The sequence below is a fragment of the Maniola jurtina genome, chromosome 18 (genome assembly GCF_905333055.1).
Source record: "Maniola jurtina chromosome 18, ilManJurt1.1, whole genome shotgun sequence".
Classification (NCBI taxonomy): Eukaryota; Metazoa; Arthropoda; class Insecta; order Lepidoptera; family Nymphalidae; genus Maniola; species Maniola jurtina.
Window position 1 is genome coordinate 7273925 of NC_060046.1, and position 72089 is coordinate 7346013.

Genomic DNA, 72089 nt, shown 5'->3' on the forward strand with positions numbered 1-72089 from the left:
CTTTATATCGTCGGTCCATCGTGCTGGAGGGCATCCCACACTACGCTTGCTTAAACGCGGTCTCCACTCAAGGACTTTCCGGCTCCAACGGCCATCGCCTCTACGACAGGCATGGCCTGCCCACTGCCACTTCAGCTAATAGTTTGGGCTATGTCAGTGACCTTGGTTCTCCTGCGAATCTCCTCATTTCGGATCTTATCCCTCAGGGAAATCATCCCGTTAGTATACCATCAAACTATTGAGGCTTGATTTTTTTATTTGAATGGTGTATGAAAGTCAATGTCGGGTAAAATTAACACAGTAGTTTTTTAAAATTCTACATGCCCCTGCTCTCAATACTGAATTCTCATTAAAGTCGATCAAATACTCGTTGTGCTGAAAGCTTCAGTATTCGAATAGGCAAAAAGTAGAAATGAATGCACCGATATTGGAATATCAGCTCGTTCATTCATACCATGCTTTGATCTGTAGGTCATATTAAAGAATTCTTTAAACGACAGTATCTTTATTAGACACGTGTTAGAGTATGCGGATCAATTTGTGAAATGTTTCATTCGGACGATGGCCTTTTCAGTACATTTAAACAGTTTTGAAAAAATGCGAATAGAGACAGATCAGGGTTAGATGTCTCATCAAATGAAATATTTTTAAATCCCGTGGAAACTCTTTTTTTCTGGGATAAAAAGTTGCTTACCGGGATGCAAGCTATCTCTATACCCATATAAATCGGTTAAACGGATGGGCTTTTAAGAATTCCCTGGGAACTCGTACTCGGACGTACAGGCACACTTTCGCATCTATAGAGATATTTATCTGCTAGATAAATTATTTACCACTGTTTTTTAAGATTGTAAGACATTTTTAAACAATATTTTTAACATAAGAATTTTATATAAACCAATGAACAGAGTCAATAAGTTTTCCGCATTTTAATTAAGTACATGCTGTATAAGGTAAATACAAAATTTAATTTTAAACATGGTTCTTGTAAATAAGCTATGAGTGTCGAGGCTCGAGGCTTACCTCTACCTAAACGAGCGAAGCTGATTGAAGATTATGCTCTCCGCCTTGCCTTAGATGATGTTCAATTTGTTCTATAAAATATGCGGCGGAGAATTTCTGGCACGGATTAATTATACAATGTTCGTTTCGACAACTCAGAAATGTACATAATTGTACCGGAATGAGACGGTTTATTAATTTTATTGGTTTGATTTTCTATGTTGCATCAATGGCTTTACTATCCATACTAACCCATTCTTGACCGCCGTGCCAATTTGGGAACACTTACTTATTGAAGTTAAATAAAAAAAGTATTGACATCAGTTAATACATTATTACATTTATGAGTAGTTGAAAGTACACAGATTAAATGTAACATAAAAAAATTTAGTTATCATCAGTATTCTTTTGGTAACGATCCATCAAATTTCGTTATCGAGAGACATGTGGAGGTTTGTATAGTTTTTTAGTTATTATATTATGTAGATAAAATACATCATCAATAATAATTATATTTTGTCAAATTCAATAAATTACTAAATATTTACAAGCATTTTTAGTTACTTATACTAAGTATATAAAATTTTAAAGGACTCGAAATATTACTGTACCAATTTGGGTACAGTGGCCACAAGTATGGTACTAAAACACTAAATATATATCTATTTTTTCATACTATCAAGATGAACTGAAAAGGCATTATAGTGCCAAATACAACTTTTGAAGATAAGAGGAGGCTATAATTACGATCTTACAAGATAGTGATAACAGTTTGACGTATGGTTTAGCTATAATTCCATGAAAGGTCAGTGGCGGTACTGATGAAGAAGAGGGTTTTGATGACGACGAGACTTCATCAAGCTTGCCAAATGACGTTCTAGGAAATACTAGCATGCACCCGCGGCTTTGCTTCCGTGGGAATTTGGCAACATATAGCTTTATTTTTCAACAACGTTATAAAGGGCACATCTATGCAAAATTTCAGCTTCCAAGCTTTGGGCCAAGTTCAAGGGTTTGGGCTAGGCGCTGATGTGTCAGTCGCTGAGTGAGTCAGCAATTTTCTTTTTTATTTAGATTTGTTCACAATCTTGGTAGGTAACTACCTACTCTTTCAGATTCAGAAATCAGCAGTGATGATGATTCGTTGGCTGTCAAAAGAGTTCCAGTTAGAACCAATACGCCACGAATTGAAAAGCTTAGTGTTGAACCAAATCAACCCGTTTCAAATATTCCGGTTTAGCGAAAGTCTACCGCAAGTTATTCGAAAACTGACAGGCAATCTTACGAATGAATTCTGAACGGAAATTGTATGAAAGATTCCATATTTGTTTCAAAATAACAACAAGGACATGGGTGGAGTGGACGAAATGGTCCAATCAATATTGCTGTATAGAATTGACATTCATGGCAAAAATGGCAGTGGATCTCATTCACTTACATGATTTACATGGCAGTATAAAATGCCTGGGGATTGCCTGCAAAGAAAACCCTATAGATCGAATTATTATCTCGAAGAAGTATAGCCAGAATTTATCTCAAGGAATCGATCCAAAACCACTCTGCCACCCATCTCACAACTAGACGGTACTGATCACGTTCCTGAAAAGCTTCCTAAGCGTATCTGTTGTGTCTTTTGCCGAAATAGACTCGGTTGGGATTGCAAAAATGCAAGAAAACAGTTCGAAATGATAAACCTTGTGTTTCAAATTTTGACTCATAAGTGGCCATTGTGCCAATTTGGGTACACCCCTGTAAAATCCTGAAAAATATTTTTTCAGACTTTTTTTCTTATTTTTTTGTATCTTTGTGTTGGCAATAATAGATAAACATAAAAAAATCTAAGATTATCCTTCTAGTTTTTCTTTGGCCTCAAATGGGCTAATCCATACTAATATTTAAATGCGAAAGTATGTCTGTCTGCCTGTCTGCTACTTTTTCACGGCCCAACAGTTTAACCGATTCTGACGAAATTTGGTACAGGGCTAGCTTATATCTCGGGGACGGACATAGGCTTTTTATCCCGGAAAATCAAAGAGTTCCCACGGGATTCCCAAAAACCCATCCGCTTACCGATTTGTATGAAAGGTACCGAGGTAGCTTGCGTCCCTGTAATTGACATAGGTAACTTTTTATCAAGGAAAATCAAACAGTTCCCACGCGATCTTTAAAAACCTAAATCCACGCGGACGAAGTCGCGGGCATCCTCTAGTACTATTATAAAAGAGTGAGAATATGTCCACCATCATGCGGAGGAAGCTCGCTTTATTTGGACATTTACAAAGAAGAGTCCAATGCTGTGAATTTCCATTACATTTGCCCTTACCCTTACATAGCAACACTTACCTAACTAGAAATATAAATTAAATGCCTAGTTATGTACTGTTATAACTAACCTAATACTATCAAGAGTTACGACACCAGCCAAACTAATTAAACAAATTGAATTAGGTAGCTCTATCATAATGAAAATGTGCATTCAAAGACGAAAGCCCACCGACCAGAGCTCATTATACATAAAGTTTGAATACAAAACTCTGGTACAAAATTTTAGCGCTAACTGGAACCTGGGATATTCAAATATTCAGTATGACACTTTCTAAAGTCTAAATTATTCACTTGTTTTCACCGCGTAAAACAAATTTAATTTTAACCGACGAATTATTTTAGCATTCGGCTCAGAAATTCAAACTACACTTAACTGCCGACATACGAGCAGATATTATAAGTTATAATATTACCACACAAATGCTACTACTCTCACTGTGCTAGTTTACCAGTTTAATTTAAATTCACTTAATTAATTAAGTACTAGTTTATTTCTGCGACTATGTCTAAGTCAATTTAGGTTCTATGTCTGAATAAAATATGACCTTTTGGTTTTCCTGCCTAAGCTTTGTGCCCGTTAGTATCGGTCGCGTAGTTAAGTCATCAAGAAATAACAAACAAACATATTAAGGCCACTTTTGATACAAATATTATTATTCACTATTGGTAAATTATTATTCTAATTATAATTATTCTATAATTATTCTAATTATTAAGACTAAACCTTCATGATCATCCATTCATAAGGATCGCATCATCATCGTCACAATCCATCATATTATATTAGCATTGGTCTCCTGTCATATAGAGAAGAGTTTATACCATAGACAACAACGCTTGTCAAGCGGGGATTGGTAGACTTCACACACCTTTGAAAACATTATGAGCAACGCGCAGGCTTGTTGGCTGCCTCACGTTATATTCCTTTATCGTTAAAGCAACTGGGCAACCATTTGATTGACTATCGCCGTTTTTTTTAAACATAATGTAAGATAATATGTGATTTCTTATTTCTGAATTTTACTTACTAAAATAAACACTTAACACAAACTTACTAAAAAACGTAGCGCAGGCAGTTTTAAACTTTTAGCATCAAGTATCATATAATAACAATAAAAAACTAACAACAGAGTGGCAGTCTTCCGTCCGGAATATATAATAAAAAAAGAAAGTTTTCGTTTCATGATAAAAGAGTGCGAAGCGTCGAACCAGGCGTACAAATCCCTAATGTCAAAAGTTCTGCGTGGAAAGTTGGTGCAACTGTCTTTTAAAGGCAGCAGCGTGGTGGAAACTCGTTATGAGATAAAATAGTTCCGGTACGTCTTCTGCATAGTTTTATAACTTTTATTCAATATTTTAGGATTCAGAATTCACGAAAATCTTACTGGTATGAAGATTAATAACACTTAATAGTAGCTTCTAGGCAGAGAAGCTGCTAAGAAGGAACTGTTATTTACTCTTCTCTCAGTTTGCGTAGACGTTTCAATAAATAGCGACTCTTGTTACAAAGCAATAAAGTTTAGTTCAGCTCTCACAGCGCTACGACCTAAAAATTAACACTTTCCTCTCTTTCTCTCTTGTAACTCTGTATCTTTCTTTCTCTTATCCTCTTAAACCATAAGACTTACGCCGAAGATAACCCACCGACGTACTCGTATGTAGATTAGGTTAGGCTAAGGTTCTGTGATAATTAAACTTTAATTAGTGCCCGGAACAGGATATTGAAAGATTTTTATCCCAATAAACTTGTGCAAATGTTTTGAAAGCTCTTCATAACATTATATTGCGCATTCTACAGATGCTCATACATTTTATTTACATAGGAAGATGATAATAGTAAAATTGATAGGGAAATTTATTCATCAGAAACAGAACACGTCTTGGACGTAACATGGATTGTGGCTAAACAGAGACATGGGTTTAAAGGAAATCGCTTTCCCTGCGGCGAGAGCGAGGATAGACAGATACAAAGGTTCCTTCTAATAGAATAGAAAACAGCTTTATTCCACGTTAAAAGAAGAGCTGCCACACGATAAAATTATATGTAGGTATATAATTTAATAGGTAGGTGTGTAATTTAGATTAATTTGGTGCATAAATTAATCACTACCCAACCCATATTATTTAATGCGTAAGTGTTTGTTTGTTGGGGTTTTGGTTTGTTCTTCAATCACGCCTCAACGAAGGAACGAATCAACGTGGCTTTTGGCATGGATATATTTATAGACCTGGAGAGTGACATAGTACTTTTAATCCCGGAAAATCAAAGTTTTCCCACTGGATTTTAAAAATCCTAGAGCTACGCGGATTAAGTTTTGGGCATCAGCTTGCCAAAGATAAATAAAAATTGCTACTTAATACATTTCAGTGGTGTAGTAGTGCTTATACTACAATACCGTACAAAGCTTCGCCTCGTTCATCTGTCCGTCTGATCAGGCAGCAACCTTACAAAATGATATCATACCTACATAGATATCTAATAAGAACGAAAAAAGGGTTTTTTCTTTGAAAGGTGTGCCACACATCACCAGTTGCACCTACTTAAGGATTTGGTTATCCCGGCGCCTCTAACACTTGAGTATCAAAGGCAAAAAGGCCTCAAGCAGAAGAAGCACCGGTGGTGTGCGGTTCGATGGCAGAAAAAGAAGGGTGGAATAAGCTCAAACAACTCCTAAGATCTCTCCCCGTTATATACAGGGGTAAAACATGCAAAGAGGGTTTAAGTCTCTGTGGTGCTCTAGACTTTCCAACGAGCTGGTTATACAGGGTGTAACCAGAACGCTAGCAAAGACTTTATTATTACATCTATATCTAAATACAACCCAATGCCAATAACCTTATTAAATAAATTACCTTATTTTGTAGCTGTAGTGATTTAGTATTCTTCAAACCCGCAATGTATAGCGTGCAAAAGCGGAGTCAATAGCCCACCTACGACGCGGCATGACTCCGAGTGGCCTACTTACGCCAAATTCATTGACCTCTAGCGTCAGTCAGATGTTTTATTTGCAATATATTTGTGAACTTTTAAAAAGTACAGGATCTTTTTATTTATTTCTATCGCGTTTTTAGTGGTATGTTATCAGTAATCGTCAGTATTATCACCTGTGTTCGTTTTTGCTGGCGTTCTGGTTACACCCTGTATTTTAGACTTAATTATGGAAGTTATTATGGAATTTGTCCCTCTACATTATTTGTCGAGGCACACTTTAGTTACTATCCATAGTTAATTTAATGCCAAGGCACGGGCGCAACAATCGCTGCTAGAAACACGTTCGTGTATGTATCGCTTAAGCCTCTCGAGCTCCATCAATATCCTTCAATACGTAAATCACAAGACAAGTTGACAGTTCTAAGACAAAGGGTGTCTGGGGAGCGACCTATTTACCATTGATTTACATAATCTAAGAGATGTAATATAATATCCAACTGTCGATAACCAGCATCCATCTTCGATAACCAATTTGCAAGTTTTTACATCACATCAGCGTTCTTTTTAGGATTCCGTAGAATCAGGAAACCCTTACAGAAACATCTGTATGCTACTCTTTATAAAAATTTAGAGCTGTAAATTTGAAATTAAGTTCAGATAAAAATCCGCTATAAAGCATATTTATATGTAAGAGTAGGAGAACTTGCTCCAATAAAACTCGCGCTGTTGTTATTATTCATCACAGTTTATTATCAATCTTTAACCATCTTTAATATTACTTTTATCCTAATAAACCTTACAAATACTTTTGAATCATTAAATGAATCTACCACTGGTTCGGAACGCCTTTCCCACCGAGAAGAACCAGCAAGAAACTCAGCGGTTGCTCTTTTCAAAGATTCGATTTACAATAAGATTCAATTTACAATATTTTAACCGAAATTACATTTAACCGTCAAACTAAAACGAGCAAATTGAAAGAAGTTAAGAAACTCAACATTTAAACCAAAGTTACAATTAACTGTCAAACTAAACCGAATAAATTAAACAAGTAGAGAAATTCAACGTGTTATCACTTCGACTGTCGATAATAGAATGCCGCTCCGCTGGACCGCTTCGCTTTTAAATACTATCGTGGCGGTGGGGTTCGGAAACGTCGACGACGTACGATGCGTCATTGAGGATTCTACTCGTCATTCGATCTATGAATTACGTGTTTCATTATTGCGCCGATATATATGTATTTTGAAAAAAAAAACAGTATACCTCCTGAACAAGAACAACGTAAGTCAAAAAAAGATTTAGTTCATCCCCGTATACGATACCTTGTTGAATAGGTATTTAAAATGATTTTGAGATTTTTCAACTATTATTAAGGCTAATTCTGTTGTACAAAATCTCTAAACTAAATTGAATTAACAGATCTAAATCTAATCCTTTTTCCCAGGTAGCATTATGAGAGTCAGCATACTGAAACACATTAAGATATACCTATTTCATTTTAATTTGGTTGAGATTGTGTAAAACAAAATTAGACACAATATTATGCGTAAGTATTTATTTAGATATTCCATGCAAAATGATGTTAAACGTGAATCAGGATAGTCATTAGATAAATGTTATATTATATTACAACATAATAATACCTTTAATATTAATACCTTGCCTTGTTATTGATCTTAGGCGAAGATAATTCAGGAGACGCCGGAAATTGTTCATGCATTCCGTTATAGTGCTTGCGGTTGGCACAGTAGCACTGCCTTAATCTCACGAAGTTGCGTCCCAATACGACCACTATTACCTTGTTAGCACACAGTCTCTGAATTCCAAATTGGACGAAAGCTGTAAGCGACGAAATTATATATTACTAGCTGACGCCCGTGACTTCCGTCCGCGTGGATTTAGGTTTTTCAAAATCCTGTGGGAACTCTTTGGTTTTTCGGGATAAAAAGTAGCCTATGTGCTAATCCAGGATATTATCTATCTCCATTCCAAATTTCAGCTAAATCCGTCCAGTGGTTTTTGCGTGAAGGAGTAACAAACATTCACACACACACACATAGTACACAAACTTTTGCCTTTGTAATATTAGTGTGATAGAATAAAATATATGATACCTGCGACGTCAGCCACATGGGTTTAGATTTCTAAAAATCCCGTAGGAATTCTTAGATTTTCAAAAAGAGTTTGTTGGCATTTTAAGGATGCAAGCTTCTTCTGTACCAAATGGATGATGCACAAGACTTCGTCCACGTTTATTAAATTATATTTTTGATCCCATGGTAACTCTTTGATTTCCCGGGACAAAAAGTACACGTCCGTTTCGGAAAATCGTTTAATTGGATGGGCCGTGAAAAGATAACAGACAGACTGACAGTTAAATACACTTGCATTATAATATAGGAATGGGTGTTTCAGTGTTATTAGCAATATATTTCAAACAATTTCGCACAATTGCAAGACTAGCCTCCGATAGGAGCCGATGGAAGCAATTAATCCGCACGAGGACCAACATTTTCAGAAATGAAGGAACGACTAGAGAGAGCGAGAGAGATAGTAATATATTAGTATGGATTTTGAAAAATTTCAAAGCTATTAAACTTAAATCACATGCGGAATAAACCGCGGTTTGCAATTTTACAAACTTACGTTGCTTGTAAACTTACATTGTTAAGAAGCTTAGCATGATAAACGTTGACAGGATGCAATTATAAATAAGTTTTTTCATTAAAAAAACAAAGTTTATTTGGCTTTGTTCCAAGATTGATTGGACTGCGTCCAAGTTACTTCCGAGGATTGTTGACCTATCTGCATGGGAGACAATTAACTTTTTATTCCTTCGGTTAATTGCTTGCAAAAATGACACTTAATATCGTGCGTTTTAATTTGGTCCGAGAAAAAATATTCGAACTTTTTTGAAAGCAAATTGAAATTAATTTGAAATTAAAGAAGGGGATCTTTGGATTTTATCATTCACTTGAGTACCGAAAAGTATCTTAAAAATTAAGAGCCTAATATTTTGTTTCTTTACAGTAATTACTGTTGCCATCAAAAACTAAAAGCTCTTAAACATTGAAAGACCATTATTCGGATATTAATCATATTCCATCTTTACATTTTTACAAATAATACCTTAAAGATAAGTACTATTACAAAATGATCTTTTCCTCAATGGCTTATATAATGGTTTGAATAAATTATTATTTATTCATCAAGATTTTGAGCACGTTAATGAATTAATTAACATTGCCATTCGTATTCAATGAACATTTCGCTTTTATCTTTTGTAAAAGTTTTCTTTTCCATGAAAGCAAAAGAAAATTTTAACGTTTCTTGAACTCATTTTAGATAATTATAGGTATATTTAAAACGTAATAAGCAGTCATTTTAATTTTTAAAACTTAGGGCCGGCGCACATATGGCGGAGCGCAGCGCAGAGCATTTTTCACAGTCAAAGTATTATCGACATTGTCGTCATTATAATATCTAAAATCAATTGCGCATCCGTGCGGATATTCGCGCACCCGCGCGCAGCCCCGCGCGTGCTCGCGGATTCTCTGGTAGAAATTCGCATAATGTGTCACGCAATTAGAAAACTTCGCGGGCATGCTCTGCGCTGCGCTCCGCCATATAGTGCGCCGGCCCTAAGTCAAGAAATATACAAATGGTTGAGCGAGGTAACGGTTGAACAACCCATCGTTCAAAGAGAGCACCCGAAGAATATGATCATGATTAAACAATGCACTCGATTGTTATTCATTCTCGTTTAGAAATTTAATCATCAGTATCTTTACTACAAAGTATTTAAAAAAAATAAGTACATTTAAGTTCAGCTACCTATTAATGAAAAAGGCTTAAATCCACGATGGAAGCAGGCTACTTGGAAATAACGCCACCCCGTCTGCAGTCCGCTATCACATTGATAAATTAATGTCCTTACCCGAGATATATTAATATCTCTCCCCAGGCTGACCCTTAGGAGATGTGAAATTTCTTTTCCGCAATTTTGTCTTATCTTAAGTTCATAGTGGCTGGGCAGCGGTAGAGTTAGTTGCGATTACAATTCCTGACAAAAAATATATCTTTAGTGCCCGTGGGGAAAGAGACAAGGAAAATGTTTTAGGCTCCTTACGCACTGCATCTCACCCGAATCCGAGAGTTCTCAATTCGGAGAAGCCGTGGTATATATTTGTATGAGAAATCGCTAATAGATTCGAATTTAGCTTTTAGAAGAATATCTTCGATTCAGAACATTGGTGCTCATATAAACGGTGCACTGTGTCCAATACTAATGCTACTCTCAAGAATACACAAACAACCTCTGTCGAAACGTGCGATACAGTGCAATATATTGCCAAGTTTTTTTGATCAGAACTTTCTTTGATTCGGTATGAAAGCAGTGTGTATAGAGCCTAAGAGACCTTGTTATTTTACTCTTTATAAAAGTTGCGTTTTCCATTTTACTAAACGCAAGGAAACAATAAATAGAAACCTAGAAACTTTAAATTTCTTTTACCAATTTCAGTCTTGCTTACAATGAAGTTCTTTTGAACGGAAAATGACATAATTATCGATGTAAATCCTATTTATAATTTTTATTTTAATGTTTTACCTGCACTCTGAAGAAAAATACTATATAATTTTTGTTTGTTTTTGCTCGTGAATGCAGTCTCGTTTGGATGAAAATGTGATCTGAAAAGGGAAAGACTGATTTTTTCAGTAAATATTTTGTTTCCACGCAACCCCGACTATTGATTCTTTTTGACCACCGTTTTCCTCTTTCCCGTAGTTTTCAATTTGGTCTCACAATCCCATCTCCAAAATACCGACTGAAGACAGAATAGATTTCTATTACAGATATCGTCGAACGAACGCTAAGAAGAAACGGCCGAACATAGAGTAATTTTACGTTCTGGATCAAATGGAGTCATTTTCTCGTCCGGGTAAATAGGAGGCATTTATGGAATAGAAAGAAAACTGCCGCTCAGCTGGTTTCTCAAGTAAAATAACATTATGAAACTAAATCTTCGTAAATGGCGAGATTATAGCACAATTATGTGAACCTTTTCTTTATATTTTGCCTAATAGTAGAGTACCTAAATGGAATATTACCAGCTATACAAACAAAATTTATACTGCTGTATTATTATGTTCTACTGATATTTTAACATCCTATACAATCCGGATTTTGAAATTCTAAAATAGGGAATAAATAATGAGGATTCATTTTTTGCTGAAGGAAGCCACGGGCGGTCACTAGTATAATACAAAAAAAAACTGTATGAAGCACTTCAAATGCTGCAAAGGCGCGCGAATGTGACCATTCTTTGTTCACAACTTCTAGAAGTCGCAATGGAATTGTTACTGTCGCATGGCACTGCCATCATGCGTTCCTTTTACTAACCCCCGACTCAAAAAGAGGGGTGTTATAAGTTTGACGTGTGTATCTGTGTGTCTGTCTGTGGCATCGTAGCTTTTAAACTAATGAACCGATTTTAATTTAGTTTTTTTTATTAGAAAGGTGGCTTGATCGAGAGTATTCTTAGCTATAATCAAAGAAAATCGGTTCAGCCGTTTGAAAGTTATCAGCTCTTTTCTAGTTACTGTAACCTTCACTTGTCAGGGGAGTTATAAATTATTAATTTACCTTGTTATAATTATATAATTGTGAGGATATGTGGTACGTTATCATTGTACTGTCTTTAGTATTGTAATGTACATATACTTACCTATGAGTGAAGCAGGTATTCACTACAATGTCAACACATCATTATTAATCAATCACACAAACTGCGTACTATAATTATCATACTTGTTGATCGTTATTTACTTAATCACTGTTTAAATAACGCTCAACAAGTACACAAAGATGTCAATGCCAACCTCACCTGTGACATGATTAAACCCACGCGGTTTGGTTAAATTATTTCGTTAATACTAAGTTGTAATTTATGCTTTTAACATAAACATTGTAACATCTATGACATGAGCTACAATTGAATGGATAGTGTAGTGGTTCAAAATGACGTGATTTCTTGGCAAAGAATTGCGAATTTGCCGATACCCGCGACTTCGTTCGCGTGGATGTAGGTTTTTTAAAATTCCTGTGGGAACTCTTTGATTTTCCGGGATAAAAAGTAACCTATGTGCTAATCCAGTGTATAATCTATGGCCATTCTAAATTTCAGCCCAATCCGTCCAGTAGCTTTTGCGTGAAGGAGTAACAAACATACACACACACACACACACACTCACCCACACACACATACACACACACATACAAACTTTCTCCTTTATAATATTAGTGTGATAGTTTTTGATTGAAAAAAATATTTATTTATTTTATTTTGATTTAATATTGAAAAAAATACCCGAGTACGGAACTCTCGGTGCGCGAGTCTGACTCGCACTTGGCCGGTTTTTTTTAGGTGTGCTATTAGACATAACTACCTACCAAATTTCATGATTCTAGAACAACGGGAAGTACTCTATAGGTTTTGATTCCCCTTGTGACAGATACGACAGATAAACAGACATATTAATAACGAAGTGATCCTATAAGGGTTACTTTTTCCATTTGAGATACGGAACCCAAAAAATCATATCATTTAATTTATAAAAAGACATTCAAAGCAGTATGAAATAAATTACATAAATTGAATATTACCTTACATTATGATCATCGAACATTAATTTCATTCTGTATTTAATAACATTTAATAGGATCGGCCCATGCTTTCATTGGCATTTTACCGACAAAGAGCTTGAATGCTAATTAATTTTGTGGCTTTACAAATGTATTTCGTTAAACCAGTTACACAGTTATTGTCGTATTATTAACATTGATTGCAGACTACGCTTTATATGTCCATAAATCCTGTTAGGTACTTTGTATTTTTTCCATATGGTAGGATAGAGATGACGGAATTTGACTAGATGACGAAGGCTTGGACCGGACCTTACTGAATGACGCTTATTGGGAAAGTCTTATGTCCAGCTGTGGAGGTCCTCAGGCTGAAATAATTATTTTTCTACTAGAGGTTGCCCGCGACTGCGTCTACGTGGATTTCGGTTTTTAAAGATCCCATGGGAACTCTTTGATTTTCCGGGATAAAAAGTAGCCTATGTCCATCCCCGGGATATAAGCTAACTCTGTACCAAATTTCGTCAAAATCAGTTAAACTGTTGGGCCCTGAAAAGGTAGCAGACAGACAGACAGACAGACACACTTTCGCATTTATAATATTAGTATGGATAATAAGTTTAATCATCATCAGTATTATCATCACCATAATTAACCCATCGCCCGGCCCTCTACGGGATAGTGAGAGTCTCTTTCCAGAATGAGAAGGGTTTAGGTTATAGTCCACCACGCTGATCAAGTGTGGATTGGCATGCCCACTTAAGTTAATTATGTTAATTATTAGCTTAGTTTAAGCGGGAATAGAAACGGATAACTTTGGAGTAAACCTTGCTGCATAGAGATTTGTTCGGTTTTGCGATTTAACTTAATTGACTAGGTACGTTAAAAGTTCTTAAATAGGTAAATCTAACAATATTACCCATAATATTATACGTTACAAAAAATACCACATTAAAATACGGGAATAAAGTGCAATTCTAATATAATAAGCTTAATGTCCGATAAAAGAAATGGATAACCTTTGAGTGGATAGAAATTTGTTTAACTAAATCGACTACGCTAAAACTTGACTAATATAACAACATTGCCCACATACCTATCACTTATCAGTTACATTAAAAAAAAAATACGGGAATAAAGTACAATTGCGAAGGCTTTATAGCAGTAATGCTTTTTATCTGCTTTCATTTATTTTTACCACTCATTTACACAGCATTACGGAGTTATTGTCCGTGACGAGTTGGAATTGCGGAATCAACTTCGGTTGTTGAACATGAAATGGATTTGTCGCAGTTGTTATCTGCTATTTTATTTATTCTGAGCTGTTATTTGCTATTTTATATATTCACATATTGAATCTTTATTCGTGAAAGTTACGTGATAAACATGAAAAACTGAAAAACTTTACAGGACTCTATTTTGTAATTCTGTCGACTCTTTACATAAAATTTGTAAGCACGTGTAGCCCGTAAATCGATTGGTTTTCGAATATATATTTTTTTAGCATGAGAAAAGAGAAAATGTTTAACAGGGGTATCTTATATTCGTTTTAGTAAACATAACTTCTATAGCTGCATATAAAAAACCAACTTTTCGAAGTTATGCGAAGGAAAATATCGTGAGGAGACCTGCGTATTTAAGAGTTCTCCATAATGTTCTCAAAGGTGTGTAAGTATGCCAATCTGCACTAGGCGATCATGGCAGATTATGGCCAAAACCCTTCTCATTCTGAGAGGAGATCCGTGTTCAGTAGTGGCCCGGCGATGGGTTGATCATGATGATAATTATGTCTGAAAAGTAATATGGTTATAGGCTCTGGTAAATTGTCAGATATATTTATTTACTATGAATGGCATTATAGTAGGTATGTAGGTATTGTAAAAGCAGAGTGTTTTTTGAGTAAATACTATCACAAAATCATTATTCATTAGATCGTTAGTAAACATAATAATATTCAAGATCTTACTCGAAGATAATAGATCCGATGAATAATATGAATGGCATCTAGATTGCGAAAGTCATTCGATATGGAAGCCGAGAGACATTCTCTTCGCATAAATCAATAATTTCTAACAATAGTACCTACTCTTATAAGCGTAGGTATAATAAAACGATCAAAAACTACCAGTTATTTGGTACTTCTATTTAAATTCCTCAGGTTATGACTTAGCAAACAAATAAAATTAATAAAAGAATGAAATATTATCAAAAAATTAAAAAACATAGATTAACAGTAAAAATTGTATCTTCGTTTCTTCAAACAGCCTTCTGGCTGTCGCCCACTGGCACTTTGTAATAAGTGACCTAGGTTAATTTTATCCTGGAATATTAGTCTCGTAAAGTCACGAGCAAATACCTAATTCAGAAGATTGAAAACAACAATTTATTAAGTATAGATGATGCCCACAACATCGTCTGCGTGGGTTTAGGTTTTTAAAATCCCGGAACTATTTGATTTTCGGGGATGAAAACTTGCCCATGTAAATTTCCGGTATGAAAGCTATCTCCGTATCTAATTTCATCTAAATTATTTAAATGGATGGGCCTTTAAGTATCCCATGGGTACTCTTTGATTTTCCGGGATAAAAAGTAGCCTATGTCCTTCTCGGGATGTAAGCTATCTCTGTACCAAATTTCATTAAATCGATTAAACTGTTGGGCCGTAAAAAGCTAGCAGACACACGGATAGTCAGACAGACAGACACACACTTTTGCATTTATAATATTAGTATGGATGGATATATTTGAAGTTATTTGCTTGATCTAACACCTTTAATAATAATAATAAATTCAATTTCTAGTTTAGGCACTGTACAGTGTAATTAAGTGCTTAGACCTAGCATTTACATAGGTAAACTTCTAATACCTTAGGACCTCCACAACGATAATTAATAACCTAAAATAATAACGTCATTATGGGTCATTAAAATATATCAAAGGGTGTTAGCTATAGTAAATTAAACTCAGAGGACAAAGTGATCGTCAAAGGCAACGACCTGACAGAGTGATAGTGATACTACTAGACGGGTCTAGACTTTTTACGGGCTGCGACTCGTTTTTACTGACTACTTGATCTTCAGTGTCATACTAATTTTGACAGCTTCATGAAGTACCATTTTTGGTTGAAATAGCCCATCTCTATGTACTATGTAGTTCAATGTGTGAAGGATCAAGAATGAGTAAATCATGGTAGGTACCTAAATATCCCAGAAAGTCCCTTTGAATCACACTAATATTATAAAGGCGAAAGTTTGTATGTGTGTGTGTGTGTATGTTTGTTACTCCTTCACGCAAAAACTACTGGACGGATTTGGCTGAAATTTGGAATGGAGATAGATAATATCCTGGATTAGTACATAGGATACTTTTAATCCCGGAAAATCAAAGAGTTCCCACGGGATTTCAAAAAACCTAAATCCACGCGGGCGAAGTCGCGGGAATCGGCTAGTTTTTTATATAAATAACAGTCAGTCAATGAAGTTTTATTGAGTGGATTACTTAAAAATACTTAGTAACTAAAACTCTGCCGTCACTCTGCCTTTTCGTCCATCCGTCTAATGAGGCCTACTTAGGTACACTAATTTCCTAAGCTAACAAGCTGTAGCTATTCATTAATGTCTCAGGCTCTTAAGGATTTAACAAAATTTACTATTTCACTGAGACTATAATATTATTATCTAGCTAGTTTGTGTTAGTGAATTGCTTTTATTGGATATATTACATCTACCAGTATGTTTTATTTGATTAAGAAATTCTAGTATCTAATAACTTATGTTCAAGGCACATTGTTGCCGAGTCAAACTGCAGCGACGCGGCTTTCCTAAAATATTACAAAGCATACTAATCTTTAACTTAATTACGTAATGATCAAATTCATGTAAAACAAAACGAAAAACGAGCGTAGACGCACATCGACGTACGCAATTGAGGAGAATTTACTGCACACTTTTGACATTAGGTAGTGCAGATAGTAAAATTAAAACTTCAAAACCTAGAAAAAATGCATCATTATGTGCATGAGCATTATTATCAGTAGCTTTAGCCTGTCAGAATATAATACTACTTTTCTAATCATCACATTGTACCATCAGATTGCGGTAAGAAAAATGAAGATTTTCCTTAGTAAGTAGAAACAAAATAATGAGAGAAGATAAGACCTTTCTTAGACGTTACAATAAAATGACCGTAGCTATGAGCTTTACTTAGATCATTTGGGAATTAGATAACTTTATCTAGTCTAACTTGGATGTCAAGTACCCTTAACTTTTAACTTAAATTTTATTCTTCTATTTCCCTCAGAAAATGTTGTAAGATTTTCGAAATAGCATTTTTCGTTGACCTATTTTATTTATTAAATTTCTAGCTGTCTTATCCCAAGGTAGCACTGTTAGCTGTGTATCTCAAGTTACTAAATATACAGGGTGGAATTTTGTAATGCCACCTGAAGGGAAAGTACTCTTAAGACTGTAGATAGAAAATTTTACTCAAAGAAAACAATCCTTTATTTTTGAATAGAAAGAAATCCGCATTCAAAGATTTTCGAAAATTCGCTTGCCACACCCGGGAATCGAACTGACTAAAATCTGTAAAAATTGCAACCTGTACTTTTATTGCATCCAGCCATGGTTCGTTCAGACGGAACTTATAATCTTTTCTTATTGGGGGTCTACATTGTAGTAAAAACATAAAGCTAAGTCTCTAACTAAGCTAAGTTTCTAAACTCAGGAAAACGTTCAAGATGTACGTTGGTATGTCTATATGATTCTGAAAGTAGTTTTCATTAGTCGCCTATATTATTATCCCATAATCATTAAGTGACTGACTCGTGTCGGCGTTTTTCATAATGCTCTGCTAGGTATGCTTACGTATGTTACGTTGCTATACGTTGTCAGTCAGTTACTCTCTCCTTTAACAGGGCTCTCTCCGTCACTAGTTTCATACAATCGTAGTTCCAATTTCATTTGAATATTAAGCAACCAAAGTCCATGAAATTTTGCAGACATATTCTTGAAACTAATATCTGTGTCTGTGGTGTTTTAGATTTTTCTAAAAATATGTAGTTTTAAAATTATAGGGCTTCAAAGATTTGTATGAAAATTTTTAAGACCGCGTAACTTTGAAACCGAATATTTTAACAGAAATCTGGAAAATCACAGACATAGATATTAGTTTCTAGAATATGTCTGCAAAATTTCATAGACTTTGGTTGCTTAATATTCAAATGAAATTGGAACTACGATTGTATGAAACGAGTGACGGAGAGAGCCCTCTTAATAATAATATCACTTCAAAATGTATGACGTACAAAACCTGACCCCTTTAAATTAGGCTTTACTACCTTAAAAGCGCTGTAACATCAAAGATAAAACGCAAGCTGGAGGCCCGAATTCATTAAGGCGATAATGATGTTTAAACGCGGTTATTATAAAAACAAGAGAAGCTCGGAAAGCCTCGGCGACTCATTATTATCAGCCTCTTGGCTCGGCTTCAGTAAGAAATAGACCATAAATCTAGGGTCGTCTTTTAAATAAACTTGACATGAAACTATCTATACTAATCACACTAATATTATAAAGGCGAAAGTTTGTATGTGTGTGTGTGTGTGTGTGTGTGTGTATGTTTGTTACTCCTTCACGCAAAAACCACTGGACGGATTTGGCTGAAATTTGGAATGGAGATAGATAATATCCTGGATTAGCACATAGGCTACTTTTTATCCCGGAAAATCAAAGAGTTCCCACGGGATTTTAAAAAACCTAAATCCACGCGGGCGAAGTCGCGGGCATCGGCTAGTATGTTTCTATATTGAACTAGCGGATATCCGGCGTGTGCTACTACGCTTAAAACTGTGCCTAATGCATTGTTTTAGTATTCTAAACCTATCTTCGCATTATTGCCTTTCTAATGAAACTGGTACACACATCGGTTGGATGGTTAACTTCCGCACGCGGATTTCCGCTAGGGATTTTCTGCTACATTGGTTCATTGACCGTATGGAGTAACAAATCAATAAACAAACAGATACACAGTTTTAATAAATTAGGTAGGTAATACGTAGGTACTCGTGTTAAATTAAATGCACAGTATGCTTATGTTGCACATTTTAAATTTAATTTATTTCCAAGCTTCGTTGATCAAAATTGTAGAGAAAATTAGCTGAGTCGAGCAACGTCGCTAACTTTAATTACAGGGAACTCGAGCTAAGCTTTTAGGTTCTGTGAGTAAATTTTATCGGTCACAGTAACATACATACTTTACCTAAAATGTAGACAAAAATAAACAACACGTGAAAATTCAAAACGAAATCCTATCTTTTGAATTATGTTTGTAAGTCCTTACTAAAAGACAAACAATGGCTTATGCCATATGTAAATATAAACAATAGTTTGATTATTAAGAGCTAATGAGCTATACCTGCCTAAGTTTGAAACGAAACTTTGAGTGTAAGCATTGTCCCTACTTTACTGTAAATAATATTATGGATGCAAAAGTGTCTTTGTTTGTTTATTTATCAATCACGTAGAAACTAACCAAGGCTGAAGTCTTCCACCAAACCAGACTAGAAATATTTTAAAAGATAAAAAATCCGAAATTGTCCTTGCCAATCCGAAATTGTCCTTGCCGGGAATCGGAACCGGTACCTCCCATTCATAAGATCAAAACGTTCATCACTGTGCCAGAGAGGTCATCGAAATTTTTAAATTTATTTAACTGATAGTGGAACCTGAAAACTTTTCTTACTCGTTTATTTATAGATGGCTCATACTGAAATGTACATAAAAATTCATGATAGGAAAAAAAATATTGAAAGTTAACGTCCGAACTTTCTTGTCCCACAAAACTTACATTTTCAACTTTAACTTTGTCCCACTTGTTATTCATATGAAATAACCAAACAAAATAGTTTAACTCAAAACATCTAGACACAAGGGAACACTTGTAGTAACTTCCTAAATAGTTTTGTAGCGCTGCATGATGTCTAAAGTGATAAAGGCGCGTTTCAATTATGTTACTTACTGAAAGTAGAAGTTAGTTGGAACAGAACTTTAGAAATTTTGTGATAAAACTTAAACTTTGGACCGTGTCAGGAAGGTTTAAGAAACATGCAAGTTCACACAGAGATGTTGATTGTACAATGTAGAGTGCGCCAGTTTATTTCTAACAACAATGTTGCTTATTTTGTTGTGCACAAATCTTCTAACAGCCACTCGTGGCTTCACTTGGTGAAAATAAAAATCCTTTGTATGCCCTATCAGAACTTCGGAAAAATAATACTTTTTCTTTTTATCTACGTTATAAATAGTACTTCTTTACAAAATTTCAGATTTCTAGGTCCAAAAGTTTGGACTGGACATCGACAAGCCAGTTTGCGAGTTAAGACTTTTTTTTAAATGTCCCCTGCAAAACCACTTTAAGGTCTTGTAATTTTACCTACTAAAATTTTTAAACCTTAAAATCAGCGATCGATCCGTATAAAATCTAAAATCTGACATGTCAAATATTAATTAAGTTTAATTAATTTAATTCCCCTTATTGGTTGATCTCCAATATATTTACTAACCGTTTTGATAGTAGGTACACATAAAAATGTTTCTACCTATGTACGTTATAGACTTTGAAACCATCTAACCCAAAACCCGTTTCATTAGAAAGGCAATAATGCGAAGATATTATTCCTTTTAGCGTAGTAGCACACGCTAGGTATCCGCTAGTAGATAATATAACAAGATTACCCTCATGTCTGGTTTTGTCGACGTGTATCTGACAAAACCGGATATGAGCTAGTTGGCGCGATGCAGTTCTATGCAAAACTTCAGTTCGCACAGGAAACTTTAAGTGACTTCGTCTACTGTGCTGTTGTATTATTTAGAAATATGAATATACAACTCACGATAATTCAGCTTTCAATATTCTTATTTGCAAATATGAATCCGCGATATATTAAATTCAGAAATTCGCCCAAGATTACATAATATAATGATCTTCTTCGTGTCAAATAAAGTCACCGCAATTCGGAACGCACGTGCTAATTTAATCACACGCATTTATGTTCTTGCTAATCGCTACCTCGTTTACATATCCAATTGAATTAATCCACGGTTGTGAACGAACAGAGAAGAGTTTTGTAACTCAATGTAAGTCTGATGAAAGATCTTATGAAGCGGGAAGCCTTTAATTTGTTTGAGAGTACTGGCAGCTTTCGAATTAAAATTTACAAGTCAAATTGTCAACCACAAATTATTATCAAAAAGTTAAACGTGGCGTAGGGGTATAAATTGAGGTTTGCTTCTGTACTTACCTTTTAAAAAATGTATATGAGTGAAAAACACTTTCCAAGCAATTTTGCTTTTTTTTTTGGAATTGTGAAACTTATCGTTAGTTTGAACTACTAAATAAATTACAGATTATAAATTGCATCACTTTGCTTGGTGCATACAAAAGGATAAACTGACGTCAATAACGTACACAGTCAATGATAATAAAATAAATATGCAATGTAAAAAGGTATATAGGTTACATACGTATAAAGTGAAGCCTTAAAACAGCTATGGTTAACATTTATTGAGCACTATCTCTTCTACTCCCATGCGTTTTTGTCGTCTGTCTTATACATTACCGAACACGAATTGCAAAAATGTACGTCATGTACCTAATATGATAGTAACTTTTCATGGCGTACTGTACAGCTTAAGAGGGCTGTCTCCGTCACTCGTTTCATACAATCGTAGTTCCAATTTCATTTGAGTACTAAGCAACCAAAGTCCATGAAATTTTGCAGACATATTCTAGAAACTAATATCTATGTCTGTGGTTTTCCAGATTTTTGTTAAAATATTCGGTTTCAAAGTTACGCGGTCTTAAAAATTTACATACAAATCTTTGAGCCCCTGTAATTTTAAAACTACATATTTTTAGAAAAATCTAAATCACCGCAGACACAGATATTAGTTTCTAGAATATGTCAGCAAAATTTCATGGACTTTGGTTGCTTAATATTCAAATGAAATTGGAACTACGATTGTATGAAACGAGTGACGGAGAGAGCCCTGTTAAGCTGCTGTGTTCAGAATCTTGAGATTTTACCCTTATAAAGTGGAACACCCGAGAAAGGATTTTCCGAAATTCCATTCGGGCAAAGCCGGCCTGGATCAGTTAATTTAAAGTATATTATTATGATACTAGATGAAGCGCGCGACTTCATCCGTCGGATATAGGTTTTTAAGTCAGTGGGAACTCTTTAATTTTCCGAGATTAAAAGTAAATTATGTCTGTCTCCAAGATGCAAACTATTTCTGTACTTAAACCACGTGGATTGGGATCTTTTAAAATCATGTGGAAACTATGATTTTCCGAGACAAAACTTAGCCTTATATTCGTCCTCGGGATCTAAGCTATCTCGCTGTACCCGTATAAACCGATTAAACGTATAGGCAATGAAAACGAAGCAGACAGACAGAATTCAAAACCAGCATGTATAATATGATACGGAAGTTACGGATATGTAACACTGTTCAGGAAGTTTTGGCTTCGCCCAATAAGATGAGATTGTAATCAGATCCAATCTGGGACCTAATCGATATACATAATATTATGTGTATTAGGGCAAACATCCGTGACTCTATAATGAAGAAACTTATTAGCTGTAATAATAATATAAACATCTATGTATCTATGAGTTTCACGAATTGTTAGAACTATTCGAAGTAACGCCTTTGAGGCCATTTCTCTTGCTCCGCCTATACATATATCACACAACAGTCGACAGTGATTGATGTGCCTTATACAAGAGAATTTGTTACCGACGAACAATGGCGTGGAAAGGGTTATAGTCAAAATGGGCAGAATGCAAAAAGTTTAGTTGAAGTTGAATATAGAGTACTTGATCCAAATGCGTATAGATCGATACCCTTACTGTGGCTCATTGCCTAGGCAACATCATGTTTTATAAAAAAGATGTGCTAAAAAATTAAAGTATTGCATTGCCTTGATTCATGATGATTTTAAATAAAATAATTCAGTTTTTATTATGACGGAGTAAAATAAGAAATTATTTCGTAGGAACGTATCATTTTTTGTCTTGCTCTATTAAACTTTAAAACATTGAAATGCTAAGAATAATTATGAATTTAAGATAAATTTGCATTAAAACTGTACACAATTAACAAGAAATTAAATTGTTCGTAATTTAATAAGAAACGTTTCAGCTCTTAAATAGTATTTAACTCGATTAAATCGGACTATAGCCGTTTCCACGTTCCTGCAAATTGAAATTGCATTGTATATTTATCCAATCGGAGAAGTCGACTCAATTGCTCGAGCTAAGTGCCATTCGATTGTAGACCTCCACTATAATACATTTGAAGGAATAAAGCCGCTTTTCCATCAGAGATGTGCGATGTAGCTAAGTGGTAAGCTAGGTTAAAGCTACGAAATATATCTATTTCCACGAAAGTTAGGGGTGCATTTCCACCAGAGATTGATACGTTGCTAAGCTACGGTTGTGGTCAAAACATCAATAGGATTGCTTTATTTTCATAGCACAGCTTAACTTAGCTCTCGCAAACAAGCGTAAATTAAAAATTTATAACACCCCAAACAAGTGAAGGCTACAGTAACTAGAAAAGAGCTGATAACTTTCAAATGGCTGAACCGATTTTCTTGGATTATAGCTAAGAACAATCTCGATCAAGCCACCTTTCAAACAAAAAAAAACTAAATTAAAATCGGTTCATTAGTTTAGGAGCTACGGTGCCACAGACAGATACACAAATACACAGACACGCACGTCAAACTTATAACACCCCTCTTTTTGGGTCGGGGGTTAAAAAGAGTTAAACGAAATTAAGTTTTATACTAGTAGAACTACGTAGCTCTACTTCACAGTAACTAAAATATATTTACACTTAGTGCACGCTAAGTTTGAAGAAACTTGCCATCACATTTTAACAAAGATAACATATATAATAATGTTAACCAGCCTCAGGCAACTGCCTACTTTGCAGTTATTTTAATAAAAGACGCGCCAAGGCCTTCCTAGCGAAATTCATTCGAGTAATTTTTTGCTCCTAAAGGCAAAAAAATGTTTATTGGATGTTAAAATTTATCCTATTTGCTCGAAATATCTCAATATTTCAAATTATTGGAAAATTTTCTGCAGATAATATAATCTTAAGCTTCTAGAAGATTATTGTTAAAGTTATCAATTGCTTTGTATAATACGATCAACATGAAGTTTATACAGGTTTTGATTCAAGCAGCATTGAAGTATAAGTACTATATATTATGTAGAGTACATTATAGAGTATCTAATCAGCAAGTGTAAAATGTAGAAGATAAATAATTATTGCGTACAACTTTAAGTTGATTCACCTTTGGAAATATTACAGTAAAATGTTCTGAGTTTGTGGATCAAAAAAGAATTAAAAAAATCAGACCTTTTATATTAAGTATTAGGTACTAAAAAACCTGGATGGTTTGCTTTCACTAAAGTGCGAGTGAGTGCCTTTGACAAAAGTCATCTATCGAAATATACACAAAATGACATCAAAAAATCGAAACACTATACAAAATTAACGAAAGACTAAAAAGTGTTGAGAGGTGTTTCGATGTATTTCGATGGAGTCATCAAATAATCTCCCAGCTGCCCAGGTACCATTATCAGTGCGACTGTGCTTTGTTGTGACTTTTTAGGGTTTCGTACCTCAAAAGGAAAAACGGAACTCTTATAGGATCACTTTGTTGTCTGTCTCTTTGTCCGTCCGTCGTGTCTGTCAAGAAAACCTATAGGGTACTTCCCGTTGACCTAGAATCATGAAATTTGGCAGTTAGGTAGGTCTTATTGCACAAGTAAAGAAATAAATCTGAAAACCATGGATTTGTGGTTACATCATTAAAAAAAGGGGTTTTCAAAGTAAGATAACTATACCAAGTGGTAGTTCCATAGAAGGAAATGAAAGGGCTTTACCTGTACATTCTTAAACAGATTTTTATTCATTTTTATACATAGTTTTTGATTTATCGTGCAAAATATCGAAAAAAATACTCGAGTACGGAACCCTCGGTGTGCGATTCCGACTCGCACTTGGCCGGTTTTTCATCAACTAAGTGATGCAAAAGCCGCGACAGAGATAAGTCGCTATGATTGTGCTCAGGCTGCAACGTTACAACAGAATATTATTTTCATGGAATTTTGAAATAAACTCAAGCATTTGTTTGTCGAATTTCGGTAGACGAACTCAACGCCTCGGAGGTTTACGAAAATGCCTAGTCTTTATGGTCCTTGTGCACGGTAATATTATCTATACAGTATTCTAACTCGGCCGTTTCTTTGAAATAAATACCTACAGTTGCGCGGTACGTAAACATGCGGTAGGGCTGCCCGCCTCCAGTAGTATAATTACATTTGCCTACTTTGTGTTTCCATCTAGTTTTGTGATTGTAAATATACTTTTTTATATAAACAAATAAAATACTTTGTGAATTGCATAGGAAATGTTCAATAATAAACAAATAAAATACTTTGTGAATTGCATAGGAAATGTTCAATAAAAATGCGTGTTGTTTTTTGATTGGTAGATTTAATTAAAAAACCATGTTTATATTTGCGCCTCGACTGAGACGTAGGAAATTAAACGAACGTTACGAATTATTAAATTTTAAAGTTTAAAAATACCCATCCCTATAAAGCTTTTAATCAAAAATTGTTTTGGGGAACATGGGCAAGATAGAGAAAGAGGAATAAATATCTTTTACTTGGTTATAGACACCTGTGGCTACTTTACAATTTATATATTTGGTTTTAAATGAAGTTCGGAACATTTTCTCCATTTTTTATATATATTCCACAAAATCATCGCTGGGTACAATCAAAAAAGTTTGCGAGTTAATCTTATTGTAGTCCCGGTACCTTAAATACCGACATTCTGAGCTGAAATTGTGGCTTCTTTGATCGGGTTTCACATACAACGAAAAAATCGCGCGGTTATTGTTAGAAAAACAAAACACCGCCCGTTCGTCACTGCGGCACAGTCGCGACTGTCTGCGTGTCGAGCGCCTGCCGACATCGAGGTGCGTAGGTATAGCTCGGGTTTCGTCCGTTTGTATGAAGTTGGAATACTGTACATACCATTACCGTGCCTTGTGGGTAAATGAGGAGCTATTGTTTATGTTTAGACTATAGCATCGCCTCGTTCAACGATATTCGTTATTTTTAATTTTCTTTTCTTCTAAAGATATTATTTAAAGTGTGCATCTCTTGTGACTGTATAAAAATTTAATTTGTATACTTTATGATAATACCAAACCTCAAACTGGGTTTTAATAACTAAAATAAATAGGTAAGTGGGTATTGAACATAGATAATAATTTTCTTTAACCGATTACAATGAGAAGGTAGCGAAGTAGCCTTAAAACTGAAATATTTCTAGCGAATAAACGCTGTGGTAATCTTTATCGTTTTGTCCGCTTAAGTCGGCTACAATATGTAACATCCGATTTGTTTCTGACTGCCTGGCTTAAACGGAATTTCTCAGCAGGTACCTATTGTACCTATGCCACAAAAAATATTGTTTCATATTTGGCCACCAGCCAGTTCATTAAAATGTTAATTAGAGAAATATTGTGAAATTATTGAACTTATATTAAAGCAGTAGGTAATTAAATTGAAATTATGGCGTATCAATGATATCGCAATTAGGGACCGCGATGATTTATCGCTGACAAGCTGATTCAATGTGATAATTAATGCTTCCTTTGTTCTATATCCTTTGCATGTATAATTGTTAATTATGATCGGTAAACTAATATTATAATTACTAGCGGTCGGGCCGCGGTTTCACTCGGTGACAATATAATAATTACTCATTATTCCCAATCCCGTGGAAATTTCTTAAAAACCCGGTCTGATTCCTTGTCTACATTATAAAGGGAACCTTTGTGCAAGTTTTCAGCTTTCTATTTACAAGATGTTGGGGCTGGATGTTGACGAGTTAGTTAGTGTGTCAGGACTTACCTGTTTATAGGTATGTTTATTTATAGTTTAGAGTTCTGATATATGATAAAACCAGATCCGACAGTTAAGGTCTGGGTAGATCCAAAGCCCCACGGCAGTAAGGCGTGACAATAGCAATATGGTATTAAATCGCAGGCAACTGTATGGAGTCATGGGGCATGCATGGTGCTCCTACGCCGTAGGAGTGTCTACGTGTTCCGCAGAGCAGGACCTACGCTCGCTGCGCTCAGCTAATACATTCATCCTTGTATTCCAATTTTTAAAAATACATTGACGTCACAGTTTTTAGAAGACATGAACTTTAGCTTAGCTTCAATATTAATAGCTCTCTAATAAAGCCTTTAAAATGCGTTAAGAACTTTGGTGTAGCTATAATATAATTAAGTGAAGTTTTAACATCAATTCTAACAATATTTCAATGTAAACTTACTTTTTTAATATTATATTAATGTGAAATTGTGTGTGTCACCTAGTTGGTTTGTTAGTTTGGTTTTGCAACGGAGCAGAATTATTATTGAGGTGGTTTTTTGCACGGTTATAATTAAAGATATAGATAGTGACAAAGGCAGAAGGATGAAGTTGCCGGAATCACCTAACCTAATTAATTAGCATGATGAGATACGTTAAACAAAAAAAAAAGTATTGTTTCTTTTCATTTTATTAAAAATGATACAATGAAACCTAAAGCTAGCCTAATCTAATTACTATTATTGGAATTTGTGTTCAGGAAAAAAGAGTGAGATAAGCAACTTTAATGCGAAGATATGTGTGTAAATTAAAAATTTATAACACTCCCGACAAGTGAAGGTTACAGTAACTAGAAAAGAGCTGATAACTTTCAAACGGCTGAACCAATTTTCTTGGATTATAGCTAAGACACTCTCGATCAAGCCACCTTTCAAGCAAAAAAACTAAATTAAAATCGGTTCATTAGTTTAGGAGCTACGATGCCACAGACAGATACACATATACAAAGATACACACGTCAATCTTATAACACCCCTCTTTTTGGTTCGGGGGTTAAAAATAATAATGATTGCTTACATAGGCTGCGTTTCATGTCAGCACCAATATTTGGATCAGTCACTAGAGCGTGTAATAACATAATCACAAGACTGGGAGAACTTATTGACAAGATTGATCACCAAACGAAATAATTAAGTAACATGTTGGAGTGGTGAAATAACACAACAAGCAAGAAATACAACGTGGAAAATCCACAGTCTGCGATGGCAGTTACATAACTTTGCACTTACATTTTAGATATTTTACTTTGTCTTTTTTCCTTATACACTTACATACTTTCTTAGTACAGTTTTTAATAATTACCTATATATTTACGTGCTGTGTATCTTTTTAAAGAAAATATTTGTATGTGTTGTGTGTTTTCTTACCCTTAATCTTTTTTTTTGTTTTTTTTTTTGTACCTCCTCTTACATACCTAAGTATAATTCTAAGTTCTGTCGCATAACTTATCCGTCTTGCCTGCTGAAGCCGCCTGTAAATAGAATTATATGCTGACCCCCCTAAGACTTAAATATTGTATTTTCTTCGTATAATTCTGTTGGTGGTTCTATAAAATTAAAAAATTAAAACTATAAATTTCTTAATCTTTTATATTTTTTGTTAGCCTAGCTTTACTTAAAATCATCTTTTAATTTTTTTTATCCTATTTTAAATACTAGACGAACAGGTGTTTCATTATCTCGTTGGTGTGTATTTCTCGACAAATAAGTAATCATTTTGATATTATGTTCAGCTTTTTAACAAATCTTTAACCCACGTTATATCCTTTTTTAAGACACGTAATTTCTTATCCAAATTACAATTTCCATTTGTATCCCTTTGCTATAAAACTCTACTAAGCCGCTTTGTCGTAAATAAAGTATTCCATAAAAGACCGAATAAAAGGTTTGTTTTCGGTTAACCATCAATACGCACAAATGATATATTAGCTTTTATCATAATAGCTTTCATCATAATAGCATTAGTCCTTTCTATAATAAAATATAGTATCCTAATAGTTATAAATAATTTGGTAGATACTTTTAAGATAAAAGCACATTATGGACAGTCTGTGTATAGTTAATATTATGAAAGACATTTGAATGGGCGAGTCATATTTTATTCTATATAGACATTACTTGAATACCTGGCAAGAAAGATTTTCTTTGATCCTTTGTAAATGATTAACAAACTACTCAGCTGGCCTGAACGGGGAAGATAAAAGGAATCTATGGGTATTTATTTATGATTATAGTTTTGTTGTTTTTTTTTTTCAATTTTTAACCTTTCATGCCCTCCAACAACTCCTAGGAGTAATTTACTTTGTCTAATGACGTTTAGGTACTTCAAAAATAATAAAGAAAATCTCGTGAGAAATCGCTATTTGCATACACCACCATTATTATTAATTTAATAAAAGGTTTTTTTTTTTCTTTAAATCTGGCTTTACTATGATTAGCCAATGTCAAGTTTGTGATATTTTCAAGTTATTGAATTTATACAAGTATGGACTCCGTCTGCGCCGGCGCCCGCCGACATACGCGCGGCGCCCCTTCAGAGCGCTTCCCAGTCAGTTCCACCACCAAAAAACACCAACTAACACAAAAACCAGCCACTCCTAACAAAAAAAAAACACTCCAAACAAGCACAGCACGCGCGCCAGCAAACGCCATCGCAGACGAAGACCATAAAAGGTTTTATACATTTAAATTGAATTCTCTCCAAAAAAGACCTCCCACTAGGTGATGACATCTCAAACGAGTCGCACGGAGCCGCTGGATTCAGGCGGCGCAAGACCGTGGCCTATTGAAATCCCTATGTCCAGTGTGGACTCAATCGGCTGATAATGATGATGATAACTTTCTAATCTGGCCTTTGTCTATTCTGGTACTTGACTAATACCAGCCCTGACTTAGTAAGCTACTTACATATATCTCTGTAAAATTTTGTTTTAGCGATTTAAATAAGGACTTACAGAAAAATCTACTAAAAACAAATTTTGCATAAGGAAGATGAAAATATACGTAAAAGTAATCTCATTGGAGCAAATAATCCTTGTCGAAATTTACTCAGCCTCTTTTACATGGCATATGCAAATTTGAACTTCGCTTGAATGTTATGTAAATAGGCTAACCCGACTATTTTGCATTCATATGCACAGTTTTATATAAAACGTAAAAGGAAAATTGTGTTGTTTTAAATGGGTGCTGAAATATTCTGGCATGAATTGGTCACTTTTTAAAAATTGTATATTTTTGGTTTGCCGATAGGACTGTACCACTTTCAATGGGAAAAGTTATACCTACAAAATTCAATATTTGAAAACGATATCAGGTAACGATAAAGTAAATTTAAAAGGTTTTCTAAAATCTATGTTAGTCTTTCACCATTTTATCACAGAACAGTAAGAAGCCATGATAGTTGGCATCCTTCAAATCAACTTGTACAAAATGTTTTCGGTCAAAATGCCTACCTAGCACGACTGCTACGAACCTAATACCTATATCTAAAGTTAAAACCTTCAAGGTAAGAGTTTGTAGGCATCTTCTAGCCTCTAGGTATATACAATCCAACATCATCAATGCTTTCCACCACGTATTATTGTCATCAATTTCAAGCCTATCTCGTACAAAAAAAATATAGATATGAACACCAGTAGATCTAGCATGAACAATCTCTCACCTTGACTGGCAATCCCGCGCACTATCATAGAACAGTAATATTGCCGTCCAATGACAGTGCGCCAATTCACGCTAGATCTGCAGTCTGCTTCACAATTCTTTTTCGTAGTCCTTGTGTTCGCGCCATATTTCCGCCCTTCAACTATTTAAACTCCAACTTTAAGTAAGGCATGTCGTTTTAGTATTTCCTTTAAAGAAAACTTAGATTGGAATGTTCCGGAAATGAAAAAGTATATCAAGAATGTCCGACAAAACTCTATTCTTGTTCCAACTTCTAACATTAAAATGATATTATATTTTTCTTTGAAAGGAGTAAGTACTCGTAGATAGTCTTATGCTACGAATAACATCTACTCGTATCTATGAGAGTTCTCAAGTTTGATGTATATCTATTTGGCATCACTGAATTACAATAATACAAGTACTCTGGACGCTGGAGCTGGAAGTACGATTCCTGAGCTGTTTTTGAAAATTCTTAACTGTCGCCATTGCTTGCAAAGAAATTTTGAAAAAGTATCTGTTATTATTAAATTATGATAGAGTTGTATCGCTTTTGTTACGCATTATATAAAAATAAGTACTAATAGGTTTATATCATAGATTAAAATGGACTATTTTGTTTGATATTCACATATTTCAAGCTTACTCCACACACACACACTTATTCACTAACTCACACATACACCACACACATTCAAATACATGTACCTATAGATATACTTACTAAAAAAACTGATATTATTTACTATTCCTTTCAATTCAGTGTAATGTACATTACATTTCATATAGAGTAAAATTGTATCGCTTCCGGAAATGCAAAGGAAAGAAGAAAGTATCAAGAATGAGAAAAAACTAGGTATATCTCCGTTCAAACTTTTGCATGTGGGATGCATTTCTATAAAAGAAAAAAAAACCAATACGAATAGAATTTGTACTTTCTTTCAAAAGAGTACCAACTTTATATCGTATCTGTAAATTGGCTTCAAGTTGCAACTAGAAAAGATAGTTCATTTTAATCTATGATAATGTGGTTTATAATTTTATACTCTTTGGATTTATGATTATCATATTATCCCGCTTTCAAAGCATTAAAACATTAATGGCTGTAGGTTAATTTAAATAGAGCATACATTCTGTATGAGCACTGACCTCATTTAGACTTTTATATGTTAGTACATGAAGACTTTATTTTGAAAAATATGAACTTTAGTTGAATATTCCTACACAGCTGTATAAATAAATAACTTTATTTGCCCGAATATTTATATTATGGCAATGAAATCTGGTCATGACGATTGTAGGTAGTAGCAGTTGATCTACTTTACTAAGTAACCTTATCGATAGATATAGATAGATCGATTAAATTCATTTTGGCCATAGGGCGAATCTAAACGTTAATTAGATACAAACAAACTAAAGAACTTTATTTTTAACCCCCGACCCAAAAAGAGGGGTGTTATAAGTTTGACGTGTGTATCTGTGTATCTGTGTATCTGTCTGTGGCATCGTAGCGCCTAAGCGAATGAACCGATTTTAATTTACTTTTCTTTGTTTGAAAGGTGGCTTGATCGAGAGTGTTCTTAGCTATAATCCCAAAAAATTGGTTCAGCCGTTTAAGAGTTATCAGCTCTTTTCTAGTTTTCTTGTAGAAAAGAAGGTTAGATAACCGTTAGGTTCTTAATATTATGTCACTTGACAAATGTCAAGCTGTCAAGATGGACGTTGCCTAAATACATAATTATTTATTTGAAAATGATGTTTTGGAAAACTCAGATACTTTAGATAGTAGGCGCGGAATAGTCCAAGAAAATCAGTTCAGCCGTTTGAAAGTTATCAGGTCTTTTCCGTCTTTTCGGTCTTTTCTAGTTACTGTAACCTTCACTTGTCGGGGGTGTTATAAATTTTTAATTTACACTTGTTTAAGACAATTTTATTTTGTGTAAAACACAGTTGCAGTTTTTTAAACAAAAACTGTCAGTTGAACTTGCGTAGAGAGGATTTCATACGATGAATAATATGCAAGTTTGTACGCAAAATATTGAGAAACACCAAATAATTTTATGTAATATTTGTTTTAAGACCTTTACATTCAATCATTCCAGTAGATTAAGAGCAAATTATTGTTAAGTACTAAAATATTCCTAGGTATTCGAATTAGGAACTTATTAAAGAAGAAACGGAATTTTAAGTAACAATGTTTTAGTTACAGTAGAAAATGTTTAAGACAACAGGATAATAAAGAATTGAGAAAGATAAAAGCTTCTTATTTATAAAAATTATAAAGAGCGATGCCGTGTCGAGGCGAGCACGCCTAGATTAATTTGCAAACTCTCAGAAAGCAAAGTTTTAATTTAATACAGCACTTACTTAATGTTAAGGCTCATTTGAGAAGCTTTGCTTTATTAATTTTCTTAGAAAATAAATAAGGGCTGGAATAAAATTAATCACCAATGTACTAACTACTAAGTATCTTTACTTTCGAAAGCCTAAGACAGGTTTCTACACATGTTTTTACTCAAAAAGAAATAAAATACAGAAAACCTTATAACTTGTATCAAAATGTTACGTGTATACCATTTTTATTGAAATACATAGAAAAGAGTCCATTTTTAAATTATACTTGCGCAGATAATTTTACGTATAACATGTCTACATTTCCAAGGCACCTTTGTTTGGTATTTAGGGTCTGAATTCCGAGTCCATTTACAACAGATGTAGTAATAATAATTTGCCGGCACTCGCTTTTATTCTCAAATTGACCATGAAACCAGCCTTTTACGGGAGGCAAAACTTTTGTGCTCCTACTATTTATTCCTTACAAAAATAATTTCATTTTACTATGTTTTCCCATTTTTTATATAATGTTTAGTGTTAGGTTCCCAAGTAAATAAAATTAGTGCTTTGTTGATTTTAAAGTTTGTTGAGACATATGGCTAAAATAATTAATTATAATCATCAAACCCATTGCCGGCTCAATACTGGCTCTCAGAATGTTATGAATGAAATGAAATTTTTATTGTTCTTTTCTGATAGCCAAAAGTCCGGTAAACAATTTTTGCAAAGGTAAATTCGTGAAAATTTTCTCATTGTCAGACCGTATCTAAATGTCAGTCCCGCCGGTCGAGTCACATACAACGAAAAAAGATTCTTTATTCCTTTTAAGAATTTCCTTCTAGCAGTGGACGCATACAGGCTGATGGAATGGAAAGTGCGATCTCTTTATAGCTATAGTAGGATCTAATAAAAGGAATCGTGCAATAGTTCTGCAAAGTTTCCTTGTATTGAGTCGTTATTTTCAATAGACCTAGAACTGTACCCGATGGAACGCAGTAGAAATATTAGTCTTAGAATAGGTAGGTACGTTTTATTAAAGTCTAAAGATTTTATGGTCTTAAGTTTTCGTTGCTTGATGGTTAGGTACGTGGTATTTGAGGCACGGCCAAGTTTTGTATCCACTTCAGCAATCAATCAATTTATATACCTACTTTTTAACATTCAAGCACACTAGATTTTTAAATGAAAAAGTGAATATAGTGTGATTCTAATACAATTCATTTTGAAGCACTATTTACTATACTAAACTACATTTATAAGTGAACGATCAATTCAAATTCACGCCCGCCGCATCAAATGGGCTGCAGTTGACATTTGAATGTAATGCCTCAGAAAACACAACAGAATTTGCAGTTGAACTATGTTGTCCACTAAAGGGCAAAAATTCTATAGTGTTATATTTTTACACAGGGTTTGAAGCCAGGGTAGGCATTAGTTAGGTAACTGCCTAATAATTAGTACTGTAGGGTCAGTGCTGGTATGCCCTTCATAATCTGCACGCCACTGCTATAAATTCGATATTGTATGTAAATTTTTGTAACTGTTAAGAAGCCTCGGTAGCGCAGTAGGCAGCGCGTAAGTCTCATAATCTTAAGGTCGTGAGTTCGATCCTCACCCGGGGCAAAACTTTTGCAAATTACACAACAACTTTATTTATATATTTTTAAACATGATTATATCATCCATACTAATATTATAAAGAGAAAGTTTGTAATTTTGGATGTAGATCAGATTTAGGTAATCTCCGAAACGAATGGTAGCATTCTGAAAATTATTTCACTAATAGATAACTACATCATTCCTGAGTGCTATAGGATAGTGTTTATTATACTCGTATCATGGACTAAGAGCCAGCGCGTGCCAGACCTCTTTTATTTTATAAAAGCTGAAAGTTTCTCTTATTGTCCAAAGCACAGGGAGGAACGATCAGCGACTATAAATTTTGTATCAAGGTGGCTTTGGAAGATAACAGATAATAAGGGTGTAATTTACGTTAATAAAGAAATTACGTCATGCATTGCTGATCCTCTCTGTGCTGGGGACAATACGGCGAGAAATTTTCAGCTTTTATAAAATATCGAAGGTTTAGCACGCGCTGGCTCTCACTCTATTAATTTTACCCGAGCGAAGTCGGGCGGACAAACTAGAAATAGACACAGGTCATTCTGGTTTATGAATATGAAAAGAGTCTGCAAAAGGGATCTACATTTTTACGGCTTCAAAACTACGCCCGTGAAATAATACTTATATTGTGCCCTAAAAATAACTTGTTATTTTCTTTTTTTCGACTTTCGTCGGACATTAACACTTTTGCCCTGCCGTCGAAATCTTTGATATATTAGAAGGTAAAAGTTAATCAAACGTGAATTTCTCGTGGCCAAAGGTCATTCGTTTTGAAGCACCATTTCACTAGCGATGGAGTGAACCATCAATTCAGCTTCACGCCGACCGCACGCGGGCAACAAGGCCCGACCGACATGTGAAACGAATTACGTTATGTATGATCCAGAAAAAACCTCCCTTATAACGCAACTCAACGATTCGCTTAAGGAAAACTGGTCACGTGCGAGTTAGTCTCGTACACGAAGGGTTCTGTACTATCATACCGGGTAGGTATACTTAATAAATTTATGACGAACATTTATATGTATTTTGTCAATTAATTTTTTGTATACACATTTTAATTCATTTTTGTGATGTAACCACGAACTCATTCTATTTCTGGATTTTTTCCTTCACTTGTGCTATAAGATCTATCTACCTGCCTTTCATGATTCTTTGTCAATGGGAAGCACCCTATAGGTTTTCTTGACAGACATGACAGCCAGACGGACAGACAGACTACAAAGTAAACCTATAATGGTTTTTTTTCTTTTACTCTAAAAATAGAACATTGACATACCATCTCATGTATCTCTAATTTGTAATAAGACGATGAGAGGTAATTATACACAGTCTCCACTCTAAAAATCTTTCGGCTAACGACCATCGCCTCTACGACAAGCATGGCCTGCCCAATGCCACTTCAACTTGCTAAGAGTACCTACCTATGTCTGTGTATGTTAATTATTGGTAGTAATGGACTGTTACTAACAGCTTATTACTTAAGGCTTAGGAAAATAACCCTTTTATTTTCCTGTACAACCGAAACTATGCAACGTCGACGCAAAAAAATCTTTTTGATCCAATAATATAAATGTGGCCTTGGAAATTTCGCATACTCAGCATTAGTTCACAACAAAATTTATTGAGTGTATGAGGTTAATACGATACACCTGTCGTCGGGGACTGAACTATTTACGGCCGAACCCTTCACGTCTACAGTTTGTTTTTATAACATTCTACTAAACATTTGTTAGTAAAAGCATATTTACAATACGCCTTGTTTAATACGAGGGCCATAGAGTTTGTCAAACCATACTAATTCGCTGTTGAGTTTCAACTACAGTTAATAGTTTAATACCTATGCAATCAAGAGGTCATTATTTTGTTTTGGATCTACCTGAAAGGTCGCTGCATCATCGTTATAAACAACATTGATCGAATAAATTGTAAAAAAAAAGAACTGTTCCACACAAAAATGACTCTAAATGTATGAAACCAGCTAAGATTAATTATTTCAAAAATTAGGGCTATGGTCTCATAGAAAAATTGAATAAAATCATTAGTACAATGAATTAAAACCGATGAACTTGTATAATGTATATAGGGTTAAATAAAAATATCAGAAAGTTCTCGGCACGTAATTGTTATCATCAAAACTAACAACTTTTGCTGTACGACTTTTCAAAATTTCTAATTGAAATGTTTTTAATGTGGATTTCGTGCAATATTAGGATAGCCAAAGTACAATATCACATAATATAAGATAAATAGAAGATATTTCGGGAAACTGGTTTTTGAAATGCAATTCTAATAAATACAGAAAAAAAATCTTATTAGGTCGTTAAAAAATTAATCAAAAACAATTAAAGTCAAAGTCAAAGTCAAAATCATTTATTCAAAGTAGGTACAATTGTACTCCTTTTGATGGTCGAAATTGTTAAACTTGTACGATATAGTGGTGATAATTAATTACGTTACTTAAAACTAAAGCTACGAGGGTTCCAAACGCGCCCAAGTCTGAGAAGAGCCCACAACAAACTCAGCCGGTTATTAATTATATAGGTACTAATAATAATTAGTTAATGAAACGTGGGCAAAAATGCTCTTTGTACTTTGTCTTTGTTGTTTGGTGTACAGGAATGATAAGTTACTCTCTATACAAGAGCAAGCCGTGTAACGAAATACTTCATCAGAGGGAATTAGTAACACGGTGTACGCATGGCTGCACGCAAGCTAAATGAGGCCTATTTTCGACCAAGTTCATAGATAATTCATGAACAACGTCAAACAAGTTGCCCGTACCGATTGTTGCCGATGTATTGTTGTTTTGAAACACAGGTAAATTGAACTATAGGCAAGATATAGATTATGGGTGGCCATACACGAGAGTTGATCGTTGAACAATATACACTGACAGTTGACTTTTTCCATTCCATCAGCCTGTATGCGTCCACTACTGGACATAGGCCTTTCCAAGACCGCGCCAACAAATACCTCCCCCTTTCTCATCCCCGCCACTTTCATCAGGTCATCAGTCCAGCAGCGAGCTGGAGGTCGTCCTACACTGCACTTGCCGGTACACAGTCTCCACTCCAGAATACGCCTGACCCATCGGCCGTCGGTTCTGCGACAGATATGACCGGCCCATTGCCACTTCAGCTTGCTAATCCTTTGAGTTATGTCGGTCGCTTTTGTCGTTCTGCGAATTTCCTCCTTCCGGATTTTATCCCTGAGAGTGACCCTAAAACCAAACAAAAATTTAGCGATTTGCAGCTTGATCGGGCGTTTTCAACCGCTTGCATTGGAACAGTTCCTAATTCAATTACAGTTACTAGTAGGCAGTGGCGTAACAATAGGGTGGCAGGGCTGGCAAATTGCCACGGGCCCCCGACCCAAGAGGGCCCCGGCCCAAGAGGCCCCGAAATCCCAGACAAAGAGAAATTGTTTTCAAAATGCATGATAACTAGGTCTCGAATTTACAATCTATCAAAAATTTTGCGCTCGCTTCGCTCGCGCTTTTTTATTGTATTAGATTACCGGACCTTCGTTCAAACCCCGTGGAAATTCTGATTTTTTGGGATAAAATACCTATACCAATTACAATGCAAGCTACCACTGAATAGTACCTTTTGCCCAAGAAGATACCTAAGCCCTGAAAAGATCGCTAATCACACTAATATTATAAAGGCGAAAGTTTGTATGTGTGTGTGTGTGTGTGTGTGTGTGTGTATGTTTGTTACTCCTTCACGCAAAAACTACTGGACGGATTTGGCTGAAATTCGGAATGGAGATAGATAATATCCTGGATTAGCACATAGGCTACTTTTTATCCCGGAAAACCAAAGAGTTCCCACGGGATTTCGAAAAACCTTAATCCACGCGGACGAAGTCGCGGGCGTCAGCTAGTATTAATATAGATTTTTGTAAATACAATTAATAAAAATTTCGCTCTCGCTTCGCTCGCGCTTTTGTTGTATTAGTTGTTATTGTAGTACTTACCCGGAACTTCATCCGCATGGGTTAACATTAATAAATATCCCTAGAAACTTTTTATTTTTCATTAGAAAAGTTGAGTGAGGTGCTTTAAAACATAACATTTTTTATGGCTGAGCTCGTTCATCTCTCGCTTTTTTATCTGTATTAAAACAAAATAAATTGCGCTCGCGCTCCTATATCTTGTTGTTTTCTATCTTGCTGTCAAATTGAAACGGCTGTCCTGGCTACGGCCTTGCCTATGGCCATTAGTGGGATATGTAGGTACAACGTGTAATTGAGTAGGTATGCTGAAACTCTCGAAGTTTATTAAAATTAAACTGAGTACAACGTGGCGATTTTTACTGATAGGGCCCCATGAAAAGAATTTGCCACGGGCCCTAGATGATATAGTTACGCCACTGCTAGTAGGGTAGTAACTGCAAGTAACTGCACTCAAGCAGATGACAGCTCGAGAAATCGAGTACAATCGGAATGTGTCTTGCATTTTCATCTGTAGCCCCTCTTGGGCCTCTTGCGGGTCATATTATTATAATAGGTACCGTTTATGTGAAGAGAAGTTTATGCCCTTCAGACGGTATACAGTCACATTATAACTGTATTCTTTAGAAATGCTTGTCGACTCCATTATTGTCTACTAATTACTAACTCAAAAATGACTTATAAATCAGAAAATTTACTAATGTTGATTTATCATCATCATCATCAGCCTGTGGACATCCACTGTTGGACATAGGCCTTCCCTATAGAGCGCCACCACACCCGGTCCTCAGCCTTCCTCATCCAGCCACTTCCCGCCAGCCGCTTTATATCGTCGGTCCATCGTGCTGGAGGGCGTCCCACACTACGTTTGCTTAAACGCGGTCTCCACTCAAGGACACTCAAGGAATGTTGATTTATAAACTTCATAAATTGCTTTAGCACCTACATGACAGAAAGTAAGATTTAACTAATTATTTATTGCACGCTATGAAAAAAGATACTTCAACTTCCTCAAGTCACGAGTATCGTATACCTAATATCATGATGATGATGATTATTTTGTGATTTGTGTAGTAATCTAAACTGACACAAAAGCAACGCTTATCCGTAACTTAAATGCCCATTTACACATCATGCAATAATACACTTTTTAGGGTTCCGTACCTCAAAAGGAAAACGCGTATAGGATCACTTTGTTGTTTGTCTGACTGTCTGTCTGTCTGTCGTGTCTGTCAAGAAACCTAAAAGGTACTTCCCGTTGACCTAGAATCATGAAATTTGGCAGGTAGGTAGGTCTTATAGTACAAGTAAAGGAATAAATCCGAAAACCATGAATTTGTGGTTACAACATGTAAAAAATATTATAATGAGTTAAAATTTTCAAAGTAAGATAACTATACCAAATGGGGTATCGTATGAAAGGGTTTTACCTGTACATTCTAAAACAGATTTTTATTTATTTTTATGCATAATAGTTTTTGATTTATCGTGCAAAATGTCGGGAAAAATACCCGAGTACGGAACCCTCAGTGCGCGAGTCTGACTCGCACTTGGCCGGTTTTTCACGGTGTGTAACACTGGGTCTACATATAGTTAATACACTTCTATTTGCTTTAAGTAGCCAATTGGTCGGTTAGTTAATAGAATTAACTCTCTCGAATAGTTGCAAAGTTTTAATTCCGCGTGAAAAGCACATTGCACTGGGGAAGATTGGTAGTAATAAAACCTCAGCTAGTTTTCTTTCAAATGCAATCGAGTTCATTTCGACCTTAATTATCCAACTTAGAATGGATTTCCTTTAAAACTCCCTAGGGATGATCTGAAAGAAGTTGCAGACCTCAATTGAGGTGCTAGCGTTGCAGGTTTTACACATTACGTCAGCAACATGTTTGGACGAGGTCTTAAAAAGGTATTTTTGGTTAAAAACTGGTTCGGATATAATTCTTGGTTAATCTTTAGAGTTCTACACAACCCTGGTAACAGGCCACCATTTTTTAACCATGTCCGTTTTTTTTAATAAATCCGGATACAAGTTAGCCCTTGCCAGCAATCTCACCTGGTGATAAGTGATCGTAGGTGTTAAAAGATGCGTAAACCCCGCACCGTTATCTATATGTCGCTACGCGTTTGTGTCACACACAAAAGTACGAATATATTAACTTTACTTTTTAAACTACAATTATTAAAAATATCAGATTTAAAAAATTACAATTGTATGAAAGCTCATAATATTATAAGCTCAAGATAATATCTTTGGCCTTTATTCGGTATCAAATAAAGCTCATTAGGAAAAGAGTTTGATTTTTTTTAATATAAAATAGTAAGTACCTACTTGGTTTATGCTAGCCGGTAAATCTCGGTGTCAAATAAAGTTCATTAGCAGAATTAAAGTATGAATTCAAAAATTCGTTGCTAGAAATCTTAAGAAAATTGAGGTTAAGCATGGGTTAAGCCAACATTTTTGTATGCAATTACTCAATTAGCAGCGATTTAAGTTATTTACGCAACACCTATATTATACTAAAATCATCGTTTATTTTTGCATTTACTTACCTATGTTAGCTAAGTACAAAGATTTCAATTTTGAGTGCTTACTTATCACACTACCACACTAATATTATAAAGGCGAAAGTTTGTATGTGTGTGTGTGTGTGTGTGTGTGTGTGTGTGTGTGTGTGTGTGTGTGTGTGTGTGTATGTTTGTTACTCCTTCACGCAAAAACCACTGGACGGATTTGGCTGAAATTTGGAATGGAGATAGATAATATCCTGGATTAGCACATAGGCCACTTTTTATCCCGGAAAATCAAAGAGTTCCCACGGGATTTTGAAAAACCTAAATCCACGCGGGCGAAGTCGCGGGCATCGGCTAGTAAAATAATATTACGTATACCCACGCCTATTTCAATAACTTTAGTAATAACTTGGCTCGAAAATTAATTATTTTGTGAGAATATATTATGAACAAGCGGAAATGTTGACTTTATTTTGAAGTAAATTGACGTTGACGTAGTCCTCGTACTTCCCGGGCTAAAATTGAAATTGTTTCAGATTTTATCGTTGTGCACCAGATTGTGCCGAGCTTGTTCCACAGTAATACTTACTACGGAAAATATTTTTAAAATGTGTAAAACAGTAAAAAATAAACGGAAAATGAAATTACCTATTTTACTGCCATTTTTACACTTTTGCCACCAGCTGATTACATTATTATCAGCTTTTTTAAAAGTCTTCCGACCGTGTACCTATAATCCACGCCATACAAATAGTCGCTCCTGAATTTACCCGCAAGACGCGTCGTAAGAGCATTTTTTAGACGTCGCTAGGGCCCAACGTACGGGGAAAGGAACACACCAACTCGTGCGCTATGCCGCATTCCGCTTTCACCATCTGCATTAGTGTGAGTGCTACATCGGTACACAGTACAGGAGCGTACGGTAGATCAAGCACGACTATTTAACTGCCGATAACTATATCTACCGTTATAAATATCACAGATGACAAATAAAATAGTCGTTTCGACAAGTTCAGCCTAAATAAAACATAGATCATTTACTTCACTCTCACAGAAGTTCGATAAAACCAATATATAATAACCGCTCACAAGAATCGGTGTACGTACATAATATACAACTAACTCCCGTGGTTCCGATTCAAGTTTTACCGAAGAGAAATTAGTTAAGTATATAGAACGTCCTTACACGTGAAGTTGGCCTAACGCAGACGAGATTGAGTCGAAATAAAATCAGATATCACTTATCATTTGTTTCAAAATTGGTCTGACACTAAATGCGGCTGTCTGCGTTAGACCTTAGAGATGCTTTTCGTAGATTTAAATATCACTATGCCGTTAAATAAATAAATAAAATAAAAATATTTTATTTCAGACAGTAATAAATTGTGTCCATAATTTTATACAAATTAAATTAAATTACGTAAATTAAAAGTAATAAGTATTAAAATTTAAAATTAAAATAATGAAAAATTAAAATAATTAAAGTAATTAAAATAATTATTATAGTAAAAGTTTTGTATATAATTGTGCCAAAAAATAAATAAAACAAAATAAAATAAAATAAAATTATCAGATGTGAAAAAATTTTGGGTTATTATGATGATAACATTTTTAATCTTAACGGTTAAGACCGGATAGGTAATAAAACTGCTTTCGGGTTTTAAACTAACTTTTCTGACCTAACAAAACATCAGTCACCATTTATAGATAAGTATATAAGTATGTATAGGTATATATCTGTACAACTAGCTAAAGAAATCAATAACGCTAGGTAGGTACCTAGGTTACTCTACTCGTATATGGATAGTAAAATTAGAACAAATACCTACCTATCTGCCTCGAATATCCATGCCGTCGATACTTACACCGGTATGTCATGATTACCGATATGGTGCGTAGTTCTGGATTTGCTGAACCGATGAAATTTTAGATATACCCGTAGTACCTATAAAGCCCATAGCATGAACTTTACTCGGATATTCGGATGGTGTCATTCAAATATGCAAAATAAACCTAGGTGTTCATCGTTAACGTCTAATGGCTGAAATTAATAAACAATCTGTAATCTTTTGAGAAGCTACCTACGAATTAGCAACATTGTAACTGTAAGGTTATTTTTTAAAAATTGATTTGAGTTGTCAAAAATAATATAAAATTATTAATTTATTTAATGCAGGTAGTTTGATAAAATCGATATTTGGCTCATTCGATGTCATACAATCTGTTGCTAGGAGGCCAACAAGATTGAACTTGCATAAATACGGGTGTTTCGAAGGTTTTAGTTTAGTCTTCTTCTGAGATTCGGAGCGATATCGCATATTTTCGGTATTTGGATTGTGAACTGAATAATTAGATGTTGTGATAGCAATCACGCTCTAATTAAATTACTTATTTTGGCATAAGTTTGTTTAGATTAAAACTCTCGGATAACCTTACACATTGAACTTGTGTTTTTTGTGTTGGTTTTGGAGAGGACATTCCAATAATTCGATAAAAATATTTAAATAATACCTGCTTTTCTGAGTGACGCCAATATTATCTATATGTCTAAGATATAAAATTCTAGATAGGCAAATCTTATACAAGTTTATATTAAGAAGTGAAGACAATTTCGTACGCTTGTGTGTTTGACAGAATCGTGTAGTTACACAAACCTCATAAACACTGACGCGGGGTTTCTCAGTAATTTTTCGACGGATTATAGACAATATTATATGGATTTAAAATTTCGGCCGCAAAGCCCACGGACGTCCACTCTACGACACTAGGCTCTGTAGAGCACTAATAATAATGATTTTATTTCATGTTAAATGTCTAATTAAAAAAAAGTTTTGTAGCAACCGACGAGCATTGTATAATGTGCTCCGTTAACTCGTTTAGCGAAAACGACACGTACCGCCAATATACCTACCTACCTACTTTAAAATTGGTTTCTTTTGCATGGCATTGTACTCAAACGCAAATCCACGGCTTCGAGAGTAGAAATATGACTTCGGCTGAAACCCCAAACTAGACCACACCTTAGTTATCTTCAAAAATTAAAAAAAAAAAACGAATTGGCCCAACCTCCCACTAATAAAACCATTGCAGAACTCTCAAAAATACTTACATAATCTAAAGATAGGTAATTGTTTCACACACTTGGAAACTTTCACCACTAACAATCGTAGAAAAAATTTGCGAATTACTAATTTACTATTAGGTAAGTAAAGTTTCAGAGTCCCTTAGGAATGGGCATTTCCAATTTTATCTTGTTACGTATTACTTAGATGACCGAGATAATCAAAATTTATTCCAAACTATCAATCCTATTCAAAATAAAACTGGGGTCGAGACTACTTATTATTAAAATGTTATACTGCAATCTATCAAACTTCAAATTAAATATTTAAATTTAGTAAAGGTAAAACAACAGAAATCATGAATTATTTGACTTGGTATATTTACTTATATTATCGGTCACATAATATTAATATTTGAAATATTAAGAATAAGTGTTTTAAGTCTGTCTTTCAACATTTTCATAATTAAAACAGCTTCAGTACCTCGTTCTCTTCAATCTGAAGCCGAGCCAAGAGCTGGATAAAGAAACGCTGAAGCTTTAACAATTTAAGAGCTTCTATTGCTTTTATAATCACAGCGTTCAAACTTCATTATCGTCTAAATTAATTTCTAGGGAACGAGAACGACTTAAGTTTTTCCTTTGAAATACCAGAACATTTAAGTAGTAAGAAACTGCGAAATAACACTTGTTACTTGGCGTAATATTTTAAAATATTTTTTGATTATTATTTTCAAAATTATTTTATACAATCTTTAAAAAGTACATTTTGAGTAAAATTAAAAATAAAAATTATGTAATCTCAGTGCCTACTCAGAGTTATTCAAATTTAATTTTCGTTTTTTAAAATATATTATTAACGAGTGTTTTCATGTCATTATCATCATATTATTTACATTGGCATTACTTGCAGGCATTTCCATAATCCACGCTAATATCTCGTAATTTTCATCAGAGAGGAAATTTGTTTGTTTGCCTGTCTATCAAACAACTTGCACAAATAGAATAAATCTTCAATTTAGTTTAAAACAAATTTCCCAGTCAGTCAGTCAGTAAGTCAGTCAGACAGTCATTTAGTCAGTCAGGGACTGAGTGAGTAGGTCAGTCAGTCAGTCAGTGAGTCAGTCAGCGAGTCAATCAGTGAGTCAGTCAGTCAGTCTAAAAACGTTTGACGCACACAGATTCGCAGGATCGAAAGCACGAGGGAGCGAGCGGCGCGGACACGCATTCTCTTTCTCTTTCCCGCACGAAAGCCGATTCACGTGTGAAAGAGAGTGTAGTGTAAAGGCAGCTAATATGCATCAGCTAGCCTTCAATGCGCTTTCCTACTAATTATATATCAATGGCTTATTATGAAAATTATTTGTAAAACAATTTTATTCAACAATCAAATTTAAATCATACAAAGAGTATAAACTCAGTTATATGACCTGAAATCGTATTTGCCTATTCCAACACCAACATGACATTTATAAATCCATTTTCCGGCTTAGAATTTGATAAAGGTCCTTAGACAGATGGAGAGATGGGTCGAGAGTGTCGACCGAGTTTTTTGTTCTGTGACAAATCGTCTTTCTTTGCCTCCCCGTAATTGTCTAAATTGGATAAAAGCAAACTATGGTAAAGCTCTAAAATACCAGTTATTTCATAGACTCACAATACATAATATTCTACTGCGATACTGTTATAATTTAATAGCAAAATAATTGTCTGTACCTACCTACAACAAAACTGAGTCTATTTTATCATTTTCATAATTTTCCAGACGCATTGCAGGTATTTTGCTTTAGAGTGAACGTTTGCATACCCTTAATGAAAATGTACGCAAGTATAATAAATGAAGATAGCAAATTATCCTAACACCTAAATAGTGTAGGGGTGAGAGGATAACTACATTATGAATATTCAAGACGTGTTCCATAGAGTTGTTTAAGTTATTAAGTATTCGATATATTCTATTTAAGTTTACCTATTTACGTTAAATAAACACTTCCCATCCTATAATAAATACGAAAGTGTGTCTGTTTGGTTTGTTCTTCAATCACGCCACAAAGGAGTAACGGATGACATGATTTTTTGCATGGATATTGTTAAAGACCTACAAAATGACATAGACTCCATTTTATCCCGGAAAATCAAAGTTCCCACGATACATTTAAAAACCTAAATCCACGAGGATAAATTAGCGGGCATCAGCTAGTTATTACTTAAATAAAAAATAATTAGTTACAAAATTAAGTATAACATTTTAATTAACTCATAAAATATAATTGTTAAATTAATAATTGTTTTTTTTTTTTTTAATAAATCCAATGAGTAAGTAGTTGTTTTCATTAGAACAAATTATTTGATATAAGTGGTGTCGACAGTTGAACAGTCTGTGGGATTTGGATGTAATTCAATTTGTGTTGGGCTCGTGCCAAATTAACTTTTCTTTTGTCTTGCTGAAAAGATAAGGACCACACATTCTTTTCTTACTTCTTTCTCACAAGTTAAGATTAAGATATCAAACCTAAAGGCTTCTTTGTTGGGATTTTCTTTATGAACTAGCTACCTACCCTTTTCTCTTATTTAGAGATTTCTTCTAAATATTATGATGATGAGTTATTCTTATAGTTAGCTCTATCATTGTCGAGACGTGGAATGTTCCCGCAAAGTTGAGCGTACTTAGGTACTTAATGTCCAATCCACGCGGACAAAGCTGCGGGCATAATCTAGTATAATATATCGCCAGTTCACTACTGAGCACGGGTCTCCTTTCAGAATGAGGAGGAGTTGTTGACCAAGTACGGATTGACAGACTTAACACAACTCTCAGGCATGCGGATTAAACAAGTGATATTTAATTGCTTAAAACGTACGTAACTTTGAAAAGTTATAGGTGCGCACCAGCTGGGATTGAACCTGTGGTCCCCTGAATAGGAAACCGACGGCTTAACCACTAAGCTATCACTACTACGATCGCGATATATACCGTCTTCTAAAACAAGGATAAAACTTCATGACTGTGAAATATAAGGGAGGAGGAAATAAAAACAGGACTCTATGATCTATCACTTGCCTGTGAGCAAGAAAGATATTCTCTTGACCTTCAAAGGAAAAGGCACATTAAGAAGAAAGCTCAGTTATTAACATTACCCAAAATCCACCGCAATTTGTACGCTGAAAGTAGTGTTTGTGGCATAGTAATTTTATAATAAGTAAAGCCGACACGAAGCGTCGCTAAAACTGTTTAATGCATTTCAAGAACGCCTAACCACAACCGCAAAGCGAAATAAAGCAGATTACAATGTTGCATGAGCACTATATTAAAGAATACTACATAGGAATATAAGTTTAAAAAACCAGTCAAGTGCGCGACGGACCTCGCTCTTTTAGGGTTCCGTATATAAAGAACATCATATTTTGGGTGAACCTATGAAATATTTCTTTTTCGAGTTAGAACATCGCAATAAACCATGACAGAAAACCCCAAAAAATTACCGTTTGTTTTGGTCACAGCTTATAAACTATTTTATAAATCGTTGGTTTTAGTATTTTAATTGAATTTTTAATTCAATATTTGGTTTTAGATCAACCTTCTACACCAAATACCAAAATTTCAGGTCTGTAACTCATTTCATCTACGAACTAGGGCACTGTGACCAGTGGACAGACAGATGGACAGACGGACGGACAGACAGCAGAATGACATTAATAGGACCCCGTTTTTACCCTTTGGGTGCGGAACCGTAAAAAAGAGCATTGTGTAATGAAGTGGGTCATAACGTGTGCAATTAGCGTAAACTGACGCCATAGATCTATTATAATATGTACCTATACTTTACCTCAACATCCATTTTTAGAGAACAAATTGGTAAATTTTCGAGTTTAGGTTAGGTTAGGTTAGCTATGTACTTATTACGCTGTCGCGACACTTTATTTGTCCGTTTCAGCATGCATGTGAGCCGAGAGGAATTTAAAATTTTGACAGATTTTTTTGTGTATCAAAGGTGTCAACTCACGATGGCGATGTTGCCTTCAAGTGGGTTGAGCCACTTTATTGCTACTAAAAAGTTACTGTACGAAGCTGAGAATTATTTCAGTGTAAAAACCCGAGGTTTTCCCACTGAGTTTGTGTTAAAAAGAATTTGAGACTAAGTGACGTGAAGAAAGCCCTCATTATTTTTATGTAATCGTTTAACAGGGTTCTCTCCGTCACTTACTCCATACAATCGTAGTTCCAATTTCATTTGAATATTAAGCAACCAAAGTCCATGAAATTTTGCAGACATATTCTAGAAACTAATATCTGTGTCTGTGGTGTTTTAGATTTTTCTAAAAATATGTAGTTTTAAAAATACAGGGGCTCAAAGATTTGTATGTGAATTTTTAAGACCACGTAACTTTGAAACCGAATATTTTAACAGAAATCTGGAAAACCACAGGCATATATATTAGTTTCTAGAATATGTCTGCAAAATTTCATGGACTTTGGTTGCTTAATATTCAAATGAAATTGGAACTAAGTTTGTATGGAGCGAGTGACGGAGAGACCCCTCTTAAGACTTGTTTATTGTGCAGACAATCCTGATGACTCTTTACTAGACTACATTTAACTAATTACAGCAACATTTTAGTGAATAATGTGCTGGTGCTGTTTGCTGAAACGCATTCACTTTAGTGCCGCAAACTTCTAAATGTAGCCCACGAATGTAACCGCAGTATTTAATTCCGTCTCCTGTTCTATTAATGTGGCATACAGTGCTTCAGATGTTCCTAACGATTTTCTCATAAGAGAATTTGCATATAATCTACATGAACAACTCAGTTCTACTAAATCTAAGTTCTGACAAGCTTAAGTTATTGCCTGCAAGATACCTACTAAAGCATGGACAAACATGCGCGACAGCAGCAAACTCGGCTCCTAAAAGTTGTACCTAACCTAATAGTGACCTAATACAACAAAACTGTATGAAGGCATCTTCCCGTGGAGCGCGCGTGAGAGCCACGAGAGTGGGTGTTAGGAGGCGTGGGTGTATATGCGATAGAAAGAGAAGTGTTTGTTAAATTTTAGGCTGCAGTGCTGTGCGATTTGAATTGCACTTTATTGCGCCGTTACTAGAGTCGCTATTTAATTATATATCGGATTGAGCCTTTTGCGCATGTAAGATGCAGGTGCTGTCCTTGCTTTGTGTGGTTTTTCTGAGGTTTCTGTCTAAAGGCCTAAACAGGATAAGTAGTAGGTAGTTCACTCCGAACAAAGATATTAATAAGTGTAAATTAAAAATTTATAACACCCCCGACGATCCAAAGTAACTATTTGAGTTTTCCAAAACATCATTTTCAAATAAATAATTATGTATTTAGGCAACGTCCATCTTGACAGCTTGACATTTGTCTATTGACATAATATTATGAACCTAACGGTTATCTAACCTTCTTTTCTACAAGAACACTAGAAAAGAGCTGATAACTCTTAAACGGCTGAACCAATTTTTTTAGATTATAGCTAAGAACACTCTCGATCAAGCCACCTTTCAAACAAAAAAAACTAAATTAAAATCGGTTCATTCGTTTAGGCGCTACGATGCCACAGACAGATACACAGATACACAGATACACATATACACAGACACACAGATACACAGATACACACGTCAAACTTATAACACCCCTCTTTTTGGGTCGGGGGTTAAAAAAGGACAAAAATCTTTTCTTAGCGGATGTCATGCATGCCAAATTCAGCCCAATCCAACCAATATGTGTATTCGTACTGTGCGTTATAGATCAGTCAGTCAGTCAGCCAGTCACCCATTCCTTTTATATATGATATTTACTATATATAGAAATCGTCTATTTACAGTTTTATTTTAAGTCAATGTTATACAAAATAAATAACTGCCAATGATTTTAAAATAACTATTTTTTCATAAGCTTAATATTATTTATTTTATTTATCGGTACGTTCATAATATAACCCAGAAATCCATTTAAGCCTGTCCAGGATTATCTTCGAAACGGGGGGACTTTCACATACCTAAATATAGAGGACTTCGCAATTGATCTAAGCTACTATGTTTTCCCCGAAAACTAAGTCCCACGGGAAAAGAGAGTTACTCCAAGCGGACGAAGTTGTGTATAGTACGAAATAGTATAACAATGTATAAGTTATGGTACACCATATAATTTAATCAAACATCTGACAAGAAAACAAGATCAACTGAAGCCCAAAATGTTCTAAAGCATCTCCAAATTATGTTTCCTTTTAACTAATTATGTTATGTTAAAATATAACTGAGCCATAAGATGAAACAGTGTTACTGCTTTATTGAGATTCTATTTTGATATCTGTATTAGAGGTAAAATTTGTCAGTTTGAATGTAGGGGTAATCTCCCAAATTAGTGATCCGATTCAGAATTTTTTTCTATATCCGTGGAAAAAATCACGCCAATCCGTAGTTCAGTTGCGACGTGATTGAAGCACAAACCAATAAAGCAACAAACAAACACACTTTCGCATATTATTACTAGCTGATGCCCGCGACTTCGTTCGCGTGGATTTAGATTTTTAAAAATCCCACGGGAACTCATTGATTTCTCGGGATATAAAGTAGCCTCTGCTATTTTCCGTCCTTTCAACTATCTCTTTGACAAAAATCAAGTCGATTAGTTAGGGAGTGAAGGAAGGACAAACAAAGAAACAAATCAACACACATTCGCATTTATAATATTAGTAGAGGCATAGACTAATATAGATGGGCTTATAATATTTTAGGTGGCATAATATTATAAAGTCTGTATACAAAATATTTTAAATTTCGAAATGAAAGTTTTCAAATAGAAAATCTAACGGAAATTTTGTAAAAAAATTCAGTTTCACTATTGAAAGTTGAGCTCGTTAAAGCGCTCCGAGGCCTCGTCTGGCTTGCCTCCGAACATAACAACCGTTTCCTGTGAGGCGAGGCGAATTGGCTGGCTAGCTGTTTGCATGATAATATTCCTTTGTTAAGCTTGCGCAACTTGCTCATCGAAAAAGTATTTGACATTAATTCGGAATTATTTGTTACTACAGAAAATTGAAAATTTGGATAGAAATCGTAACTGTTCCTAGTCCTTATGGCTGAGGGTCGTGCGTCATTCACTACCCATATTATAAAATTCGAAAATATATTGGTTTTTTTACCCGACTGCGGCAAAGCCAAAAGGAATGGTTACGATTTTAGCAGTCTATGTATGTATGTATGTATGTATGTTTGTATCCAGGTTCTGTGTGTTCCACCGTAGTGCCTACACGTAGGGCCGATTTTGATAAATGAGGTGTCAATCGATTCGTCGTAAAGGTACTTCCATGCCTTCCAATATTTTTACACTCCATGTAAGTAACAATACTTTGTATAAGTGTACATTAAAAATTTATAACACCCCCTACAAGTGAAGGTTACAGTAACTATAAAAGAAAAGATAACTTTTAAACGGCTGAACCGATTTTCTTGGATTATAGCTAAGAACACTCTCGATCAAGCCACCTTTCAAACAAAAACAAACTAAATTAAAATTGGTTCACTAGTTTAGGAGCTACGATGCCACAGACAGATACACACATCAAACTTATAACACCCCTCTTTTTGGGTCGAGGGCTAAAAACTGATTAACTAATATTAAAACCATTCTAAATGCACGTTAACAAAAAATTAAAGCGGAATGTTTCCTTACCTCCAACCTATCTGAGGTAAAAATATCTGGAATAACTCACAAGCTGAAATTCTCGTGCATGCCAAACATTCATTTTATACAATATGAACCTTTGACCCTGGAGAAAAAGAAGGTTCAAAGTTAAATACATTTGTCAAGGAATCCCCTGGAGGCAAGAAAAGGTCGCGGTATTTAATATCCACAATAACAAAACTGTTCGACAATCTATGAGCTTGTACCTACCAAGTGTTTGAAATGGCTCAAGTCCAATAGAATTAGAAATAGGAGTTTTGTGATAAAAATGCCTCGATAATTTTGTGATGAAAGATCTGCCACGTGGAGGCGAATACAATTGGTGTATTTTCTGTAACCAGGAAATAATATCCGATCTGATGTGGCATTTGAATACTCAACACGAATGACGTAGTGTGGTGTGCTATGGCATTTGACAAAGTATTGTTACTTACATGGAGTGTAAAAATATTTTAGGGCATGTAAGTATGTATTTTTGAGTAGAATTCACTTGCATACGATTCATATTTCATTCACTCCATGAAAAGTTAGGCCTTCACTGCGAACTTACCTGGTGGTACATAAGTGACGATTCCGTGTAAGATGGAAGCGGGCTAACCTAGAAGTTGTTTTATTACTAATATTATAAATGCGAAAGCGTGTCTGTCTGTCTATCTGCCTGTCTGCTAGCTTTTCACGGACCAACAGTTTAAACGATTTTGTTGAAATTTGGTACAGAGTTAGCTTACATCACGGGGACGGACATAGGCTACTTTTTATCCCCGAAAATCGACGAGTTCCCATGGGATCCTGAAAGACCCATCCGTTAAACCTATTTGTATGAAATTTGGTACAGAGGTAGCTTGCATCGCGGATATTGACATAGGCAACTTTTTATCCCGCGGGATTTTTAAAAAACCTAAATCCACGCGGACGAAGTCTATAATAAATAAGCGGTTTTTACGCGGCATCAGAAGCCGCTTGGTGGCACTTTTTTCTCACAATAGTGGTAAATTATAAATTCTTAAATCTCCTTAACCTGGAATCAAACCAGCACCACTTACTTAAGACTCGCTATACTTTTGCGTCACCATTACGCCAGGGTCACCAAAACGATTTTCCCTTATCAAAATCTTTAGATTTGGTTGTGGCAAGGCTACAATGCGGCATAAAATAAACATTATATTGTAGCTATTCGCATAATACGAGAGACGACTGTTCGTTGATAACATATTCAGTGCGCGGACATGAAATCATGCAAAATGTATATCCACATATTCAAGGGTTTCTACCCGATATCCAAATTCGAACTGATGTACACCTATTGACAAACTGCTGATAGTAAACAAGCAAAACTCAGTTAAAAGCTGCTCATTCTACCATTTATTTTTCAGAATTCAGAGCAAATTAAAGAAAATGTAAATGATAAAATATTTTCTAGTAGTGCTTTCCAAAAGGCTACTTAAACGCTTAAAGTAAAAATTCAATTTTCATTCCTTTTAAAGCCATTAAGCAGCAAGGTGGTTTAATACCCTCAAATTCAGATCAAAAAGTTTTAATGGAAATTTTTCTCATTAATTTATCCAGAATTATAAAGCTATTTTATTTATTAGGCTGTTTTATAATTTTATTAAAGTGTTTTACCTACATTTAAAAATTTAAAATAATTTTTTGGTACGTATCGTAAAAATGGACCGCAATAGCCAGAGGGATCCAGATTCAATCCCTCTCGGTTTTGAAATTTTGGATATGTATCAGAATATGATTAAATGGGAATAGTTTTATGGAATAGATTAATAGGATAGGTGTATGTAATAAACTATAAAAATAAGAAGCTTGCCAAGGTAGGTAATATCATTCATACACAATAATACAATACTATCAATTATTAAGTGTATTAAGTAAGTGCTCTCCTTCATAATGACCAACTGTGCCCGTTGAGTAATAATTTTTTGGTCTCTTAGCAATAAACAAAACTTTTTCTATTTTCTGTACAATAACTTCGCTATCCAATCGTAAGTCTACGCTATAAAGTAGAACAATAAACAGTTTGTTTTCAATGATATACAATATCATTATTACTCTTATTCCTAGAAACTTTTGTTCAATATAACAATAGCTTTGGTTGAAGAACAGTTAGGAGAACATTTAGCGTACAATTTCATACGAGTAATAATTTCTACAGGAATATGAAAGTTTGTACTCCGCATATCGCAATGCATTGCCTCTACTAATTTGTTTGCATTAAGTTAATTAGAAACTGAACTAGCTACGAGTATGTATTGTTCTCTAAACTGAGACGTAAACGTGTCTTGTCTTATGATGTGTTTGTCTATTTAGGTATGATGTTATTTGCTCTTGCAAATTTTAATAGCGCTGTTTTTTCAATCTTTAGTTTCAATATTCAATCTATTTTCATTCCAAATTTCCATTTCATTTCAGATTACAAACTATGTTACAGACAAGTTGCATATTGAAACCGGTAGAAGAATTCAAAACCTGTCAAAACTATTGGCCCCTAACTTATTAATTCAAAATTAATTAAAGATCTCGTTGTACATATAAAAATATTATTCTGATCTGATCTACTGCTTGGAGAAACTTGAAAGAGGTAAATAAAGAGTGAATAGGCACCTTCTAGGTAAACGCGTCCCATCTTAGACCACATCATCACTTTCCATCAGGTGTGATTGTGGTCAAGCGCTTACCTATAGTGAATAAAAAAAAAAAAAAATTATCATATAAATTACAAACACTACACAAAAATGATGCAGCAAAACTCAATCTGCTCGAATGTACATTTATTTACTAAACTTGCAAAATTATTTTCACAGAAACTCAAGAGCCCGAATATATAAAATTCTCCAATCAGCAGATCCTTTGTCAGCATAGAAGAAATTTTCCCGGGTATCAAAAGCTCAATTCGGACGAACAAATATTAGTTTTCAATAAATCAGACAACAGGGTATATTTTAGGAGTTTATAAGGATCAATTTCTACCTGAGCCTCGATTTGGCATTTGAAAGGATCGCTATGAGGCCGGCGATATTTCAAAGCTTACGCTGCGCGCCCAGGGATTCACCTGAAAATCCTTCCATTTCATCTCTGTTTTATTTTTAGCTTAGATAAGAATGTAGGGATTTTCTTAGACGAATGATATATCCTGCAGTAAATTATAGCGATGGTCCTTTTCTGATCTTCCTCTTTGACCTTAGCATGTTCCCGGCTTTTAAAGAGGTTCTTATACATGCGTTTATTTGTACAAGATTCTTACACATATTTTTCTATTTAAATAAAAATAAATATTTAAACTATACAGTGATCAATGACAAACAATGGTGTGATGACTCCTAGAAGCTGTACTTTTTACAAGGAAGCGGTGTGAGTGGAGGACCTACCTCCCTACCTACCTAAGTAGGTACTACCCACGTACTACCGGAATTTGCATGCATGGAGTTTTTTGTATTTGATAGAAATCGTAAATAATACACCAGTAACGTCCTTTTTAGAATCGGCGCTGACGATGGAACGTATGAATATTTACGAGTACGATGTACCTATCTACCAATATAAATGCTGAGATAGATAGGTATACCTATGCACTCGGGCACGAATAAATTACGATTTACATATTATAAATATGAATATTAGGCACGAATAAGTCTATAATTTTATACTGTAGAAAAATCTAATAATAGTCGGGTTTTGAAGCCAATGTTCAATATGGCGGTATTTGAATTAGAACAATCCAACAAAATTAATAACTATGCTATCGAGTTCAATACAACACGATATTAGACCAAAACAGTTTGTCAAAGGAGTCATTAACTGGGTTGACCCGCCTAAGCAATCTAGCTGAAATAGCCGCAACTTCCGAACTTGGTAATTCATGGATATTGCTACTAGCTTATCACGAGTTCGAAAGTACCCTAAACGCTTCCAATGATTTATTAAGATTAAACTCTCGGTAAGTATATATTGTGTATATTCATTCTACTCAATGATATACGAGCATTTAAGTAAACTTCAAAACAAGCCTACAAAGCTCAACACTTACTTAGAGTTTTCTTTTTAATAGTTTCACTGTTTACAGCTACTTACAGCTTTTGGTTCTATATTTATCGATATGTCAGCTAGCTTTTAATCATCGCTTCTATCAATTTTTACAAAATATAGTACAGAAATAGCTTGCATCCTGGGGACGGACGTAGGCTACTTTTTATCCAAAAAAAAAATCAAAAAGGAGGTGGTTTCCACGAAAATTTTAATAACCTAAATTAACGCGCTCGAAGCCACGGGCATCATTTAGCTTAGCTACGAAAAAGTGAACTAGGGTAACTCAAAGAAATAAATGCAAATGGTGGTGACCTTAACTCACACATTTTTGCGACACGGTGGATGCTGCCGATTTTACTCGTATTTCCAGTAGTAAGAAATGCGTTTTGGCAGCTTTTTGGGCCGTGTGTGATCCCCTTTAAAATCCAATTTTATATATTCAAATGTCATTGTTGATATCATTTATTTAATGAAAGTGATAATAAAGGAATAGCACTAACGAATAAGTAAGTATATTAAACTGCGTCAGTCATAAAAGTTCCTTAAAGTTTACGTTGTTATTTAGTATGCACTTAATCGTAAACATGCAACATTGTTTAGTGTCTCAGGTGTTGTTAACATCTTTGTTAGCCAACGTTTATTACTCATCTCCAAAGACTTTAACATGTAGATATAACAATGTAACTAAAACGTAGGTAACCAAATGGTTCAATATATAAAAAAATTAGTCCAAATGTACTATTTTTTTATTGAAAAGGTTAAAATAAAACTTAAAGCTAGCCTTGTCTAATAGCTGTTAAAATCATGTCCGTGTGTGTGGTAACAATAGTTCTGGCTGCATTTCCGCGCTGGACAGGCAGACTGATCCTTTGCGCAAAAAATGAGCTAACTCTTCTGTCGCCAGATGAAGCTGTCAACCGCGGTGGACTATTGAAGTTTTTCTTTCCTAAGCTACGTGCGATGAAACTGTAGTAAGTAGTGATCCAACAGAGATTTCTATATTATAATGTGGTAATAAAAATAATACCCCATTCCCATTATCCTTAATTCATTCATCCTAACCATTACAGAAAAGGGACGACGACGCCGAAGATGTACCTATAGTCAATAGGTTTAGTTACTCTATTATTGCTATACTTAGGTGAATTTAATCCACTAACTATATAACTTGTGTTCTTTTTTTAAATTCCAGTGTTTTTGCTGCTGAACTCTTATTTATTTACCAAATAATGCCATCAGTATGTATAATAATACATATTTTTAAATCTCATGGAATTCTTTGATTTTGCGGGTTAGAAGGCTACTTGCCTATGACTTAATTATGGCTTAACTTTCTCCATTCCACAGCCAAATCAGTTCAGTCATTTGGCGTGAAGCAATAACAAAGTTTAATCCAATCCTTTATATTAGTGAAAAAGCTAGGTATTAGCTAGTGAGGAAAACTGAAGCAAAGGGCGTTAAAGGGCATTCTATAAGTCGTGGAAAAATTCAAGTATTATTTTGTTTACAAAATGTAGATCTATATTTTAGATATTTTATAGTTTCTATTTCGCAAAATCCTAGTAGAGCGTAACTGAGTGTTTTTTGGTGAACCGTAATAAAACATTTTATACGTCGTCCTCAGCCTTGTTGACCGCCTGCACTCGGCGTAAAATAAAATTGATGTTTCACTCTATTGCCAGTGAAACGGCCCTTCAAAACGAAACCCTGCTTTCTGTGAGATTAAGTTAACCTTCGATTAAGTTTTATTGTGTTTAGTGTGCCTAAATATATTTAATACTAGAGGATGCCCACGACTTCGTCCGCGTGGATTTAGGTTTTTAAAGATCCTTTGGGAACTGTTTGATCTTCCGGGATAAAAAGTTGCCTATGTCAATTACAGGGACGCAAGCTACCTCGGACGGGATTCCTAAAAACTAAACGGGAATAAGCGGATGGGTTTTTAGGAATCCCGTGGGAACTCTTTGATTTTCCGGGATAAAAAATAGCCTATATATATCCGTCCCCGGGAAGCTAACTATTTACCAAATTTTGTCAGAATCGGTTAAACTGTTGGGCCGTGAAAAGGTAGCAGACAGACAGACAGACAGACACACTTTCACATTTATAATATTATTAAGTATGGAAGTATGGATTATTATACTTAATATTTTTAACCGGAGCATTAACGTCCCGCTTGGTGAAAATTGGAAAGATGAATTAAATTATATTTATTCACTAGTATTTATTGTAAAATATTTGCCATTTTGGTGGCACAAAATCAGTAAATCAATATTAAGTCCGATATGAATTTAACCGAGATATCCTCTCACTTAGATTTATTTTATGCTGATTAATTAATTACCTACCTGCTATTTCACTCAGCTAAACCTAATGGACTTAATTGATTTGATTAGGGGGCTAACCTTAAAAATCGAAAGCATTGCGAATCTCGGAAGTTTTAATCTTAATTTCAAAATACTCTCTATCTACTCGTACTAAACTAATAAATAAAATGTATTCTAATTATTTTAAACGTATATACAGATCGAGAGAAAAAATGTTTGGGGTTCGAGTAATTTCTAAACTAAGGCTTGTGTTTCTGTAATCATTTATATTGATCGATTAAAATGTCGATATTTTAAACCGTACTTTTGCTCTTCGTTTCTGATGAAACAATTCTTTCGATTGCAGATATTTAATATTACAAAGTTATTTTCATCGATCAAAATTTTATTAGGTATCTTACTTGTATTTTCTATAGTTACCTATTAATTATTATAACATAGGTTTAACGGAGGTAATCTTTTCCAAAACTAGACAGTTACGTTCGTAATAAAAGGTTTAATGTTTCCAAAGTGTAATAATAAATGCAATGAAAATCACTTTCGGTAAAAAATTACCCCCGATTCAAACGCCGCGCAGTCGTTTGCAAGTTAGTCGACTGGCAGACCGCCAGCAGTTCTAAGAAGTTCGCACTAAGTTGTACAAAGATAGCAGTGTGCGAAGTTTCCTTGAATAGTTGTCACTGATACGTTGTACCTGTCGCAGCCAGGCAGACCTCCTAAACAAGTATACTTTTTCCTTATCGAAATTGTTTCGTGCAAGTATGTACTGGGAGAAAAGAGAAGGGAATAAAATGTGGTATTTTTTTTAATAATATGATTAAATAGATAACATTATGGTTTTGTATATCTAAACTAATTCATGCTAGAATATGCTGCGCCCCTATACTTTGCTGATTGGGTACGGCGGCATAACATTTACCTTAGGCTCCACACACATTGATCCAAAACATTCGGCCACTGCCAGCCAATGTGTAAACTCTATTTGCGAATTGCATCAAAATCCTGTGATGATAATATTATATACTACGCGGCTATGTCCATCAAGTCCTACGCACTAACATATCTATTATTATTATTATTAGAGGTATATTTTATACTATCTTCTACAGTTACATTTTCCTTGGTTTGCTTAAAAAATAGCAAATCACAGCAACGTTTTTGGACAAACGCATAAGTGACGCAATTTGCCCGGCGCTTTAGACCTTCTGGGGTTAAGTTTTTCACTCCTATCATGACTTCATTGTCAGTTTTCGGTAAAAAGGACGTATGGGCCGCGTATATGTACACAATACACCTCTTACGCATTTCAGCGTGAGGCTTACCTAGCTTTAACTTTTCATCAAGGTAAGGCAAACGAACTATACCTACCTACAAATAAAAGTTTATTATTTTATTATTAACACATTTTATCAACTATCAAAACATATACATTTATGTACCTAAGAAAAAAGGACGAAAAGGAATAAGGAAATTGAATAGAGAAACAGATGTTTGTAACTAAAGTTTGGCCAAACTAATCAATTAAAAGTTTTATGAGAAAAGAAACTTGTTCGTATTAAACTAAGTACTTAATCCAACCCTACGAAGTTTATCTTACAAAATAGCAACAAAGGCCCTTGAAAAACTTCTGAACGATAATGATTCGAGCTCGACTACCATACAAAGCGAGAATTATAACCTCAATCAGCTATTAATAACAACATACTTTACTTCTTCAGAGAAGTTATATAAAACAAAATTGCATGTTGTAATTTTCTTTTACTCCGTATTATATTGGTGTCTAATGCCTTATAAATTATTGTAAATCAATTAATTAAATTAATATGCTTGGCCCAAATTAAGTGATAAGTCTTCACTATGATCCCGGCAGAAAATAATATAATACATAAGTATTAGGTAAGATATCTACTACTTTGGAACTTCTAAATTTAGAACTATAGAGTAAGTATTATGTCTAATTGTACTTATATTATTACCTTATAAACTCACTTTACAGTTTTTCATAGGTTGACGAAATAATAAAGTAAAATAGTATATAACATCGTGACTAATACCTACGTTTCTGAAAAAAAATCTTTAAAAATCTGATAGAACAAATCTTCTTTTTAACCCTCGACCCAAAAAGAGGGGTGTTATAAGTTTGATGTGTGTATCTGTCTGTGGCATCGTAGCTCCTAAACTAATGAACCGATTTTAATTTAGTTTTTTTGTTTGAAAGGTGGCTTGATCGAGATTCGAGAGTGTTCTTAGCTATAATTCAAGAAAATCGGTTCAGCCGTTTGAAAGTTATCAGCTCTTTTCTAGTTACCTACTGTAACATTCACTTGTCGGGGGTGTTATAATTTTTTTATTTACACTTTTATTAAAAGAGCCTGTTCATACAAGCTGTTTCGCCCAGTAGATGAGTATACTTAACCTAATCCAAATAAACAGTTTAATTACGAGGGTTTTTAAACAAACAAGGCCCTTAAATAAAATTAGAACTTTAAATGAAATAAGTTTCATTAAACAAAAGTAAAACAAACAACTTTATATACGGGATGGATCGGACACATTCGTAAATTTGGTATCTAGGTAAATACAACAATACTTTAGAAAAATGTATTAATATTGTAAATGTGATTAATCTAACCATTATCTATAATATTTATAAAAGAACTTAGTCATACTTAATCAGATATTTTGATTTTATAGCTACGCATTTTTAATTGCCTTACTATAATTTTCATAGTTAACATAGGAAACTTAGAACAGGTAGGTAAAGTATTTTTTTTTAAATTATAGACTACCGCTTGGCTGCAATCAGACCTGCTAACAAGTGATGGTGCAGCCTAGGATGGAGCGCACTTGCCTAGAAGTTGCCTATTCACTCTTAACTTGAAGGTACCCATATTATAGGTGGAAGGGAAAACTGATGCCGGAAGGGCGTTCCATATCCTAGCGGTTCGGATAGATCGAAATCTAGATATTATCACATCTATAGGGGAAAGTCACTACGAATGTGGTCTTATTTATAATCTCGACGTATTTATAAAGTTGGTAACAGAATTCCATATTAAGGGTACTAAATTTATATTTGGCCATTTTCCTTTATTTACCGGAAGCTTATTTTTAAATGAATAATATGAAAAGGCAATTTCACCTCATATTTCAATCTTAAGTATACATGAAAATGTAAATATCCCCGGGCGACTGTTTTCTTTGCGGGTACGTTAATAAACGACGAGGTTTGTGCTCGGATTTTTTAATCTACTGGCCGCTCTTCCGGCCGTTTGTCATTTCATGTTAAACAAATGTACTACCACCGCAAAAGGACAATTTATAAGCTAAAGTGAACAAAGTTTGTGGGCTCAGTGTATTGTGCGACGTTGATGCGACACCGAAATCCGAATACCTAACTTATTATCTACAAAAGACAATATTTTTTTTTAAATGGCTATCCTAAGCATTCGTATAAGTATCTGCGAACTCTATGTATCTATATAACTCTATCTATACTATATATATATATATATATATATATATATATATATATATATATATATTATTATTTAGACGACAACCCCAAAAATATCAAACTAAGGTTGCCAGTGCTTATAACTAAGTATATTCAAAGTGTAGCCGCTCTCTTTTGTCACCGTCATTCGGAGCTTTCGTTTTTCGGTCTAGATCGGATGATACCTCGGTGTCTGTGTTTTTGTTTCCCTTTTATTACTTTAGTACTAACACTTCAAAATTGAAATAAGTGAAATGCCACCATAAAAGGCGTTGAAGAAAGAAGAATGGGACCCGACAGCTATCGGAAAGAAATGCACCGACAGTAGTTTTTTATCATCTGGTCGATTGGTCTTCAAACTCTTCCAAATTAGTTTTCATGTATCTCTCGTTACTCTTACTGCAATTCTAAGAAAGAAAATACTAATTAATTATGTATAGGAACATGTAGGTATAGGTATCACTACACATCTAAGATTGTTTAAATTAAATAGGTAAGATTGTAAATTGTCATATTGTAAAATATTTTCAGTAATAAAAGGCTTTATTATATCTCTCGTTTATTAATATGTATTTTTCTTCATCTACTACTTTGCAAGCCCTTATTTATCCATTGTTGGGCATAGGCCTCCTAAGGCCTCTTTTTGGGTCGGGGCTTAAAAATAAAAGTAACGGAAAGTTTATTCTTCTTTTTTTCCTACAAAATTTATAGAAAATCAATTATAGAAATGAAGTTTCAATATTGTATAATGTTGCGTTCGGAATTTCCGCAAATGCAACGCCATCCAAGGGAGGTATTTCAAGGCACGTGTGCTTCGGAATTCACGTTCCTTGAATTTTATTCCACGTTGCTCTTCTGCATAGGCAACACTGAAATAAGTGCAATTCAGTGTATTTGAATAACAAATTTCCGGTAACACCAACATTATGGAAATATCAATGCCATCTTCCTTCTGCACCTAACTTTATATTAATGATTTTTATTCCGTAGTGTACAATTCTAGAATATTTATTACATGCAGGTATGCAGGTCAACTTGTGGCTCTTATGACGTCATGTCAAGACTACCACCCGTTTGGAAAGCAGATTCTACTGCAAGGAACCGGCAGTTATTCTTTTCATTTAGGTACCATTCTTTCATTATTATTTCATTTATACACGACTACTTTTTAACTACCGTAAAAAAGTATTGATATACAATAAATATAGATGTAAGAATAAAATCATCTATCTTCTACGCCAGATATACTAGAATCTAAGCCGTATTCTATGTACCTAGTAAAGTAACACTAGAAATTTATTTTACTTCAGGAGATTAAGACCCCAATTCACTAGAAACAGCTTAGAGCTGAGCAGCGGACTTGCGGTTAACTTGGTCGCCTGGCGAGCTGCCAGTGTTTGTTGCAAGTTCTGGTCCAGTTGCACTAAGATCCACCCAATAAGTAAAACTTTGAGCTAACATGTAAGTTGTTAGCATTATATCGATACCCAAACTACACTCATATTAATTAAAGACTTGGACTATGCTGTTAATTTTGCCATCATGTATTTGTGGAATGTAAAGAGGGATTTCGGAGTATAATTCACTAACTATTATCCTGTCATAACAGGCTAACCTAACATTCTCATCGCATACAGCTCAGTGGATACCGTACGCATAAAAGGAAAAAGTGACTGACTAACATATCAACGTAAAGATTACTAAACAACTAAATCTAGAAATTTGACATTGTGCTTAGGTAAGTTTTCTCTACAGCGTGGATCATCACTAGGAAAGAATGTAGAGAAATTCCAAAGGATCTTTGGAAAATACTTCAAATACTTAAATCCTAGCAGACCAAGACGTGGAAAAAAGCTTGTGTTAATAATACAAGAAATTCTTATTATCAAGAACGCGCGACTGTACGAGACGTCACATTCAATGCGCGCTACGCTTATGTGATGCAAAGAATTGTACAAAGCACGTCCCAGTGCAACGCGCGCGACTGTAGGAGCGTCACGCTCCTCCTTCGCCCACTTAGCATTATGAACGTCTTCATACATTTAGAATAGGAGCCATAAGCAGACGCGTTCGACACGTTTCTATTGCACCGCGCTATCGTTGCACGTTTTACAAGCCCATTATTCAGAAAGCATTTCGGTGCTCCGCCCACGGCCGAAAATCAATGACCGATTTTGTTGGCAAAAAATTAAATATGTATACAAATTGAGATATTGAAATGCAGACGTCCTACAAAAGATGGCGCGTTTCAATATGCAATCTGAATGTTTCATTTTTTGCTGACAAAATATCGGTCACCGATTGTCGGACGTGGGCGGAGCGCCTAACAAGGAAACAAATTAAGGAAATCAACTGGGGGTAGTTACTTAGGCGGGTTTATAAGAAGAGATAACAGTGACGATTTTAATATAAAGGCTTTCGTGCGTAACAACAGGAAAAAGGGTGGTGTTTTCTGAGTTGCTTTTAATGTTATACTCTCTCGAGCTTATCACAAGACGAGACTCCACAAATATGTCGTGAATTTTAAAAGTATTTTCTTACAAAAAATAAAAAATATTCTGCAAAATTTTCGAGTGTATATCTAATAAACAGCAGAAAGATTAAGCACCTACAACATAAGCTCCTAAGCAATCTAGGGATACATGTGAGATGCTGTAGGAAAACTTTTTCATAAACTTTTCAAGTATCTACTTAAGTTTTCATATTAGAGATCTTATGCAGCTGGTTTGACGCTTCACAGCTTTCATTCAGAACATAAAAGTCTTGATATGTTTTAAAAACCATCATTTACAGAAAAAAGAAAAGGAGTTAAATAGATAAGTACCTATTTTAGTTATAAAAGTATTTTTTCCGTTAGACTCGTACAGGAGAGTCAAAGCGCAAAACCCAATTAATATGTTCAAATTGCAAAGTGAATAAAAAAATTAACATGAACAATACGTGCGTCGATTTATTACTACTGTTTTGTGTTTGTTTTTAACAAATTCTTAATAATAAATAACGTAGTTCAGTCAAAGTTTAATTTATTTTCCATCATATTTTTAGAAAAGATACATCGCTATCGCTTTGGCTCTCCCGCAATGTGCCTTGAGCCGAGCCTTACTTTAAGGAAATGGCTGTCGAAAATGTTAAATAAACAATTTTGTAGGCAGGGTCAGTATTAGAATTAAACACAGATCAAATTCTGTTTTCAATTTCCTTTCTATAACGGGAATATCAGTAAATAATAGCTGAAGAAAACTTATTCTATTGGAAATTCCAACAATTTGTTTCGAAATAAAATGATGTTTTACGAAAATTATTATTATTATTATTGATCATAAATTTTGTGAAACATAATATTTTGTACGGATGCCATTTTATTAATAGATCATACTGAAACCTTCCCAGAATCTACTCGATAGACTATCTCTTCAATATAGTAATAATATTAAATATATTGCGAGAAGAAAGAAGAAGTAATAGAGCCTCAACCACGCGGCGGCGCGGCGCCGTGTTGCGAGCGGAGTCCCTTTGAAAAAGGACCCCGGATAGGTTTTGTCTGTGGTGTTTTAGATATTTCTAAAAATATGTAGTTTTAAAATTACAGGGACTCAAAGATTCGTATGTAAATTTTTAAGACCGCGTAACTTTGAAATTGAATATTTTAACAGAAATCTGGAAAACCACAAACATAAATATTAGTTTCTAGAATGTGTCTGCAAAATTTCATGGACTTTGGTTGCTTAATATTCAAATGAAATTGGAACTACGTTTGTATGAAGCGAGTGACGGAGAGACCCCTCTTAACAAAAAAAACATTCCAAAAAGGTAGAGCACGCGCGCCAGCCAAACACCAAAACAGACGAAGTCCCCAGCTGGGGACTTGTATATTAAATTAATAAATTATTTTGAAGTTTACGACTCGTGGGTTTAGGTTTTTAAAAACCCGTGGGAATTTTTTCCGTGGATTTTTTCGGTATAAAAGTATTCTATTCATTCTTAGGATGTAAGCTATTTCCTTGGCAAATTTTGTTGAAATCGGTTTAGCTGTTTAGGCGGGAAAAGGTAATAAACGGTAGAGTCAATTTTGCATTTTATAAAGTGTGGAAAGTTATTCCATCTCCTAAATAATTAATTTTATTATATTAATATTAATATTATAAATATTAATTCCATCCATGCAAAGCTGGGGTTAGTAAGCTAGTCTTAAATATTAAGCTAATTTTACGTGCAGTCCACCGTTTCACCTTTGAGAACGAAGCTTCAAAAGACATAACAATATATCTAATAATATTTGAGTCACCGAGTCGGCTTTTGTAAAATATTTATTTATTCCTGGAAATGTCTTTCAAGAAAATGTAATTCGAATACAAAGAATTTTCGACCTTGGAATTCAATGCCACTTAGGAAAAGATATAAAATCCTCGCCATTATGCCGTAAAGAGAGCAATTTCTTGTAGACCAAGGAGCAATATCATTGTGTGGGACTCTTCAGTTAAACGTGTTTCGAATAATAGAAACGAGAGTAAAGGCTATTGTTATACGAAAATTCTTAACAGTATGATGTTTCGCTCGTTAATTACTGCAGCCATGATCTTCGGTATTATCAAATTTTAACATGCACTTTATGACACACTAATATCAAGCTAAGTGTCCACTAGCAATGAGTCATACATAAGTGGCTGTGATTACTTTTTAATTTATATATTTGCTGACAGGTGTACAAGATACTGTAACCAGGTGGAGCACGCTTGCCTAGAAGATGCCTATCCATTCTTGATTGGATGATACCAACATTAAAAGTGAAAGGGGAAATAAGCTGGAAAGGCATTCCACAATTTCAACTTGTCATCTCAATTTCAATTTCTGCAATTTCTAAAATTAAGTAGCTACAAGGTGTTTACAAAGTGTAAATCGTATGTAAGTGACTCGCCATAGATAGTTTTAAATGCAAGTTTTTAACGCCCGACCCAAAAAGAGGGGTGTTATAAATTTGACGTGTGTATCTGTGTATCTGTCTGTGGCATCGTAACTCCTAAACTAATGAACTGATTTTAATTTTGTTTTTTTTGTTTTAAAGGTGGCTTGATCGAGAGTGTTCTTAGCTATAATCCAAGTAAATCGGTTCAGCCGTTTGAAAGTTATCAGTTTTTTTCTAGTTACTGTAACCTTCATTTGTCGGGGGTGTTATAAATTTTTAATTTACACTTGTATTTCCAGTAGACACTTGGCCTCATTAAGATTAAACCAATCCAGGTCCTGAGCTGTAGTATGGTTTCGGAGTTCGGACGTATTTAAAGTAGGTAAGAACTGGATATTTTTTCTTTCTATTTACAAGCCTCGGTAGCGCAGTAGGCAGCGCGTAAGTCTCATAATCTTAAGGTCGTGAGTTCGATCCTCACCCGGGGCATAGGCATTTTTTTTAGATATTTGTTTTACAAAACAAGTAGGTATTGTGTTACACAAATTGTGCGTGGTGGTGGTACGTATTGCTTGCTTTGTGGCTGGCTTATCGGATGCTGCTGCAAAAGCTGTTGGTTCCTTGTATATACAACGTTATTAACAAATTAATAGTTATTATAAAACGAAGACAATATCACAAAACATCAATAATAATGATTAGTGACTCATAATCTAAGTATATTACTATACATATATTATTATGATTCTGTATCATTGATACCAAGCTACAAACAGAATATGGGCACACCGGCCGAGCTAATTCCATAAAAAATGATTCGAGAAAGTTACGCAGTTATATAGATAAAAATTAATCTTAAAAGGTTAGGTTCCCCGAGAATGCATGAGACCCTAGAAACCCTTGCTAAAGTGTCCAGTAGGTATCCTGTTACATCCAGTCCCACAATTCCAGTGTCCTAAAGGGCCACTTATACCAAAACGTCAAACGTCAAATGTTTCATTGATTGATTTTCCTGGTAAGAATTAAATCCTCGTGGTAAGAACCATCTGTCACATCCACTGTGAATTGAAGTATTGTGCGTTAAGTAAAATATAATCAAACGTGAACGTTTTGTGACCACAGGCTGTTAATTTTGAAGCACCATTTCACCGGCGAGGGAGTGAGCCATCAATTCAGCTTCACGCCGACTGCACGCGGGCAACATGTGGGCTTCGGGTGACATGTAAAATATTTTATTATTCTACACAAAAAATGGTTTCACCAACCCAGCGAAACGGAGCGGCAGCCTTAAAATATCCCATTCATGACTTTCGTAAGCTCGTAGAAACGCCACGAGATACCAATTGTGATAACCACGAATTTTATCTACTTAATACTCAATTTTTAACCTAACCTTATCTAAAGTTTACATCACTGTCTAATATCTATAAATAAAAATCAGAACCCATTCGTTTCTGTCGTTGACTGTCTATTTCTGTTTATTTTCATCGTATTATATCTTCCTTTTTTGCCCTAAAAATCAGAAAAGAATTTTTCAGTGCTCAAGGAAATATTATAATATTTTTAACACTTAATATAACTCAGTAGCCCTCTTCATATTCTATGTTATTACATTTCCCATTTTCCACTAGTAGAATTATGCAAACCAGGACAGCGTCATCCAAAATTAATAGTGACGTTGTGAATGTATTTTGCCAGACAGCTTGTGAAGTCCCAGTGAAAAGAACAAGAAAGTTAGTTGTTCGGTACTGTTTGTAACAGCTCGAACTTCGTCTCTTGCAGGTCTATCGTGACCACGGCTCTAGCAACTGGATCGAAATATCGATTGTTCAAATCATCGTATTAACCGTGCTACATGCCCGTTATTTATATCACACTAATATTATAAAGGCGAAAGTTTGTATGTGTGTGTGTGTGTGTGTGTGTGTGTATGTTTGTTACTCCTTCACGCAAAAACTACTGGACGGATTTGGCTGAAATTCGGAATGGAGATAGATAATACCCTGGATTAGCACATAGGCTACTTTTTATCCCGGAAAACCAAAGAGTTCCCACGGGATTTCAAAAAACCTTAATCCACGCGAACGAAGTCGCGGGTATCAGCTAGTTAAGTATAAATGTCGTTAAACCACGAAATAAACTTAATTTCATTAATTATCTTTCCCCCAAGGCTTTTTCATATTAAAAGTAAAAACCACATCGACTATCTACGTAATAGGCGTTATGTACGTCATAAATGTGACAGCGTTTTCCTCCCACAGACTCATTTGCCGCTTATCACACTGTGATAGGGGTGAGATTGTAACAGGAAACGAGCTGACGATTTATTGCTTATTTCCAGGCTATTACAGAGTTAAGAATGAACATATATCATTATGATGTACTGGAATTTGAATCAATTTGATATTTCGATACAAATATTAAAACCATACAATCCAAAAAAAAAATATTGACATCAACATTAGCGTTTTTTTAAATAAAATAAACTTACATCTAAATTAAAACTAAAAACAAATTAAAATAAGTAAATTAAATTAAAAACTAAATTAAATCTAAAACCTCATCGAGACCACCGCAGCGAGACATTGTACCCAAGATTCTGGCAGCATTACCCCTTTGGATGGCCAAACTAATTCTTTGCCCAAGGTAGCTGCCAGCTCTCGGACAAAGAACCATACAATTCAATTACGGTTTCTTATCCATAAAATGAAATCAAAGATGCGCCGTGGTCATTTAATCGGCGGACGCATGCTTATGCCGTTCCTAACACTACCTGCTCAAAGGTTCCAGGTACCTTCTACAAGGAGATCCGACTCCTGCCAAGGGGATTCCCCCGGGGACTTCTGCGGTTTTCCAAGCGTTACGAGCTGCTCCGTGCAGTGACATGGAACCTGTTTCTACAACAGTTTGGAACCTCATAGTCTTTGCGGGCTTCTTCGTCCAGACTAGTGCCGTTCAGTGGTGCAGTGGAAACGATTAAATGGGTAGTTAACTCACAATCCGACTTTTATTTCCTCTCCTGTGACGATCTACCTTGTTACAGCTTGGGCTACTGATATACCTACCTATATTTATTAACCATATACTAGGTTTGCACTTAGCTGCAATCAGACCAAGTAGGTAACAATGCAGTCTAAGGTGGAGTCTGTAGAAACTAAGGTGTCTAAATCCAGTCATCTTCTGAAGGTATTATAACCAGCGTGGAAAATATTTCATATTCTAGCAGGGCGTATTAAAAACGAAGAACCATTTTACAATCAAAAACAAGATCGTGAGAATTCAACTATAAAATTATGCAGACCTAATAGAATGATTCGTGGTCTGATAGTAAAATGATGATGACCATCATTTCATTTGCCTATATTTGGGCATATTTGGTCCATAGTAAGGAGATAATATGTGACCGCTCTCGTCATTCCTATACAGTATACCCAAGTATAAACTACACCTAAATAATATATCTTGGGTATTTTGTACGTAGCATACTCGTTACGGCCTATTACGACCCATCGACATGGACTGACCGGGCATACTTATTGCATTAATGCACTCAAAGCGTATAATTCCCCAGTAGGCGGATGTCGTAATACCACGTACATCGCAAAATGTGGGGCATTTAACTGAGCTCTTGACGAAGCAAAATACGTACCAGCGTATAATTTACGGAACGGACTACAGTTACGCGATTATCGGTGGGCTTTTAATCACTATCTACCTTGTACAATTCAAAAATTCGGCTTATAAAAATATGTGTGTCCTTTCACTAAAATATAATATTACTTTTTTATGATATATTTATTTTCAGAATTTCTTCGTTTCTTCTTTCTGAATTTTCTCGCAGTATTTAGGCGTGAACTTGGCGTAAAATGTGTTGGAGATACACCGAATATTTATCACTTAGATGATGACCTCGACAATCTGTACTCTGGCGATGGGTTGATGATAATCATGAATTACGTTAAGCAATCGTTTCGGAATACAAGTGCTTAACCAAAATATCAACAACAAACGCCACTGTATGATACAGGCAGATATGCACGAGTTTATCCAGTGGATCACAACTGATCCAATGTTATAAAGCACCTACTTTATATCACCTATTAATACGAAAATCGAGTGATAACAATAATAAAGTAACAATAGATATTATTATCACACATTTCATAACATACGAAAATTAAATAATAACCGGATTAATCGGTGTTCAAATACATTGTTTGTTGGGACTATCATTATCGCACATTCACAGTATATTAAGGTTTCAAATACCTGGACATCAGATTAAATAATAATCATTTACCGATAGTCATTGTGTACTAAAAATACAAATCTGCTTAGTAATAGCTAAGTCTAACAATAATAGTAGTAGGATTAGGTAATAGCAGCAGTAATATGCGAACATGTTTTTGTTTGTCCTTCAATAACACCGCATCACAACAGATCGACCTGATTTTTTAAGTGACGTTGTATAGCTGGAGAGTGAGATTTTCTACTTTTTATCCCGGAAAATTTAAAAGTTCTGACAGGATTTATATAAACCTAAATCCACGCAGCCGAAATCGAGAAGATCATCTACTTAGTTTTATTATAATTCTAATTGACGAGTAAGTAGGTACAATTTAATTCTATGCTATAAACCAAATTGTCCCGCTATACTAAAAACTTAGTAAGTTTAAAATAAGTTAGCTATCCGCTACATTTGTGTTTGAACGCTATCAATAATCTCAAGAGTACTGAATGGATTTCACTAAGTTTTGAAAGTTTTCATCAAATAAGTGTCCCTTGAAGAAGATCACTCGTGCGAAACCGACGCGAATTCGCTAGTCACAGATAAAATTGTAATTTCCATTCCACCCAAATTGGTTTAGCGGAGTAATATTACACTGTATGAACTTTTTATCTATAGACATAAAACAAAGTTTAATATCAAAAAGCCGAATATCGTTGACAAAAATGATGAAAAATCCCTCCAGAGGGGGAACTTTGCTCTTTATACCTGTGAACGTACTTTTATGTCTTTAAACTCGAGGGAAATCTCCAGCGTCTACGCACATTTTTCGCTGGAAAGAAATATTTTTAGTACTTAACCTAAGCTCGGAAGTGATAATACACATAACAATGATAAATATATGACCGAGGGCATGCGGTTTTTACGTACTAGATTCATCTTCTCAATTTTGTACTCTTGACAGATTTGCCGAGGCGACTGGAATAATGTAAATAGGTACAAGTAAGTCTTCGTCGAATTCTTCCTATCTGTCCCCCTGATTTGTCCCCTCAGGGGGACAAATTGGAATAAATAGTTCGAGCTGTCCCCCTACACGCGACGAGGGGACAGATCGAACTAATTTTTTCCAGTCTGTCCCCCCGCTGCTTTCTTAGGGGGTCAGATAGGAATAATTCTCTTCGTCGGCTTCCTTTTTTTTTTGGACAGCGCGGCGGTGAGGTAGAGTGTTCGTGCAAAAAGTGCTCCAGTACAGCTGTTGTTTGAGACTAAATAAATAGCAATTGCTTTAATGGTAAAAGAAAACAT

At 34.9% G+C, this 72089-nt stretch overlaps 1 long non-coding RNA gene and 2 other non-coding genes across 3 annotated transcripts; 2 read left to right on the plus strand and 1 right to left on the minus strand.

Moving 5' to 3' along the window:
• Positions 1 to 32915: 32915 nt before the first annotated feature.
• Positions 32916 to 59431, minus strand: LOC123874225. Its single transcript, XR_006797865.1, has 5 exons — positions 59337 to 59431; positions 51582 to 51596; positions 44101 to 44121; positions 35772 to 35774; positions 32916 to 32927 (listed from the first exon to the last, which is right to left on the minus strand). It is a non-coding gene; the product is annotated as an uncharacterized LOC123874225 (long non-coding RNA).
• Positions 34484 to 34556, plus strand: Trnam-cau. The gene has a single exon. It is a non-coding gene; the product is annotated as a tRNA-Met (tRNA).
• Positions 59432 to 66972: 7541 nt separating the features above from the next.
• Trnam-cau lies at positions 66973 to 67045 on the plus strand. Its single transcript has one exon. It is a non-coding gene; the product is annotated as a tRNA-Met (tRNA).
• Positions 67046 to 72089: the final 5044 nt, after the last annotated feature.